At 37.0% G+C, this 72,089-nt stretch overlaps 2 protein-coding genes and 3 pseudogenes across 2 annotated transcripts; all 5 read right to left on the bottom strand.

Moving 5' to 3' along the window:
- Positions 1 to 5,021: 5,021 nt before the first annotated feature.
- On the bottom strand, positions 5,022 to 5,977 carry LOC143645204 (olfactory receptor 52N2-like; annotated as a pseudogene).
- Positions 5,978 to 24,251: 18,274 nt separating this feature from the next.
- LOC143643590 (olfactory receptor 52N2-like) lies at positions 24,252 to 25,214 on the bottom strand. The gene has a single exon (XM_077112199.1). It carries the CDS (start codon positions 25,212 to 25,214, stop codon positions 24,252 to 24,254), a length of 963 nt encoding a protein of 320 aa, XP_076968314.1.
- A 22,075-nt stretch (positions 25,215 to 47,289) lies between these two features.
- LOC143645203 (homeobox protein Mohawk pseudogene) lies at positions 47,290 to 48,417 on the bottom strand (annotated as a pseudogene).
- Positions 48,418 to 54,002: 5,585 nt separating this feature from the next.
- On the bottom strand, positions 54,003 to 54,965 carry LOC143643589 (olfactory receptor 52N2-like). Its single transcript, XM_077112198.1, has one exon. It carries the CDS (start codon positions 54,963 to 54,965, stop codon positions 54,003 to 54,005), a length of 963 nt encoding a protein of 320 aa, XP_076968313.1.
- Positions 54,966 to 62,907: 7,942 nt separating this feature from the next.
- LOC143645202 (cell division cycle 7-related protein kinase-like) lies at positions 62,908 to 69,861 on the bottom strand (annotated as a pseudogene).
- Between the last annotated feature and the right edge of the window lie 2,228 nt (positions 69,862 to 72,089).

Here is a 72,089-nt window from a genome sequence, read left to right as displayed (position 1 = left end):
GAATGCAATATACCAGAAATGGAATGGGTTTTAAAAAGGGAAATTTAATAAGTTGCTAGTTCACAGTTCTAAGGCTGAGAAAATGTTCCAATTAAAACAAGTCTATAGAAATGTCCAATCTAAGGCATCCAGGGAAAGATATAGGTTCAAGAAGACCAGCGATGTTCAGGGTTTCCCTTGAATGGAAGGGCACAAGGTGAAGTTTGCCAGCTTTCTCTTCTGGCTTCTTCTCTCATGAAGATCCCTGGGAGGCATTTTTCTTCTATCTCCAAAAGTCGCTGGCTGGTGGACACTGCTTCGTAGTTCTGCAGCATTCTCTGCTCTCTCCAAATCTCTCTGAGAATCAAGAGGAACCATCAGGCTTGAAATCAATTACTATATGTGAATTTCAAACCTAATCCTTGTAGTTTGAGACAACAGCTTATTAGCATATAGAGAGCTGACATTAAATAATTAAATGTCTCAAAGTACTTCACAAATGCACACTATCTCATGATAAAACACCATTACTGCTCATTTTCTAAACCCTAACAAATGTCTCCTACCAAAAACTCAAGACAAAATTCAGCAGTTAAATAGTTCATATTGTAACTGCCAGATTGGCTCCCACTGTGAATGGGTGCTCCAATTCTTTGCTCAGATGTTACCATATCAAAGATATCTACCCTGGCCATCATACTTAAAAGTTCCCTTTATTCTCTGCTCATTTTTTTCCATAGCACATAGTTCTTCCTAATTTATATTAATTTCTACACATTTACTCTTCATTGGATGTCCTCCTCCACCCTTCTCTCTAGGATATTAGCTTCATGAAGGCAGGGTTCTTTACCTGATTTGTTTACTTTTGTGCCTCAAGCACCTGGATGACTGTCTGCCACCTGGTAGGTGTAATGAAAGCATATCACCTGGACCTAACCTAAACAGGTGGGAAGGAAACTCATGGCTGAAAAGTGACATTTAATTAGCCACCTGTAAGTATTCAAACAGGCAAGAAGTGGAGATCTATATTTGAGTTACTTTTTTTTTTTTCTTTTTTGCACGGGCAGGCAAACCTGGGTCTCCGGCATGGCAGGCAAGAATTCTGCCACTGAGCCACCGTCGCACCTCCCCACTTACAGTTTTTTAAAAAAAGTGATTATGCCTGAATGATTATAGCTCCCATTTAATTCATAACAAAACTATGAATATTTTTTCACATTGATAAATATACTCCCAGTTTGCCATTTTTCTTGTGGAAATTGATTAGTACATATTGGTTTATATATTGGTCACATTTGCATAAAATCTAACATTCAAAATTACCACATTGCATGCAGTGATTTAAAATTCCCCAGAACTTAATCCCTCTTTTTGGAAACAATCATCATCATCAAGTCTTGCATATTCTTTCCAATTCCAAATTCTTCCATGTGTATAGGCTTTCTAAATCTATATGTAATAAACTCAGTAATTCTTTTTCGTGTAATAATATATCCTGTTATCCCTATATCTTATATCCCTATATATGGATATATATTATATATCTCCTTCTGTACATCTATACTTGTCCTTCTTGCTGTGAATAAAATTAAATATCTAATTGTGCCCATATGGAAGCTTAAAAATAATCTAAAGCAATTGCTGGGTGAAAAGGCATCTTTCATTTCTTCAGAGATTATACCAATTTGCATCTCAACAAGCAAAGTATAAAATCAACTTTTTCCTGCATCTCTTTAAATAATGTTTTAATGCTTTTTCAAATTTTGCCATCTGGAGAGGCAAAATGATATATCACTATAATTTAAAATTTTCATATTTTGAATTGGTATATGTATTTCCATATTCATACAAGTGCTTTATGTTTATTTTTATCTGAACTACCTATTCATACCTTTGCCTGGTGACTTATTGGGCTTTAAGAAATAGTTTTATACAGCTCTTTACTTTTTAAGGTGTTTATCCCTTTGCTTGTGATATGAAGAATATCCATCCATCCCCTCAGTTTCTTTCTTGATTTTCTATATGGTGATTTTCATCACAAGGAATTTTTTAAAGAGTCAAATGTACCAATCTTTCTTCTTTAATGACTACCAAGTTTTATCTCAGGTTTGTAATGAATTTTGCTCTTCTTAGATCATTAAAAGAAAACTATTCTCTCATATTTTTTCTACATTATTTCTTTCATTTTAAACCTTGAATTTTTTTATAAGTGAAATGTAGCACATGTGCTAAGCAATGCCCAAAGCTCACTACATTGTCAAAATCCATGTAACTACCATACAGGTCAAGAATTAGAAGCCACCAAAAGTTTTTAATGATTGGCTATTTCACTTACTACCTTTGCATCCTCTCTCCTAGACAGTAACCACTATCCTAATTTTGTCAATACATCCTTGATATTTTTAGTATATTTTATTGTTTGCATTCTTCCCTACATATTTTAATTTAGATATATTCTCATTTTTTTATATAAATGGAATTGAACAGTACAAATTCTTTGTATCTCACAAACTTTGCTTAGCATAGGTCATTCACATTTGTTGCAATAATCTGTGATTCATTACTCTGCCTCATTTTATTGACAGAGCAAATCACATGATGAGCTCATCTTCAAAGGGTAGGAAAGTTAAATTCTACTTTTTCAGGGAGAAAATTTCAAAGTCACAAGGTAAAGGGTATGTATATAAAGAGAAAGGAATATCTGGGCCTTGAACCAGTATAGGGTAATTTTCAGAGGTCTTATCCTCATCCTAGTTATAATGAATATGCTACAGAGTTTTATAATGGCTTGAAGAAATGATAAATGGGGAGTATATACTGTCATTAAAATCAAGGATTCTGGAAACAGGCAGCCTGTTTAAAATCCCGACACTGCCACATGCTGGCTATGTGACTTTCATTAAGTTATTAACACCTCTACACTTCAGTTTGCTTGTTTATATAATGGGCATAACCATAGTAACATCCTTACAGAATTCCTGTTAGGTGCAAACAAATATACAATACTGTAAAAGGTGCCTGGCAAATTGTAACTGCTATGTATATTTTGTTTTATCATTATTATTTCATTATTGCTGTTATCTTGAAAACCATTTTCTATGGGGAAAATAGGCATTCTCTTAGTTTTCATGAATTTTGTAGTAATCTCAGTTAGGAATTACCTTATTTTCACTTTAGAGTAGTCATTCCATTGCATTTTGTACCCTCTGCTCAACTAGGAAACCATTAGTGCTTTTGTGTTCATTTACATTTCTTGGTACACAACATGAATACAGGCACAGAGAAGGCACCAAGAAAACCTTGTTGATTGATATTGAAAACTCAATGAACACTGGTCTATATAAACTGATTTTTACTGCCTGCATAATGGCAGTAAACTTTAAACTTGGATGTTGCTCAGGATGAATCAGTTGAAATTTATAGCTCATAACAGTAATAATTTCTATTGTAATTTTTAAGTGGCTAATATATATCAGCAATTATATTATGGTGGTGTATTTTGGCATTAGAATATTTAATCCACCATATAATTCGTTATTGTAAGTTTTACTTTTCACATTTGAAAAAACATAAAAACTGACATTTACAATAAGTAGTTGTCCCGGCCCATGGGACGATCAACCGAAGCTCAAACTCCTGTGAGGGAAGAATGGCATGGGACAAAGAGACGCGAAGAATGGCAGCAAGACAAATATTCTGATCAAGCTGCAAAATTTTATTGAAAAGGCTAGGTATATATACACTCTAGGAGAGGGGGTAGCTAGTAGGAATAGGTGACGATCTCTAATTGGGTGAATAAGGACAAAGGGATGATTTGGGATTGGTGACTGCTGTTGCTAGGGCAGAGGGCAGGTGTAGGTTAGTACTTTTGGCGCGAACTTTAGGCGCGAACTACAATTACTTCCGTGAAGAAGGCTGATTACAGTTTAGGCTGTTCTTTGTTTCAGCCCTGGCGGCCATGTTGCATGTTTTCGGCATTGCTGAGGGTGGATTTTATACATGCTACCTTAATTGTCCCCAACAAGTAATATATCCAATGTTTAATGTCAAGAAATTAAAAGACCAAATATAAACCTTGAGATTGTCTGAATCCAAAACTTATGTTATATTTGACCAACTCTTTTCTACTCCATATCACATCCATTTTTTATCATCTCTCCACTTCCTTTATAGTTTTTTTTTTCTGGTATATCAGTGACCCAAGTATGGATTCTGAGCACTGTGAAGTCAGTGACCAAACTATACCCAACTCTGACTTCCTTTTATTAAATTTAAGTTATGACCTGTTACAGGATCTAGAGTATCTGTTGAGTGAAAAATAGAATAAATCAGTGTATGACTACATAAATTATAACATAGTAGTAATTTAATGCTGACTGATAACATGACAGTTATGTGATTTAGGTGCATTTAAAATGGAGTTCACAAACTGATGACACGGGCAAAATAGAATTCTCAAATATGTTTTGTAAGAACTGTAGAGCATTTTAAAAGACAATTAGCTAACAATTAAAACTGGAAAATTTCATATAACATCTAAATCTAATTTGCCTTTAAAATACTGGAAAAAAATAAAAATTAAAAAAAATACTGGAAAATATTGCAATACTGAACTCACATTTATTCATGGCAAAAATGTCCTGAATAGAATTTGTTTTTTGGACAACACATAATTGTTACAGGTCACTATTACCTCTTTTTCTTACACAGTAAATGTGTACACTGACAGCATGCCTGCATCCTTCATTTTATTACTTGTTTGGCCCCACTAAACATGTGAGTTTACAAATCTTTATACAAAATATATGACCTAGATGGAATTGGTAGATTATTTCTTTATTCTGAAATCTTTTTTAGCAGCTCTTTGGTTATGAGAAAAGTTCCCAAGTGAGTATCTATCTGCAAAGGCTTCAGAAAATCTGTATATTAGAATGACAGGTTTTTAATATCAGTTCACTCACATATTTTACAAATTTCCTCTCCACTCTTTTTCCTTTTCCCTCCTACTCCAAACAATTGTCCTATTTTATGACTCATTTGTCTTAAGTAAAGACAATCTCACTCCAAATAAAAATCTGATCACAACTTCCCGAATCTGCTTAGTCTTGACACCATAAACAATTGGGTTCATTGTAGGTGGCAGTAGCAGATAAACATTGGCCACGATGATGTGTATGTGGTGGGGGATAGTTTGTCCCCCAAAACGGTGTGTGAAAAAAGTGAAAAACGCTGGGATATAGGTGATGATGATGGCACATATGTGGGAGGTACAGGTGCTGAAGGCCTTGTGACGAGCATCTGCAGAGGACAGACTCACCACCGCCCGCAAGATCATGGTGTAAGACACGGAGATACAGAAGATGTCAAAGCCTCCAATCAGAAGGGCAACCATCAGGCCATAGATAGCATTGACCTTGAAACTGCTGCAGGACACCTTGGCCACAGACATGTGGTCACAGTAGGTGTGGGGAATGAAGTTGCCCCGGCAGTAGGCCAGCCGCTTGGTGAGGAAACTGAATGGGATGATGAGCATCACACACCTCATCAAGGTGGCAAACCCAGCCTTGGCAATGACATGGTTGGTGAGGATGGTGGCATAGCGTAAGGGGTAGCAGATGGCCACATAGCGGTCCAGGGCCATGAGCATGAGCACACCAGACTCCATCCCAGTCAACATGTGGACAAAAAACATCTGAGCCAGGCAGGCATTAAAGCCAATCTCCTTGAGGTTGAACCAGAATATGCACAACATTTTGGGTACAGTGGTGGTGCACAAGGTGACATCTGTGAAGGAGAGCAGTGCCAGGAAATAGAACATGGGTCGATGCAGAGCCTCCTCATGGATAATGAGGTAGATGAGTCCACAGTTTCCCACTACAGCAATAATGTACATGAAGCAGAATGGCAGGGAGATCAAGATGTGAGCAGCTTCCAGCCCAGGAACCCCATTCAAGATAAAGAATCCTGGGGTCCAGCTGGAGCTGTTGGCCCCAGACATAATGGCTGATAGGGCAAGGGCATATTACATTATTTAAAAGTGGTAGGTTCCTGGAAAATAAAAAAACTCCATGGTGAGTGGAAGTCATTGAAACCAAATGCAGGAAAGCAGTTTCCTTAATAGAACTAATAAGACCTTTGAAATGACAAGTGAGATTAAGTCATTCTAGGTCAGACTGTCTTGCCTTTTGTTCCACCTGTGTTTTTTATCAATTGGCAAGTTACTCGGCCTCTTTATGCCTTGTTTTTTCTCAGTCTAAAATAAACATAGTAACTGTACCAAGTTCAGAAAGCTGTCAGGATTATATAGATAAGTTAATATATACAAAGTGCTAAATCTGTGCATAGGACATAATAAATGCTCAATAAATGTTAGCAGTAATCACTACTGTTATTATTACTATTACTATTTATCATTTCCAGTCTCAATATACAGCATCCCATGAGATCAAACTTACCTTGATTAATAAGTGGAAATTCAAATGGTGCTGCTCAGATTTGCTCTAAATTCAGTTATCCCTGCATACTTTACCATGGAAAAGGTAGTATGACACTTTGAAAACCTTAATTATATTGGGAGATTGAGAAGTGAAGTTTAGAATGTAAATGTTAGTTAGCAAGGTCTAAAATACATTAAAATAGATTATCACATTTTGTGAAAATCCCTGAACTCTAGAATGAAATCCAGGGAAACCTAACCCAACTGAAATTGTGCAGGTCTCTGGACAAACACTCCAAGTAACTAAAGAGGTGGACGTTGAGACTTCCTACACAGAGAAATGGTTTATGCAGAATACCACTTCTGATGCTTTTGCTCCTTAAATGTAGTCACAGGATACCAGAGCCACATGACTAACAGAACAGTACTAGGATATTAGAATATCAGAAGGAGTAGGAAATCTTGACTCTGCCTACCTGGTTTGTATACTAAAACTGATCACGCACCCATGGAAAACTCTCAGGCCCTTCTAAGTATCAATACCTTATAATTAAGCAATCAATTCATATTCATAAAATCAGAAATGAAAAAAGTTAAACAAACTCAGAGGCAGTTCCTTCTGCAGCTTCTTCAATCAAGGATTCTTCTTTACAACCTTTCTTTCAGATGATCCTCCAAGATGCAAATGAAATCTGTTATAAGGTGGGCAATTTGTAAATTTAGAAATTCTTCATAGGAAGGAAAAATGAATGGTTAAGCACTTGTTCTCTGAAACTATAGCAATAGCATGATTTTACTGCATGGTTGCTGTAGAGACATGGACACTCACACTACATGAGTTAAATCTTATTTTTAAATTCTAGCTCACTAAATGACCTCGAGCAAGTCCTAAAATTTTCTTATTACTTTTTTTCATAACTTTTTAAAGAAGGTAATAATACTAATAATGCCTATACACAGGAGTGTTTGAATGATTAAGTGAGAAATAATTCTTCACGTAGTGCTGGCATCTAGTAAGTAACCAAGGCATGATGTGGTAGGTTGAACGATGTACCCCAGTTTAGACATGTTCTTATCCTTGATGTGCATTCCTGCAAATGCAAACCCATTGTCAACAAGATATCTTGATCATGTTTTTTTCAGTTAAAACCTTGCCCAACTGAATGAGGGTAGGTCTTAATCTGTATTGATGGGAGCCTTGTAAAGAACCAGAGGCTGGAAGTGAGGAACAAAAAAAAAAGAGAGAGAAGAGCAGAAGAAAGAAGAGGACATTGTCATATGCTATGTGCCAGTAAAGCCAAAGAAATCCAAAGATTGATGGAACGCATCACCAGCAAAATATCATCTTGGGGGAGAAAGGAAAACTTGCTAATGTTTTTATGTTAGATTTCTGGTTTTTGAAACCGTGAGACAATACATGCTTGTCATTGCAGTCAACCCATTTTCTGGTATTTTGACAATAGCCATGGCAACAAAGACATCTTATCTATTATAATAACAAGCCAGATAATTCACATGACAGGCACTACTCTAGAGATACATTAGTGAAAAAAAAAAAAAGGACCAAATTTTCTACACTCGTGGAGCTAATATTTCCCTGCAATTTAATACATACATTCAAATTTACAATTATGCTTTAGGTAAATGTTATTATCCTCATGTTATAGATATGTTATAGATGAGCAAATAAAGGCCTGCAGAGAGTCAATAAAATGCCTAAAGCTAGAAAACTTTAAAACTTGGAGAGCCAAGATTCAAATTCAATTAATTTTTACTTCAAAGCCAAAAGTTTAATAAATCTGTATCTGTTGTCCTAACTCACAGATCCTAACCCTAAGGAATAGTTGCATAAATGGTGCATGAAGAGTTTAAACAATCCATAATGAGACATGAAGAAGGTAATTTTTAGGTGGAAGAGAGAGAACTTATTCTTAATTGTGTCTGAGAGATGACATAGAACAGATGCACATAATTAGAGAAAGTCAATCTTTAGCTTAGAATAGAAAAGCCCTTCATAGTGACAGCCTCTATTTCTGGTGGAGAGAGCTAGATTCCTGTTCGTTTCATGCAGATGCTGCATGGAACCCAGTGTGGGAGTATGTGGAAGGAATTCTGTCAGGAAGCATTCCCCCCAGCACTTTTTCTTAGGATTCAAGTCTAGTCTTGTATAACTTTCCACTGCCCCACAAAGAACCTTCCCACTGGAAACTGCTCTGATTGGGTTTAGAGCTCCATTAATTAAAGCAAAGCCTTTTGTTTCTCTACCACTGGAACTCTATTATTGTCTGGATTCCAACATCTCCAGTGAAACATGAGGTACTTTTAAATTTATTTCACAATTAAGGAAACTCTGCTTTCCTTTTAACTCCCCAGAGAAATGGGCAGTCACTGCAGTTGGAATCAAGAAAAGATACTGAACTTCCATCAATCACATCTCAAATACTTATTTTTCTTCAATAATAACTTCACATTTTAGGCAAGTAAGAATCTTTGGAAATTGCCCAAACTTACCTCAGTGTTAGCAAAGGCCAGTCTGTGTGCATGGCTGAGACTCTTGCACACCCAGAGTTCTACAATGATTGGACCCAAAGTGTACATCACATTCCTGTACCTTTGAGGATTCTCCAGACTTAACTGTCTACACCTGATTGGATACCCATAGTTGGATATCTCAAAGGGCTCTATTAAGGGAATACAGATCCTCTGGGCATTTTGACATTACTTCCATATTTACAAACTCTTTCAGCAGGTGAAGTGGGGGGGAGGAGGTTGGTCAAAAAGCAATAAGAGATGCATAAATAAATATTTATCCCAGGTGTGATATTTCTTCTGACCAAGAAGTCTAGGAGTCATCAAAATTGTTTTTTTGTGTATCTTGATTTATAAAATAGTAGTCTAAGTATATAATCAGAAAATTCAAAAAAACAATAAAAATGTAGGAAAGCATCTACCAGATCAATCTCACCACCTGGGATATAAATCATACAAGAGTAATAACAGAACTGTATCATTTCTAGCTTATGGTCATTTCTGAGTTTATCAGTTGAATGAATGTTTATGCAAACTCACACGTGTACACAAACTCATATAGGTTTACACTTTGGGGACTGTGGTAAAGCAGTTTTGCATATATTTCTACATGTATTTTATTATATGTTTCTATCTTTATACCTTAAATTGAAGAAGATATCTTGAAATTATTGAAAAACATCCTGAAATTACTGTGTGAAGATTTATCTGAACTCAGGGCAAATGTCACAAGTGTGTTTTGGAAGTGTATCTCAGAATAACCCTGAAGCTGTAATTCTAACACATTATTGGTAGGAGTGTAAAATGACGTAACAGCTTTTTACACAGTACTCTATTAGAGCTTCTTATGTTTGCCTTTAGCATTATTGAATTAAAAGCATAGTTTCTTTTATTAAATCTTTAATCATAGATTTTAAATATTATGTTTTTCAATATTTATAGTTAAACTTTCTTTTAATTATTTATTATTGTTTGTTCTCATCCTTTTACCCTAACATGGCATACTCTGTTCTGGCCATCCAAGCCATCTCTATCCTTATTATTTTTCCTCTTCTTCACAGATGATATAAAATATCTACATTTTTGAAAGATTCTCCAAGTAGTCTTATTAATTTAGCAGTAAATGTTTTATAAGTCTGTGAAACTCTTTTCATTCTCCTAGACACTATTTATTCTTTCTTACTAGAATATTGTTAAGGGCTCAATATAATTAATATTGTCTGTGATAGTATTATTTTCTCTCTTTATTCACTTTCAACTGAAGTTAGAGCCATGTATTCTGGGTGTTTTACAACAAAAATGTAGAATAAAATATCCTTGTTTCCTTTTTTCTCATTATTTCTCCCATTTACACCTTGATGACATTACATGTTCACACACTGTCATGGTCAGGCTCATGTGTCAACTTGGCTAGGTGGTGGTACCTGTTTGTCTGGTTGGGCAAGTTCTGGCCTGTTTGTTATTATGAGGACATTTCATAGAACTTTAAGTCATGATCATTTTGGCTGCATCCACAGCTGATTCCATTTGTAATCAGCCAAGGGGAGTGTATTCTTTAATGAGTAATGCTTAATCTAATCACTGGAAGCCTTTTAAGGAGGATTCAGAAGAGACAGGCGCTCTTCCTGCTTTGGCCAGCAAGCTTCTCCTGTGGAGTTCACCAAAACTTCCGTCAGAATCATCAGCTTCACAGCCTGCCTTATGGGTTTTGGACTCTACGTTACCACGGTTATGTGAGACACTTTTATAAATTTTATATTTACGAATATTTCCTGTTGATTCTGTTTCTCTAGAGAACCCTAACTAATACAACTTGCTCCCAGGAGTGATTCTTAAAAGCAGAATCTTAAAAATGGGTTTTTATGAATGGTTTTCTACTCTGACTGGACTCAAAGGCACTAAGGACTCTGATTCCCATAATCAGAATGACACTGCCAATCCATGGGGTGAGTTGGCAAAAGAGTTAAAATATCACCATTCGATTCTTCCAATGCTTCACTTGTATGAAGCAGGCTCTGGGGGATAATGTTTCTGACACCTTTATGGAGTTTTGTGGAAATAGAAAGTATAGAGGTGTTGGCTGGTTGTTGTTAGATACACTGTATACATTAATGAGTGAAAGGGATGGGTTTAAGGCATCAAATGAGATGCTTAAGCACAGTCTGACAGACATAAACATTTCTATGAGTATCCTCAAAGAAAATCTAGACTTGAGATCTCTGAAAATCAGACTCAGAATCTTATTGTTAGAGTAGCAATTTTACAACATAAACTGAAATCTCAATGTTGCATGGTGCCTGCTGTTAAAGTGAGGGCATTGATTGGAAAGAAGTGGGACCCTGAGAAATGGGATAGTGACATATGGATTGCTAATGATGCCTGTGGTGAGGTTGAAACCCTGGGTCATGCTGAGTATTCTCTAAATAACCCTTTAATAGTCTGCCCTGAGGATAATAGCTGCCCCACTTCCAGCTTGCCTTGAGGAGTTGGCCACCCAACCTCCACTTGAAGGGATTAGCCCTAGAGTGCTTAATCGTGATTCACAAGATGAAATTGCAAATGAATGCCCCAAAGCAAATGACTAGGAAGATACTTCTAATTCTTTTCAAGACCCACCCCCACCACCCCTCATTTCTTCCAGACTTGTAACTAGACTAAAGTCCCAACAGGTCCCTAAAGGTGACTGCAAAGTATCACACATGAGGAGGTACATTATACTCCAAAAGAACTGTGTGAGTTTTCCAATTTATATAGACAGAAATCAGGGGAATATGTGTGGCAATGGATTTTAAGGGTGTGGGATAATGGTGGGAAGAATATAAGTCTGGATCAGGCTGAATTTATTGATATGGACACGTTAAGCAGAGATTCTGCATTCAATATTATAGATTGAGGGGTTAAAAAAGACATTAGCAGTTTGTTTGGATGGTTGACTGAAACATGGATCAAAAGCTTACCGACATTACCTGAGGTTGAAATGCTAAACTGCTCTGGTATAATGTAGATGAAGGGATCCAGAGGCTTAGAGAGATTTGAATGTCAGAGTGGATTTATCATGGGAAGCCTGCTCTTACACACAGGAAAGTCCAGAGGATGCACCTTTTATCAAAACAGTGAGAAATAAATTTGTGAGACTAGCGCCAGCATCCCTGAAGAGCTCTGTAGTTGCACTTCTCTGCAGGTCAGATATTACTGTGGGAACTGCTGTCACTGAGCTGGAATCCTTAAACACAATAGGAATGACTGTATACCAAGTTGGCAGAAACCAGGTGGCAGCACTTAATCACCAAAAACAGGGTGGCTACTATAATAGACAGGGAACTCAAAGCAGGAGTCAAAATAATCTGACTCACAGAGATTTGTGGTGTTGGCTAGTAAATCATGGGGTACCTAGAAATACGATAGATGGGCAGTCTCCTAAATTCTTGTTTGAGCTGTATAAACAAAAGAATTCTAGGTCAAGTGAACAGACGTCTAACTTGAATTACAAAAACAGAGTCACAACCCTTTAATCAATTTCCAGACTTGAGACAGTTTACAGACCCAGAGCCCCTTGAATGAAGGGGAAGCCAGGTCCCTTTGGGGGAGAACTCTGTTAACGCTGCCACAAATTTGTACTGTTAATCTTCCTCCAAGTTTTCCCCAAGAAGACTGACAGCCTTTGACTAGGGTAACTGCACTGGGGAAAGGAAATGTTCAGATATTTCGGGGATTATTAGAGACTGGTTTGGAAGTGACATTAATTTCAGGGGACCCAAAACATCACTCTGGTCCACCAGTCAGAGTGGGGGCTTATGAAAGTCAGGTGATCAATGGAGTTTTAGCTCAGGTCCATCTCACAGTGGGTCTAGTGGGGTCCCAGACCCATTCTATAGTTATTTCCCCATTTCCAGAATGTGTAATTGGAATAGACATATATGCAGGACAGTTGAGTATTGTTAGGTGAGAAAAAAGTGTATTTTTTGTTGTTTTTTATTTAGAAATTAGGTATGGTTTAAGGTGATGAGTATAACTGCCAAGTTGACAAGGGGTGGACTGTCATGGTCACGTTCATGTGTCAACTTGGCCAGGTGGTGGTACTTGTTTGGTTGGGCATGTGCTGGCCTGTTTGTTGCTATGAGCACATTTCATAGAATTAAATCATGATCATGTTGACTACATACACAGCTGATTCCATTTGTAATCAGCCAAGGGGAGTGTCTTCTTTAATGAGTGATGCTTAATCTAATCACTGGAAGCCTTTTAAAGAGGAGTCAGAAGAGACAGGCTGTCTTTCTGCTTTGGCCAGCAAGCCTCTCATGTGGAATTCATCCAGACCTTCCACCGGAATCGTCAGCTTCACAGCCTGCTCTATGGGTTATGGACTCTACATTCCCACGCTTACGTGAGACAGTTTTATAAATTTTATATTTACGAATATTTCCTGTTGATTCTGTTCCTCTAGAGAACCCTAACTCGTACACACCCTAATTATCACTTTCTTGCAAAGTCTCATCAGTGTCTTTCACTTTTTCAGGGAGCATCCTCCTATTATGACTTCTTAAACACTGGCCCATAGACAGGGTGCAACATACTGTTTCTAGCAGTTATTAAAGCAAAGTCCATCCTATTTATACCTCACCTGTATACTAAATGTCATAGAATGCCTTTCTACACATTTATTCCTCCCAGTCAATGCCTCTTATCTAATTCTTTACTCAAGTTATAATATCCACCAGTGTGTTCACCTATGGACTAGATTTAATAGAATACCTTCCTATATATTTATTCCTCTCTTTCAATAACTCCTTGCCTAATTCTTTACTTAAGTTGTAATATCTGACAGTGTGCTCAAGTTGAATGTGCATGTCTGTCTGTATGAGGAGAGGGGGATTAAGAAAGAAGTACAAAATGGAGAGGAATGTTCCATTGTATGTATATACCACAGTTTATTTAGCCATTCTTCTGTTGATGGGCATTTTGGCTGTTTCCATCTCTTTGCAATTGTAAATAATGCTGCTATAAACATTGGTGTGCAAATGTCCGTTTGTGTCTTTGCCCTTAAGTCCTTTGAGTAGATACCTAGCAATGGTATTGCTGGGTCGTATGGCAATTCTATATTCAGTTTTTTGAGGAACCGCCAAACTGCCTTCCACAGTGGTTGCACCATTTGACATTCCCACCAACAGTGGATAAGTGTGCCTCTTTCTCTGCATCCTCTCCAGCACTTGTCATTTTCTGTTTTGTTGATAATGGCCATTCTGGTGGGTGTGAGATGATATCTCATTGTGGTTTTGATTTGCATTTCTCTAATGGCCAAGGACATTGAGCATCTCTTCATGTGCCTCTTGGCCATCCGTATTTCCTCTTCTGGTAGGTGTCTGTTCAAGTCTTTTTCCCATTTTGTAATTGTGTTGGCTGTCTTTTTGTTGTTGAGTTGAACAATCTCTTTATATATTCTGGATACTAGACCTTTATCTGATATGTCATTTCCAAATATTGTCTCCCATTGTGTAGGCTGTCTTTCTACTTTCTTGATGAAGTTCTTTGATGCACAAAAGTGTATAATTTTGAGGAGCTCCCATTTATTTATTTCTTTCTTCAGTGCTCTTGCATTAGGTTTAAGGTCCATAAAACCACCTCCAGTTGTAAGATTCATAAGATATCTCCCTACATTTTCCTCTAACTGTTTTATGGTCTTAGACCTAATGTTTAGATCTTTGATCCATTTTGAGTTAACTTTTGTATAAGGTGTGAGATGCGGGTCTTCTTTCATTCTTTTACATATGGATATCCAGTTCTCTAGGCACCATTTATTGAAGAGACTGTTCTGTCCCAGGTGAGTTGGCTTGACTGCCTTATCAAAGATCAAATGTCCATAGATGAGAGGGTCTATATCTGAGCACTCTATTCAATTCCATTGGTCGATATATCTATCTTTATGCCAATACCATGCTGTTTTGACCACTGTGGCTTCATAATATGCCTTAAAGTCCGGCATCGCGAGACCTCCAGCTTCGTTTTTTTTCCTCAAGATGTTTTTAGCAATTTGGGGCAACCTGCCCTTCCAGGAATATTATGCAGCTTTAAGACAAGATAAACTTATGAAGCATGTAATAACATGGATGGACCTAGAGAATACTATGCTGAGTGAGTCCAGCCAAAAACTAAAGGACAAATACTGTATGGTCCCACTGATGTGAACGGACATTCGAGAATAAACTTGAAATATGTCATTGGTAACAGAGTCCAGCAGGAGTTAGAAACAGGGTAAGATAATGGGTAATTGGAGCGGAAGGGATACAGACTGTGCAACAGGACTAGATACAAAAACTCAAAAATGGACAGCACAATAATACCTAATTGTAAATTAATCATGTTAAAACACTGAATGAAGCTGCATCTGAGCTATAGGGTTTTTTTGTTTTGTTTTGTTTTTTACTATTATTACTACTTTTATTTCTTTTCTCTATATTAACATTTTATATCTTTTTCTGTTGTGTTGCTAGTTCCTCTAAACCGATGCAAATGTACTAAGAAACAATGATCATGCATCTATGTGATGATGTTAAGAATTACTGAGTGCACATGTAGAACGGTATGATTTCTAAATGTTGTGTTAATTTCTTTTTTTTTCTTTCTTTCCATTAATAAAAAAAAAAACCTATTAGAATAAATGCAAAAAAAAAAATGGAGAGGAATGGTTTGCATACTTCTACTACACCGAGAAAATAATTAATACAAAGAGAAGGACCCTTATCAGAAAATGTCTTCCTCTCTGTTTCCATCATTTGAATTCCTATGTAGTGATGTCTTGTTAACATTTTCCTCAAGTTATCATAGTAATATAAGTTTATCTGCATTTTTGGACTTGCAGGGATAGATATTTTAGTTCCATTTCAAACTCTATGCAATGATTCCAGATTCCTGGCTTCATGCTATGCTCAACCTTTGCACATGGACAATAATTCCCAACATTGAAGGCACATGATTGAGTAAAGCTTTCATATGGGCTATGAGTGCTCATCTTGTGTTAGCCTCCGTGATTTTCCTATTTATTTACAGAATCTTAAGGATTTTTTTCCTTTTAATTTTTCACTCTGAACTCTTAGAAACATATTTAATCCAGTATTTCTACATGTTTGGAGGTTTAGAGGGAGTATACATTCCTGTTTATATTCCAACTGCCACATTGGGAGCCTCCAAATACCAACTTATTATTTCTGATGAAGTCAGATAAACACTCAATGACCATCCCAACCATTGCCTACTTCTGCCTCCTTTTCTGTTGTTTGATTATGTTTCCATTCTGGAACCTGGGGTAGATATTAGGTCTAATGAAAAGGCCTGATGTGACCTTGAGCCAGAAACTGGGAATTAGCAGCCTCAGCTGCTTATCAGGACAGGGAATCTCAATGGCACAGTCTCCTCCCTCTGGGTCCTATAAACACCTCACTCAAACAGGAAAGCTTTGTCTCTTCCTCTGAAGCAAAGTGGGGCATGTGGAGCTGCCCTCCACTAGCCCTTACCCCCAGCATTTTGGCCTCCCCAGACCAGCCATCATAATATCTCTTTCTCTGCTCTTTCAAAACCTTTGTGTTGTGTAAATAATGGTCATATACTGAAAATTTCTGTTGAGTCTGACTCTGTGTCCCCTAATTGTTGATGTAGCAACAAGCTCCACAATTATGGTCTGATGTCACCCTAAATTTGTTTTGCAGTTTAACATTACATCATTTCAGAAAATTCCACAGAAGATGAAAGCAGCAAAACCTGGCAGAAAAGAACAAGCAGACGCTGGTCTTGTGTCCCAGATGCCTGCAGCAAGTTTTCAGAGCCACCATAACATTCTGTTGGTGCCTTGAATTGGACATTTTCATGGTCTAATAAATCCCCACTGTAAAAAGCCAACCCATTTCTGATATATTGCATTCCAGCAGCTTTAGCAAACTGCAACATTGCTATAAAAAATACTTTGTCATCCACTTCGCTATGTCAATTTGCCTTTGTTTTCAGAATCATCTTTATAAATTAATTGGTATGAATTTACCTATTTCTCAATAGTGAGAGGGGAACAGTTTGTATTTAGTAGAAAAAAGGAGGAAGTAAGGAGAAGAAAGAAATGGAAGAGGAGAAAGACAAGAAAGAGATGGAAGGAGGAAAAGAACAAATTTTAAACTCAGATGTTTGCCCAAGAGTGCACCAGCAAAGATAGAACATATTTTGCTTGATTGTTTGTTAGCTTCTGCCTTTTTCATTCTGAGTGTTTTTAATTTAAGTAATGTTGTAAGATTTTAATGATATTCTGGGTATAAGTAGAGTTGATTCTGGATTCAAGAGACAAAGAGCAGCACACGAGTTGCATAACATTACTTTCCACAGGCTTACTAAAATCCCTGTAATACAACTCAGCGTGTAACAAGATGGGATCTTCAGCATACAATTGGTGTTTCATTAGAATATAAGAGTAGGAAAGATGCACTATGAAGGCTACCACAGAAGACTTGAGTGTTGGCATTTGTTAGCTAATCCACAGCTGTGTCAGACAAATGGGAGGTAAGTCTTATGTAGTGATTTCTGGCAATAGCTTGGTGGGACTTACTTAGATCAACACATTTTATGCATGTAGAATCACAGTGTCTTAGTTTCTTACTGCTGCTGTAACAAAGAAACTGAATATTTAAAACAGCAGAAATTTATTGTTTCACAGTTTGTAGGTGAGAGGTCTGAAGTAAAGGTGCTGGCAGGGCTGGGCTTCTTCTGAGGCCTGTTGGGAAGAATCTGCTGTGCCACTCTCTTGACTTGGGTGGTTGTGGTTTGCTGCCAATCCATGGTAGGCTGCCTTGGTTGTCACATGGTATTCTCCCTCCATCTGCCTCTCTGGCCAGATTTCCTCTTCTTGTAAGAACACCAGTAATATCAGATTAAGTGTCTGTTCTATTCCAGTATGACCTCATTTTAACTTGCCTTGCTCCTCCTGTAATAACCCTATTTCCAGAAAGTCATATTCCGAGGTACTGGGGATTAGAGCTTTAACTTTTTGTGGGGCATAATACAATCCATAACAAATGGTATCTAGATTTTTTTAGTTTTGCTAGTTTTGATGGGTTCTAGTATGTTCTAGGTATGGTTCTAAATAGTTAAAATTCATAAATTGCGAGATCTTTATAACGGTATTGTTTTCTCCATTTTATAGATCAGGAAACTCAGGGAAGGAGAGTGTCAATAATTTGCTTATCATCATATAGGTAAGTTGTGTTGGATTTGAGAATTGAGCCTTTGAACATGGGATTAAAAATAAATACTTTTGTTTGATTCCTGGTGCCTGCCCATGCAAAAAATAAAAATAAAGATGAAGAAATAAACAAATGCTTTTTTAAAAGCAGATTTATAAATATACATTCATACACCCTACAATCAATTGCAAAGTATACAATTACTGGCTTTTAGTATAATCATGGAGTTGTGCATTCATCACCACAATCAGTTTAGAGCATTTTCATTACCCGAGAAGAAAATCCCCATGCCCCTTAGCAGTTACCTTGTAATCCCTCTATCATTCCCCAGCCCTATATAATCACTATTCTAATTCTGTTTCATTATATTTGTTTGTATTTTCAGTTCATACACATGCAATAATACTGTATATAGTACTTACATAGTACGTTTTAAAAATCATTGTGTTTTTTTTGCATTAGAGAAATTGTAGACTTAAAAAGTCATAGGAAAAAGTGCCTCTTTGTTGTTGATACTTTGCATTGGTGTGGAACCTATGTTACAACTGATGAAAGATTAAAATGTCATTGTTAAAAAGTGGTCCATAGTTTCCCTTAGGCGTATTTTATTTTTACATATACCACTCTGTTATTAACACCTTGTAATAGTGACCTATGTTTGTTCTAGTTCATGAAAAAGCATTTCTGTATTTGCACTATTAACCACAGTCATCCTCCATGGCAGAGTTCACTGTGTAACACAGTTGCATTTTTTTATCTTCTACTTTTTCTTCATACATGACCGAAAACTTCCCCTTTCTCTAACCTTCTTTTATCTCCTGATAACCTATATTCTAGATTCAAACTCTATTAATTTGCTTGTTATAAATACTTCATATTAGTGAGATCATACAATATTGGTCTTATTGTGTCTGGCATATTTTATTTAAAACTATGTCCTCAGGTTTCATCTATGTTATCTCATCAGGACTTCACTACTTCTTATAACTGAGTAATGTTACACTGTTTATGTACATGCCACATTTTGTTTATCCATTCATCAGTTGATGGACATTTGGGATGCTTCCATCTTTTAGCAACTATGAATAATGCTGTTATGAACATTGCTGAATAAATGTCTTTTCGAGTCCTTACATTCAGTTCTTCTGGGTATATACCTAGCAGTGGAATTGCCAGGTCATTTGGCAATTCTATACTTTTAGCTTCCTGAGGAACAACCAGACTGTCTTCTGTAATATTTGTACCATTGTGTTCCCACTAGCAGGGGAAGAGTGTTTCTATTTCTCTACATCCTCTCTAACACTTATAGTTTTCTGTTGTTTTAATAATGATCATTCTTGTAGGTGTGAAATGACATCTCATTGTGGGTTTGATTCACATTTTGCAAATAGCTAGCATTGTGGAAATTCTTTTCATATGTTTTTTTACCTATTTGTTTCTCCTCTTTGGAAAAATGTCTGTTCAAGTCTTTTGCCTATTTTTAAATTGGGTGCTTTATATTTTTATTGTGGAGCTGTAGCATTCCTTTTTTTATTCTAGATATTGAACCCTTATTGGATATGTAATTTCCAAAATTTTCTCCCATTGAATAGGCTGCCTTTTCACTTTCTTAGCAAAGTCCTGTGAAGCATATTTTTTTTTTCTGTTTTGAGGAGGTCCCACTTATCTATCTTTTCTGTTGTTTCTCGTGCTTTGGGTCTAAAGCCTAAGGAACCATTGCCTACCACAAGATCTTAAAGATGCTTCCCTATATTTTCTTCTAGAAGTTTTATAGTCCTGGCTCTTATATTCAGGTCTTTTATCTATTTTGAGTTAATTTTTGTATGAGGTGTGAAATAGAGGTCCTCTTTCATTTTGTTAGATAAGGCTATTCAGTTCTTCAAGCACCATTTGTTAGAGACTCTTCTGTCTGGGTTGAATGGACTTGCAGCCTTGTCAAATATCAATTGGCCATAGGTATCAAAGTGAACTTCTGGACACTCAATTTGATTTTATTGGTAGATATATCAATATTTGTGCCAGTACCATGCTTTTTTGACCATTGTAGCTCTGTAATATGCTTTAAAGTCAGGAAGTGTGAGTGCTCCACCTTTGTTCTTCTTTTTCAAGTGATTTTTGGCCATACAGGACCTCTTGCATTTCAAAATTATTAGATAATTGACTTTTCCTTTCCTGTAAAAGGCTGTTGGAATTTTGATTAGGATTGCATTGATTCCATAAATCAATTTTGGTAGAATTATCATCTTAATATTTAGTCTTCCAATGCATTAACCCAAAATGTTCTTCCATTTATTTAGGTGTTTTTAAAATTTTTTTTCAGCATTTGTTTTGTAGATTTCCATGTATAAGTCCTTTACATGAAAGGTTAAATTTATTCTTAGAGATTTGATTCTTTTACTTTACATTGTAAATGGATTATTTCCTTGATATCCTCATCAGACTGCTCATTACTAGTGTATAGAAACACTACTGATTTTTGCATGATGATCTTGAGTCCTCCCACTTTGTTGAACTCATTTATTAGCTTTGTATTTTTGTTGTAAATTTCTATATATAAGATCATGTCATCTGAAATAATGAAAGTGTTACTCTTTTCTTTCCGATTTGGACACCTAGCACAATGCTGAATAACTGTGGTGACAGTGGGCATCCTTGTCTTGTTCCAGATCTTAGAGGGAAAACTTTCAGTCCTTCATCACCGAGTATGATATTTGCTATAGGTTATGCATATATGCCCTTTATCTTGTTTTAGAAATTTCCTTCCATTCCTGTTTGCAAAATGTTGTTTTTGTTTGTTTGTTTGTTTTTTTTTTTAATCACAAAAGGTTTTATCAAGAAAGGATTCTGGATTTTATCAAATATCTTTTCTAAGTCAATCAACATGATCATGTGGTTTTCCCTCTTTATTCAATAATGTGGTATATTATATTAATTGAGTTTGCTTTGTTTGCTGAGGATTTTGCATCTATATTTATTAAAAAATTAGACTGTAATTTTATTTTCTTGTAATTATCTTTATCTTGCTTTACTTTGGGTTGATGTTAGCCTCACAGAATGTATTAGGTAGAGTGAACTCCTGTCTGGGGTGGGGTTTAACCAATGGTTCTGGCAGTCCCAGTTCAGGTTAAAACAGCAGTTCAGAGATCAGAGCCCTTTGATCAAAATTCACTTACCCACTTTTATCAGCATTACTCAGCTTTGCCATGCTCTCCCTTGTTCTTGGGGAGGTAGGTTTCCATGCCCCTCTCTTTCTACAGAAGCCAGGCAAGGACCCACCTAAAGAGTGGGAGATGAGCACCAGCAGCATTCACAGAGTTAGTTACTCACAGTTATTTTTTAACCACAGTTTGACAGTCGCTTCTTTTGCTCTTCTTTGGATGCTGTAAAGGGCTCCCCTCCCCCCAAAGCCCCGGAACAGTGATTGCAGGCAGTTTCTGCCTGTACACTGGCAATTTCCAGAAGAAGAGTGAGTTCTAGAACTTCCTACTTTGCCATCTTCTCAGGAAGTTCTCTAGAAGTCTACACCTTCGATAGTGATGTAATACTGCCTTAGTTTGAATATAGAGATTAAGAAGATTTGGTATGCACGGACTCCGTTTTTATCCATAATTATTTTATTCAGTTACTCTGCTTCTCTAAATTTGTTAAAGCTGATAAAGTATTCTATTCAATTTATTATGCCCTTTACTACTGTGGTAAGGTTTATTTTTATTTTTATTTTTTTACAGAAATTAGTTATGGTAAATGATTGCCAAACAGATTGAATGTAACTATGGTGCAATATGAAAGATATAAATCAAAATTAAATTGTACTTGTTTACCAGAGTGATGGTCAATTTCATGTGTCTACTTAACTAGGTTATCAAGTCTAGTTTGTTGGTCAAGCAAGCTGACCTGTTTCTGTGAAGGTCTTTCATAGATGGACTTGTGCATTTGGTCAGTTGATAACATCTATGGCTGGTTGAATCCATAATCAAGGAAATAGATTACCTTCAGCAATGTGGGAATTCTCTTTATCCAATAAATAGGACGTCTTAAAAGTAAGAACTAAGATTTCATAATGCAGAAAGAATTTCTGCTTCTGTTTCAGTCTGCCTATTTCCTCTAGGGAATATAGACTTGACACACTACAGAATCCCCTTTTACAGAATTTCCTGTTTGGAACCTTCTTAACACAATTCAGAGTTTCTAGCACCCACCATTACATGAAGCGATTCCTGATCATATGTCTCTGTCTCTGTTTTGTTCTTGCAGTCAGCAAGAGATATGTTTTATTTTTTTTAAATAAAAACATTTTGTCAAAATGTGTCATAAAATATAATGCAGAATGCAAGCAATAAGCTTATCTTAGCATTTTCTTTTTTGGTTGATAAGTTTTGTTAGCTGTGTCTAATATTTTTCTGAAGTAACCTGCAATGTTCTATTGACCAGGTACCAAATCAGATCATTTATTTATTTTTCAAATGTATATCACATACCTATGATGTCTCAGTTCCTTTTGTGAGAATTTATTATTAAAAATAATAATAAAAAATGAAGTAATATTTCCTTCATTGGGAATTTTGCAGTGTAGATAAGAAGGTAGGCATTAAATCACTTGTGGATGGACAATATTCTGAACTATCAATGCAGGATGGAAGTAAGTTACATTCAAACTAACAACTGACAGGTAAGGCAGTATTATTCAGGTAAGGGAGAGAGAGTGGTAGATGGTGGGGCTCCCAGGCAGAGAGGGAAATGTGCAGAATCTCTGAGTGGAGAGAGAGAAAAATCCAGCCATAATATGAGTAAAATTTTTTACAAGGAAATAAAGCACTCGCACAGTATAAGCCCACTGAATGGTTTTGATTTATAAAGGCATTGAACATAACTTCAGCTACCAAACCAAGTGCCAGAATAGCTATTCTGAAAAAAAAAATTGGCCAATGGCATAAAGCTTTAAATGGTGAATTTTTCTGTCTTCTCTTTTCACTTTTGCTGCATCTCACTCTCTATTTTATATATCCATCATCCCTATCACCATTTACTACTCTTTCTCTGTTAGCTCAGGACACTCACCCCTCCATCCTATTGTCCTACTGAACACATACTTCCCTTACTATTGGTAAATTCTATAAAGTGAAACAAACCCCACCATGTACAGGTTTTTCAGGTGAATTTCTTCTATTTGCTACCACCACTTTGCAACCATCTCCAGGACTTATTCTAAATCTCCTGCTAAAGTCCCTTCAAGTTACCCTTGAAAAATTGCCTATTCTAAGACACCAGAGCTCTATTCTCACTCTTCTCTCCCCCACCCTTCATTTAGACTATTTTTATACAAATTTATGAATAATACTTTTCATAATAGTGGAAAGTCAACACAACTTAGACATGAGGTGATCTTCATAACTGAAACAACATGTACAAATTTGTGCGTTGAAAGGAACAGTGGTCAATTAAGTCACTGAAACAAGTTCTTAAAGGCCTTTTGCCATAGAAACTGACATCTTAGATTACTATGCCTTTGCCCAAAGAACAAGTCTTCATAGGATCAGGAAATCATTTATTTGTTTTCAGTATAGATCCATTTGAGATTTACTCAACATACAAACCTCATTAGATGTCTAAGCATTGCAATTACTTCTAAACAATCTTGAACCTAACCTGCTGTGAAATTTCTTTGAAGAAAAAAAAAATTTTTAATTTGGAAAACATGTCTCTTATTTAATTAAGGGAGTTGGACAAAAAAGTATTCCATCAATATTACATGAGCTATTCAATGAATAGTGCTTCCAGCAATGAGATCACCTTGCTTTAATTTTTTTTTTTTTTTTTTTTTTTAAAGGAAAGACAGAGAGAAGGAAGGAAGGATAGAAGGAAGGAAGGAAGGAAGAAAGGGAAACATCTTTAAACATTTTCTTGTTTTATTGTATTTTGTTTTTCCGTTTTTTGTTACATGGGCTGGGGCCGGGAATCGAACCGAGGTCCTCCGGCATAGCAGGCAAGCACTTTGCCCGCTGAGCCACCGCGGCCCGCCCTAATTTTACTCTCAAGGGTTTCCACTAAAATACATTTTATCTCTTCCTGTATTTTGGTATTAATTCATCAATCTATTTCATCACCAAGATATTTTCCTTTCTAAAAAATAACTTGAATACTCCTTCCTGGATCTGCCTGGTCTTGACTCCATAAACAATAGGGTTCAGAGTTGGGGGCAACATCAAATAGAGATTGGCGATAATGATATGGACATGATGGGGAATGTTTTTTCCTCCAAAGCGATGTGTGAAAATGGAGAATAAGGCTGGACCGTATGTGATGACGATGGCACATATGTGGGAGGTACAGGTGCTGAAGGCCTTGTGACGAGCATCTGCAGAGGACAGACTCACCACCGCCCGCAAGATCATGGTGTAAGACACGGAGATACAGAAGATGTCAAAGCCCCCAATCAGAAGGGCTGCCAAGAGCCCGTAGACTGTATTGACTTTGACTTTACCACAGGACACCTTGGCCACAGACATGTGGTCACAGTAGGTGTGGGGAATGAAGTTGCCCCGGCAGTAGGGCAGCTGCTTGGTGAGGAGACTGAATGGGATGATGAGCATCACACACCTCATCAAGGTGGCAAACCCAGCCTTGGCAATGACAGGGTTGGTGAGGATGGTGGCATAGCGTAAGGGGTAGCAGATGGCCACGTAGCGGTCCAGGGCCATGAGCATGAGCATGCCAGACTCCATCCCAGTCAACATGTGGACAAAAAACATCTGAGCCAGGCAGGCATTAAAGCCAATCTCCTTGAGGTTGAACCAGAATATGCACAGCATTTTGGGTATAGTGGTGGTGCACCAGGAAATATCTGTGAAGGAGAGCAGTGCCAGGAAATAGTACATGGGTCGGTGCAAAGCCTCCTCATGGATGATGAGGTAGATGAGTCCACAGTTCCCCATCACAGCAATGATGTACATGAAGCAGAATGGCAGGGAGATCCAGATGTGAGCAGCTTCCAGGCCAGGAACACCATTCAATATAAAGAATCCTGGGAACAAGCTGGAGCTGTTAGAACCAGACATAATGCCTGATAGGAGGAGGTCATATTACATTCTTTAACAGCAATTGCTTTTTGTATAGGAGAGAGAGAAATAGAGTTAGAGAGCCGTTAAGGAAGTGTAGTTTGGACAATATTACCAAAAATGTCACAGACATGATTTGATAACCAGATTTTTATTTTTCCAGCTCTAGCAAGTGTTTTTAAACTGTCATGTACAAAAACAATTAAACAGTACTTTTTCACCATTCCAATATTCTATTGCATACTTCCTGTATTCCCCACATTCCAACAACTTATGTTCTGGGTTTCAATTTTCTTTCTCCTTCCAAGAATTCATTTCTGTTCTCTCCTCCTAGTTTTTTCCATGCAGACTGTACTTGAGTTTTGTCACTAAAATCATGTGGCTATATTTAGATGATCATCCTAATCTTACTAGTCATTTTCACACTGTCAGCCGTCTAACCTTCCAGTTTTAACAGCTCTCAGATATTAACACTTTTGTCCTGTCTTGAATAATGTGAAGAGCGTTTATACTTCTTTTGAAAATTTTCAGTAATGTCTCATATAAATTGTGTAATATCATGCCCTGTAGATCCTCAGTAAAATGAACGAAATCAACATTTTGATTGTATAAGATTTGGTATGTCTGATACTAGAACTCTGTTTTTCTAATGTCAATATGCTTTTTCTCCTATGTGAAACTTCAAAGGAAGTTCTTGTAAAATAAAAGTACTTACATTTCCATATCATTAGCAAGTTAATTGAACTTCAGTTAAGATTTTATTAAGGATTTTGAATTCAATCAGATACAGCAACCTTTCCTTCTGGCTTCTTTACCTTTCATTGTTTTTTTTTTTTTTTTTCTTTTATTTTCCCTAGCCATCCACAATATAAGAATTAGATCCAAGAAGTCCCGGAGGTTCTAAGGATAATGACTGTCTTTACTGTCTTAATTACAACACCTCTTTCATTTTAAATAGAGAGGGAATCAGGACAAAAGATATTACCATATCTCTAGGTTGCTATTTCTCATAGAAATAGTAGGACTGCATGATATTTGAAGGAATTGACAGATTAAGGAGTCTGAAACACCTCAAAGGTTCTGACTGGTTAAAATGTTTCTTTTACGTGAAAAAAGAAAATTTTCCTTAAGCTCTTGAGCAGACCCGAGCTCTCTCAATCCACAGAGCCAATGTCAAAGACCCCTGCCATTCGGCAGAACTAAGTAGATACTTGCAGGATGATGGGTGCATTCCATGGCTGTGAAACCACGAGGACTAAACGGTCTAGAAATTACTGTGGGTGCTGGCCTGTTCCTACTACCCTCAGAGAAAAGGAGACGGAAAGGAACCAGAAGTTTCAAAGGATCATGTTCTCTGGCTCCTGTGCTGACCCTGAAATAAACTGTCCCTTCCTATAAGGTAGGTCTGAAAATCCCTCTCCAGACCTGTCACTGCATAGAGAAACAATCTTTTCATAGTCCCGAATCAGAGAAAATGAAATATCAAAATTTCCTGCCTCTAAACATTTATGTGTATAACATGATGAATTAAGTGGAATAACTGAAAAAGAAGGAGATTAAGTCCAGAAGAAGCCACCCAAAAAGAAGAGAAGCCACTACTTGAAGTAGTGAAAGGAAAAGAGAAATAGCCTCTAGCTAACATTACCACTTGGTATAGGTCCCCATATCCCAAACACTATATTCTTAATGAGGGCTGTTTTTGCATTTCCTAAAGAGAGCACTTATGAAGATTTCCCAAACTTACCTCAGTACTAGTCCAACCAACCTTTATGCATGGTCGAGAATTCTTAGGAGTTCTTCAAACTCTGGAATGACATCTTTTTACATAGGGATTTTAGTTTCCCTGAGGACTTTCCAGTAAAATGTCCCATGCCTATTGAGTCTCCATGATTAGATGTTTCAGAGGGGTCTTTTGAAAGGAAATGGACTTTGGCTGTTGTGGATACAGGTCTATTTTTAGAAAGTTTTGAGTAGAATAAATATTGTATTTAATGCCTTTTCCCAAATGGGATTACTAGACCTGCTCACCAGGTCTGGTAATAATAAGCACACTTTAAAAAAAAAAAAGTTTTTTGCTAATTTTAAAAGAAATATATCCTCAATTTAGAAAATCTGGAAACTACAGTAATGTATAATAAAGAGTTGGAAAATCACTTTCAATCCCACAGCAGAGGATTAATTATTGTAAGAAAGTTCTGTATTGCTTTCAAGCATTTTATAATAATGTATAATATTCTGTTTTCTTATTTATACAATTTAGACCAAATGGAGTTTTGTGTACTTCTTTCCACTGTGTAACTCTATGAAATTTAATTGTGTTGATTACTCTTGAGCATTTAAATAACTTCTAATTTTTACTGTCACAAATAATTCTATAAATATCTTAATCCACTTTGTTAACATCACTGATTTTTACTGTCTTCACACAAACACAAAGTAGGATTAAATTTATGTGAACAAAAGCACGAGCAATTTAGTTATGTTGATAAATTGAGAAAACATCTACATAAAATTTGCATTTATATTTACTTCCATACACAGTGAGTGGACTGTCACTCTGTAAATGCTAATTATTATGTGTTTTCTTCCCTTCAGCTGGATTAGTGGGAATATTATCTCCCTTTGTTTTAGATTTATTTCTAATTTACTTCATTAGTACTGATTACAAATTTTTTCAATTACTTTTCTTTCAATGGTTTTTCTTATCATATGATTATTCATTCACTGCTTTGCCCATTTTCAGTGAAGTTGTGTTTATTTTGCTGATTGCTAGATGGCTTTCAAGAGTCAATATATGAACCCATTTTCTCCCATAGTTTTCAAATATTTCTCTACAATAGTTGGTATTAAATTTTATTATATGGTGCAAAGAATTTGTATTTTTTTATTCTTCCTCCCTTTTAGTGGAAATATAAAATAAAACAGAAAATAAAATTCGCACCACTGCCACAAACTCTCCTCTCACCTGAACCCTGAGAAAAAAAACGCTATCAAAGACTAAAATTTGCTGCATATACTTTCAGAAGTTTCCTACATAAACTTTTTCCGTTGTTGATGGAGCTTCATTTAGTTTTTATTAGGAGCATTATTAGTAGAGAGGAGTACAAAGTGTCCTAAGGTTATTATGCGTAAAGACAACTTTCATTTGCATATAAAAGCTTTGTTTTGTAAAAAACAATAAGCTGGTTAGCAGTTCCTCTGAAAGGTATGCATATAGGTATGCCATGAGCTGGCAATCCCACTGCTGGATAAATACCCAAAAGAAGTGAAAGCAGGGACTCAAACAGATATTTGAACACCACTGTCCATAGCAGCAGCATTCACCAGTTGCCAAAAGATGAAAACAACCTCAGTGTCTATCAGCCAGTGGATGGATAAATAAAATGTAGTGAATACATACAGTGGAATATTGTTTGGCTATAAAAAGAAATGAAGTTTTGATGCATGCGGCAACATGGATGAAATTTGAATACATCATATTGAGTGAAATAAACCAGACACAAAAGGACAAAAACTGTATGATCTCACTGATTTCAATTAATTAGAATAAAAAAATTCTTAGAGTCAGAATCTAGAATATAAGTTAGCAGGGGACGGGATGGGGATAGGGAACGGGAAATTACGGCATAAAATGTACAGGATTCCTGTTTGTAATGATGGAAATGTTTTGGTAATGGATGGTGGTGCGGGTAGCACAGCTTGTGAATTTCAGTTATGTCTTAATGTGATGAAAAGGGGAAGTATTAGATTGTATATACGATGACAATGAAATTATTTTTTTAAGTTCATGGAACTACACTACTTTGAGTGAACTGAAAGGTGAACCATGAACTATATCTACAATTATGAAAATGTGCTATCACCAATTCTAACAAATGCTCCACACCAATGCCAGGTGTTAATAATAGGGTACTATATGGAAATCCTGTACTTTATGCATGATTGTTCTTAAAATACTCAATTTCTCTAATATAGGAAAAAAACAATAGAATGCATATAAAATTATTTTGATAATTAAATCAATGCAAGTATATTACAAAAATATGGATGGATCTCAGTGTAAATTGTTTCTTTTTAGATATAAAAATTTAGGGAAATGTCGGGTCCACAGGTGGTTCAGTGGTAGAATGTTCGCCTTGTATGCGGGAGACCTGGGTTCAATTCCCAGACCATGTACCCCATCAAAAAAAAATTTAGGGAAATGAGAATTAGAATGAATCTTTGGTTAAATATTGACAGAGGTTTCTGAACCTGGAGACCTTGTTAACTAAAGTGTTTTTTCAGCTGCATCATGATCTATTTAAAAGGAGAGGTGACAGGGTATAATAGGTCTGGGTGGGGCTCATAGTGTACTACTTTTGCTCATAAATATTTGCAATAAGTTCAAGCAATAAGTGAACCGATCCATTCTTTTTTTGAAAAAAAAAGTGAAACTCTCCAAGTTTATTCACTAATGTCAGTTCATATCAGTGAGACCATACAGTATTTGTCCTTTTGTTTTTGGCTAATCTCACTCAGCATAATGTCCTCAAGGTCCATCTATGTTGTTACATACTTCATAACTTTATTCTGTCTTATAGCTGCATAACATTCCATCATATGTATATACCACAGTTTGTTTAGCCACTCATCTGTTGATGGACATTTTGGCTGTTTCATCTCTTTGCAACTGTAAATAATGCTGCTGTAAACATTAGTGTGAAAATGTCCATTTGTGTCCTTGCCCTCATGTCCTCCGAATAGATACCTAACAATGGTATTGCAGGGTCATGTGGCAATTCTATACTTAGCTTGCTGAGGAACCACCAAACTGCCTTCCACAGCAGTTGACCCATTTGACAGTCCCACCAACAGTGAATAAGTGTGCCTCTTTCTCCATATCCTCTCCAGCACTTGTCATTTTCTGTTTGGTTGATAATGGTCATTCTGGTGGATGTGAGATGATATCTCATTGTGGTTTTGATTTGCATTTCTCTAATGGCCAGGGACATTGAGCATCTCTTCATGTGCCTTTTGGCCATTTGCATTTCCTCTTCTGAGAAGTGTCTGTTCAAGTCTTTTTCCCATTTTGTGATTGAATTGGCTCTCTTTTTGTTGTTGAGTTGAACAATCTTGTTATAAATTCTGGATACCAGACCTTTATCGGATATGTCATTTCCAAATATTGTCTCCCATTGTGTAGGCTATCTTTTTACTTTCTTGATGGAGTTCTTTGATGCACAAAAGTGTTTAATTCTGAGGAGTTCCCATTTCTTTCTTTCTTTCTTCAGTGCTCTTGCTTTGAATGTAAGGTCTATAAAACTGCCTCCAGTTATAAGATTTATAAGATATTTTCTTACATTTTCCTCTAACTGTTTTATGGTCTTAGACCTAATGTTTAGATTTTTGATCCATTTTGAGTTAACTTTTGTATAGGGTGTGAGATACAGGTCCTCTTTCATTCTTTTGCATATGGATATCCAGTTCTCTAGGCACCATTTATTGAAGAGACTGTTCTGTCCCAGGTGAGTTGGCTTGACTGCCTTATCAAAGAGCAATTGTCCATAGATGAGAGGGTCTATATCTGAACACTTTATTCAATTCCATTGGTCAGTATATCTATTTTTATGCCAGTACCATGCTGTTTTGACCACTGTAGCTTCATAATATGCCTTAAAGTCAGGGAGCATGAGACCTTTGGCTTCATTTCTTTTCCTCAGGATAGTTTTAGCAATTCGGGGCACCCCACCCTTCCAGATAAATTTGCTTGTTGGTTTTTCTATTTCTGAAAGTAAGTTGTTGGGATTTTGATTGGTATTGTATTGAATCTGTAAATCAATTCAGGTAGAACTGACATCTTAACTATATTTAGTCTTCCAATCCATGAACATGGTGTGCCCTTCCATCTGTTTAGGTCTTCTGTGATTTCTTTTAACAATGTCTTGTAGTTTCCTTTGTATAAATCTTTTGTCTCTTTAGTTAAATTTATTCCTAAATATTTTATTCTTTTGATTGCAATTGTAAATGGAATTCATTTCTTGATTGCCCCCTCAGATTGTTCATTACTAGTGTATAGAAACACTACAGATTTTTGAGTGTTGATCTTGCAACCTGTCACTTTGCTGTACTTGTTTATTAGCTCTAGTAGTTTTCCTGTGGATTTTTCAGGGTTTTCAATGTATAGTATCATATCATCTGCAGAGAGTGAGAATTTTACTTCTTCCTTTCCAATATGATGACTTGTATTTCTTTTTCTTGTCTATTTGCTCTGGCTAGAAACTCCAACACAATGTTGAATAACAGTAGTGATAGTGGGCATCCTTGTCTTGTTCTTTTCTTAGGGAGAAAGTTTTCAATTTTCCCCATTGAGGATGATGTTAGCTATGGGTTCTTCATATATTCCCTTTATCATGTTAAGGATGTTCCCTTCTATTCATATCCTATGAACTGTTTTCAACAAGAAACGATGTTGAATTTTGTCATATGCCTTTTCTGCATCAATTGAGATGATCATGTGGTTTTCCTGCTTTGATTTGTTGATATGGTGCATTACCTTAATTGATTTTCTTATGTTGAACCATCCTAGCATCCCTGGGATGAATCATATCTGGTCATGGTGTATAATTCTTTTAATGTGCTGCTAGATTTGATTTGCTAGAATTTTGTTGAGGATTTTTGCATCTATATTCATTAGAGAGATTGGTCTGTAGTTTTCTTTTTCTGTAATATCTTTGTCTGGCTTTGGAATGAAGGTGATGTTGACTTCATAGAATGAGGTAGGTAGCTTTCCCTCCTCTTCAATTTTTTTGAAGAGTTTGAGCAGGATTGGTACTAATTCTTTCTGGGATGCTTGGTAGAATTCACATTTGAAGCCATCTGGTCCTGTACTTCCCTTTTGAGGGAGCTTTTTGATGACTGAATCAATTTTTTTACTTGTGATTGGTTTGTTGAGGTCATCTATTTCTTCCCAAGTCAATGTTGGTTGTTCATGCCTTTCTAGAAAGTTGTCAATTTCACCTATGTTGTCATATTTATTAGCATAAAGTTGTTCATAGTATCCTCTCATTACTTCCTTTATTTCTGTGGGGTCAGTGGTTATGTCTCCTTTTCCATATTTGATTTTATTTATTTGCATCCTCTCTCTTCTTTTTTTTGTCAACCTTGCTAATGTCCATCAATCTTATTGATTTTCTCATAGAATCAACTTCTGGTTTTGTTGATTTTCTTGATTGTTTTCATGTTCTCAATTTCATTTATTTCTGCTCTAATCTTCATTATTTTTTCCTTTTGTTTGCTTTGGCATTAGTTTGCTGTTCTTTGTCTAGTTCTTCTAAGTAGAGAGTTAATTCCTCGATTTTTGCCCTTTCTTCTTTTTTGATATAGGCATTTAGGGTAATAAATTTCCCTCTTAGCATTGCCTTTGCTACATCCCATAAATTTTGATATGTTGTGTTTTCATTTTCATTTGCCTTGAGATATTCACTTATTTCTCTTGTAATCTCTTCCTTGACCCACTGGTTGTTTAAGAGTGTGTTGTTGAGCCTCCATGTATTTGTGAATTTTCTGGCACTCTGCCTATTATTGATTTCCAACTTCATTGCTTTATGATCTGAGAAAGTGTTTTGTATGATTTCAATCTTTTTAAATTTATTGAGACTTGCTTTGTGACCCAGCATATGGTCTATCCTTGAGAATGATTCATAAGTACTTGAGAAAAAGGTGTATCCTGCTGTTGTGGGGTGTAATGTTCTATAAATGTCTGTGAAATCTAGCTTCATTTATTGCACTATTCAAATTGTCTGTTTCTTTATTGATCCTTTGTCTAGATGTTCTGTCCATTGATGAGAGGGTGGATTTGAAGTCTCCAATTACTATGGTAGATGTGTCTATTTCTCTTTTCAGTGTTTTCAGTGTTTGCTTCATGTATTTTGGAGTATTCAGGCTTGGTGCATAAATATTTATGATTGTTATGTCTTCTTGTTGAATTGTTCCTTTTATTAATACATAGTGTCCTTCTTTGTCTCTGCTAACTGTTTTACATTTGAAGTCTAATTTGTTGGATATTAGTATAGCTACTCCTGCTCTTTTCTGATTGTTATTTCCATGAAATATCTTTTCCCAACCTTTCATTTTCAACCTGTTTATCCTTGGGTGTAAGATGTGTTTCTTGTAGACAGCATATAGATGGGTCCAATTTTTTAATCCATTCTACTAGTCTATATCTTTTGTTTGGGGAGTTTAATCCATTAACATTTAGTGCTATTACTGTATGGGTAGTACTTTCTTCTACGATTTTGCCTTTTGGATTTTATACGTCATATCTAATTTTTCTTCTTTTTACTTTTACTGATAGTCTTCATTTCTACACTCTTCTCCACACCTCTCTCTCCTGTCTTTTCACATCTGCCTCTAGTGCTCCCTTTAGTATTTCTTGCAGAGCCAGTCACTTGGTCATAAATTCTCTCAGTAATTTTTTGTCTGAAAATGTTTTGATTTCTCCCTCATTTCTGAAGGACAATTTTGCTGGGTATACAGTCTTGGTTGGCAGTTTTCTCTTTTAGTAATTTAAATATATCATCCCACTGTCTTCTTGCCTCCATGGTTTCCACTGAGAAATCTACACATAGTCTTATTGAGCTTCCCTTGTATGTGATGGATTGCTTTTCTCTTGCTGCTTTCAAGATCTTACACTTTGACCTCTGATATTCTGAGTAGTAAGTGTCTTGGAGTACGTCTATTTGGATTTATTCTGTTTGGGGTACGCTGCACTTCTTGGATCTGTAATTTTAAGTCTTTCATAAGAGTTGGGGAATTTTCAGTGATAATTTCCTCCATTAGTTTATCTCCTCCTTTTCCCTTCTCTTCTCCTTCTGGGACACCCACAACACATATATTCATGTGCTTCATGTTGTCATTCAATTCCCTGAGTTCCTGCTCATATTTTTCCATTCTTTTCCCTATATTTTCTTTTGTTTGTCAGATTTCAGATGTCCCGTCTTCCAGTTCACTAATCCTATCTTCTGCCTCTTGAAATCTAACATTGTAGCTTTCCATTGTTTTTTTCATCTCTTCTACTGTGCCTTTAATTACCATAAGTTTGGTGATTTGTTCTTTCAGACTTTCTATTTCTTCTTTTTTTCATTCCTTGCCTTCTTTATATCCTCCCTCAATTTATTGATTTGCTTTTTGATGAGCTTTTTCATTTCTGTTTGAACATTCTGAATTAATTGTTCCAACTTCTGTATCTCATTTGAATTGTTGGTTTGTTCCTTTGAGTGGGCCATATCTTCAATTTTCTTAGTGTGATTCATTATTTTCTGCTGGAGTCTAGGCATTTAATTACCTTAATTAGTTTATTTTGGAGACTGTTCTCAGTTCTTTTATGTAGGATTTTCTTGCTGGATGAATTTGTTGTCTATCTGTTCTTTTTTTTATTTATTTATTTATTTATTTTTATTAATGGAAAGAAAAAAAAAGAAATTAACACAACATTTAGAAATCATACCGTTCTACATATGCACTCAGTAATTCTTAACATCATCACATAGATGCATGATCATTGTTTCTTAGTACATTTGCATCGGTTTAGAGGAACTAGCAACATGACAGAAAAAGATATAAAATGTTAATATAAAGAAAAGAAATAAAAGTAGTAATAATAATAAAAAACAACAACAACAAACAAACAAACAAGCAAACAAAAACAAAAAAAACCCTATAGCTCAGATGCAGCTTCATTCAGTGTTTTAACATGATTACTTTACAATTAGGTATTATTATGCTGTCCATTTTTGAGTTTTTGTATCTAGTCCTGTTGCACAGTCTGTATCCCTTCAGCTTCAATTACCCATTCTCTTACCCTGTTTCTAACTCCTGCTGAACTCTGTTACCAATGACATATTTCAAGTTTATTCTCGAATGTCCGTCCACATCAGTGGAACCATACAGTATTTGTCCTTTAGTTTTTGGCTGGATTCACTCAGCATAATATTCTCTAGGTCCATCCATGTTATTACATGGTTCATAAGTTTATCTTGTCTTAAAGCTGCATAATATTCCATCGTATGTATATACCACAGTTTGTTTAGCCACTCTTCTGTTGATGGAGATTTTGGCTGTTTCCATCTCTTTGCAATTGTAAATAACGCTGCTATAAACATTGGTGTGCAAATGTCCGTTTGTGTCTTTGCCCTTAAGTCCTTTGAGTAGATACCTAGCAATGGTATTGCTGGGTCGTATGGCAATTCTATATTCAGCTTTTTGAGGAACCGCCAAACTGCCTTCCACAGTGGTTGCACCCTTTGACATTCCTACCAACAGTGGATAAGTGTGCCTCTTTCTCCGCATCCTCTCCAGCACTTGTCATTTTCTGTTTTGTTGATAATGGCCATTCTGGTGGGTGTGAGATGATATCTCATTGTGGTTTTGATTTGCATTTCTCTAATGGCCAGGGACATTGAGCATCTCTTCATGTGCCTCTTGGCCATCCGTATTTCTTCTTCTGGTAGGTGTCTGTTCAAGTCTTTTTCCCATTTTGTAATTGGGTTGGCTGTCTTTTTGTTGTTGAGTTGAACAATCTCTTTATAAATTCTGGATACTAGACCTTTATCTGATATGTCGTTTCCAAATATTGTCTCCCATTGTGTAGGCTGTCTTTCTACTTTCTTGATGAAGTTCTTTGATGCACAAAAGTGTTTAATTTTGAGGAGCTCCCATTTATTTATTTCTTTCTTCAGTGCTCTTGCTTTAGGTTTAAGGTCCATAAAACCGCCTCCAGTTGTAAGATTCGTAAGATATCTCCCTACATTTTCCTCTAACTGTTTTATGGTCTTAGACCTAATGTTTAGATCTTTGATCCATTTTGAGTTAATTTTTGTATAAGGTGTGAGATACGGGTCTTCTTTCATTCTTTTACTTATGGATATCCAGTTCTCTAGGCACCATTTATTGAAGAGACTGTTCTGTCCCAGGTGAGTTGGCTTGACTGCCTTATCAAAGATCAAATGTCCATAGATGAGAGGGTCTATATCTGAGCACTCTATTCGATTCCATTGGTCGATATATCTATCTTTATGCCAATACCATGCTGTTTTGACCACTGTGGCTTCATAATATGCCTTAAAGTCCGGCATCGCTAGACCTCCAGCTTCGTTTTTTTTCCTCAAGATGTTTTTAGCAATTCAGGGCAACCTGCCCTTCCAGATAAATTTGCTTATTGGTTTTTCTAATTCTGAAAAATAAGTTGTTGGGATTTTGATTGGTATTGCATTGAATCTGTAGATGAGTTTAGGTAGGATTGACATCTTAATTATATTTAGTCTTCCAATCCATGAACACGGTATGCCCTTCCATCTATTTAGGTCTTCTGTGATTTCTTTTAGCAGTTTTTTGTAGTTTTCTTTATATAGGTTTTTTGTCTCTTTGGTTAAATTTATTCCTAGGTATTTTTTTCTTTTAGTTGTGATTGTAAATGGGATTCGTTTCTTGATTTCCCCCTCCACTTGTTCATTGCTAGTGTATAGAAATGCTACAGATTTTTGAATGTTGATCTTGTAACCTGCTACTTTGCTGTACTCATTTATTAGCTCTAGTAGTTTTGTTGTGGATTTTTCCGGGTTTTCAACGTATAGTATCATATCGTCTGCAAACAGTGATAGTTTTACTTCTTCCTTTCCTATTTTGATGCCTTGTATTTCTTTTTCTTGCCTAATTGCTCTGGCTAGAACTTCCAACACAATGTTGAATAATAGTGGTGGTAGTGGACATCCTTGTCTTGTTCCTGATCTTAGGGGGAAAGTTTTCAATTTTTCCCCATTGAGGATGATATTAGCTGTGGGTTTTTCATATATTCCCTCTATCATTTTAAGGAAGTTCCCTTGTATTCCTATCTTTTGAAGTGTTTTCAGCAGGAAAGGATGTTGAATCTTGTCAAATGCCTTCTCTGCATCAATTGAGATGATCATGTGATTTTTCTGCTTTGATTTGTTGATATGGTGTATTACATTAATTGATTTTCTTATGTTGAACCATCCTTGCATACCTGGGATGAATCCTACTTGGTCATGATGTATAATTCTTTTAATGTGTTGTTGGATACGATTTGCTAGAATTTTATTGAGGATTTTTGTATCTGTATTCATTAGAGAGATTGGTCTATAGTTTTCTTTTTTTGTAATATCTTTGCCTGGTTTTGGTATGAGGGTGATGTTGACTTCATAGAATGAATTAGGTAGTTTTCCCTCCACTTCAATTATGTTGAAGAGTTTGAGGAGAGTAGGTACTAATTTTTTTGGAATGTTTGATAGAATTCACATGTGAAGCCGTCTGGTCCTGGACTTTTCTTTTTAGGGAGCTTTTGAATAACTAATTCAATCTCTTTACTTGTGATTGGTTTGTTGAGGTCGTCTATTTCTTCTTGAGTCAAAGTTGGTTGTTCATGTCTTTCCAGAAACCTGTCCATTTCATCTAAATTGTTGTATTTATTAGCGTAAAGTTGTTCATAGTATCCTGTTATTACCTCTTTATTTCTGTGAGGTCAGTAGTTATGTCTCCTCTTCCATTTCTAATCTTATTTATTTGCATCCTCTCTCTTCTTCTTTTTGTCAATCTTGCTAAGGGCCCATCAATCTTGTTGATTTTCTCATAGAACCAACTTCTGGTCTTATTGATTTTCTCTATTGTTTTCATGTTTTCAATTTCATTTATTTCTGCTCTAATCTTTGTTATTTCTTTCCTTTTGCCTGCTTTGGGATTCGTTTGCTGTTCTTTCTCCAGTTCTTCCAAGTGGACAGTTAATTCCTGCATTTTTGCCTTTTCTTCTTTTCTGATAAATGCATTTGGGGCAATAAATTTCCCTCTTAGCACTGCCTTTGCTGCGTCCCATAAGTTTTGATATGTTGTGTCTTCATTTTCATTTGCCTCTAGGTATTTACTAATTTCTCTTGCAATTTCTTCTTTGACCCACTTGTTGTTTAAGAGTGTGTTGTTGAGCCTCCATGTATTTATGAATTTTCTGGCACTCCGCCTATTATTGATTTCCAACTTCATTCCTTTATGATCCGAGAAAGTGTTGTGTATGATTTCAATCTTTTTAAATTTGTTAAGACTTGCTTTGTGACCCAGTATATGGTCTATCTTTGAGAATGATCCATGAGCACTTGAAAAAAAGGTGTATTCTGCTGTTGTGGGATGTAATGTCCTATAAATGTCTGTTAAGTCAAGCTCATTTATAGTAATATTCAGGTTCTCTATTTCTTTATTGATCCTCTGTATAGATGTTCTGTCCATTGATGAGAGTGGTGAATTGAAGTCTCCAACTATTATGGTATATGTGTCTATTTCCCTTTTCAGTGTTTGCAGTGTATTCCTCACGTATTTTGGGGCATTCTGGTTCGGTGCGTAAATATTTATGATTGTTATGTCTTCTTGCTTAATTGTTCCTTTTAATAGTATATAGTGTCCTTCTTTGTCTCTTTTAACTGTTTTACATTTGAAGTCTAATTTGTTGGATATTAGTATAGCCACTCCTGCTCTTTTCTGGTTGTTATTTGCATGAAATATCTTTTCCCAACCTTTCACTTTCAACCTATATTTATCTTTGGGTCTAAGATGTGTTTCCTGTAGACAGCATATAGAAGGATCCTGTTTTTTAATCCATTCTGCCAATCTATGTCTTTTGATTGGGGAATTCAGTCCATTAACATTTAGAGTTATTACTGTTTGGATAATATTTTCCTCTACCATTTTGCCTTTTGTATTATATATGTCATATCTGACTTTCCTTCTTTCTACACTTTTCTCCATACCTCTCTCTTCTGTCTTTTTGTATCTGACTCTAGTGCTTCTTTTAGTATTTCTTGCAGAGCTGGTCTCTTGGTCACAAATTCTTTCAGTGACTTTTTGTCTGAGAATGTTTTAATTTCTCCCTCATTTTTGAAGGACAATTTTGCTGGATATAGGAATCTTGGCTGGCAGTTTTTCTCTTTTAGTAACTTAAATATATCATCCCACTGTCTTCTAGCTTCCATGGTTTCTGCTGAGAAATCTACACATAGTCTTATTGGGCTTCCCTTGTATGTGACAGATTGTTTTTCTCTCACTGCTTTCAAAATCCTCTCTTTCTCTTTGACCTCTGACATTTTAACTAGTAAGTGTCTTGGGGAATGCCTATTTGTGTCTAATCTCTTTGGGGTGTGCTGCACTTCTTGGATCTGTAATTTTAGGTCTTTCATAAGAGTTGGGAAATTTTCAGTGATAATTTCTTCCATTAGTTTTTCTCCTCCTTTTCCCTTCTCTTCTCCTTCTGGGACACCCACTACACGTATATTTGTACGGTTCACATTGTCCTTGAGTTCCCTGATACCTTGTTCAAATTTTTCCATTCTTTTCTGGATAGTTTCTGTTTCTTTTTGGAATTCAGATGTTTCATCCTCCAAATCACTAATTCTATCTTCTGTCTCTTTAAATCTGTCATTGTAGGTATCCATTGTTTTTTCCATCTTTTCTACTTTATCTTTCACTTCCATAAGTTCTGTGATTTGTTTTTTCAGTTTTTCTATTTCTTCTTTATGTTCGGCCCATGTCTTCTTCATGTCCTCCCTCAATTTATCGATTTCGTTTTTGAAGAGGTTTTCCATTTCTGTTCGTATATTCAGCATTAGTTGTTTCAGCTCCTGTATCTCATTTGAACTATTTGTTTCTTCGTTTGACTGGGCCATATGTTCAATTTTCTGAGCGTGATCCGTTATCTTCTGCTGGCGTCTGGGCATTTAGTCAGATTTCCCTGGGTGTTCGACCCCACAGGTTGAAAGATTTTTCTGTGCAATCTCTGGGTTCTGTTTTTATCCTGCCCAGTAGGTGGCGCTCGTGGCACACGTTTGTCTACGGATTCCACCAGTGAAAGTTGCTGTGGGTCCTTTAACTCTGGAAAATTCTCGCCGTAGGGGAGGTTTGGCAGCCAAAGCGTCTTGGAAGAATGCCAGCCGGCCTGGGGTTCTGAATGCGGGGAGGGTCGCCGGCCGCCGCAGCACAGGAGAGCGTCCGGCCGAATTAGCTAGTCGGCCCGGGGCGCCAAGCGTGGCGGGAGGCCGCCAGCTGTCACAGCCCAGGAAAGTGCACTGTTCCCAGCTGGACGGGGGAGTCACGTGTTTGGAAGGGATCCCCCAGTCACTGTTCTCCGCAGTCTGGGGATTTCCGACCCAACTATCTCAGTTGGTCCGGGGGGCCTCGCGTGGTGGGGGCACCAGCTGCCGCGGCCTAAGGGGACCGCCTGTCCAATTCTACCAGCTGGCCTGGGAAGGTGGAAGGGAAGGACTCCAGTCGCTTGCCGTCCCACCCAGGAAAGCCCGTGCCCCTTTGTGATCTCACCGGAGCTGGTTCTCCCAGATAGTCAGCTGTTCTAGGATGGGGTACGCTGTCCCAGCCGTTCCAGGATGGGGTACGCTGTCCCTTTGATCTCCCTCGTGGCTCCGGGAGCTGCTCTGTATTATCTCCACTCCCCCAGTAGCTGTTCTGGAGGAGGAAAGGTGAGGGCGGCAAGGCTGTCGAGGCTGGTAGCGGAGGAGCCGGTGAAGGCGGGGAAGAGGGCACCGTGGTGGTTGGAGAGCCGCCGGAGCAGGAGGGGGAAGAGAGGGGAGAAGGAGGGCGGGCGGTTCGGCTGCTGCGGGGCGTGGGCGCTGCGCAGCGGGCCGGCGGAGAAAGAGAGGGGAGAAGGAGGGCGGGCGGTTCAGCTGCTGCAGGGCGTGGGCGCCGCGTGGCGGGCCGGCGGAGAAAGAGCCTATCTGTTCTTTAACATTCAGTTCAGCTTATTCTGAACCACTAGCTTAGGTTTTGTTTAACAGAGCAGAATTTTTCAGTTCCTTTTTTGTTGTTTCTTGCCCTGCCAGTATGGTGCCTTTATCCCCCCACCCTTAGGAGGGTCTACTTAGGTATTATAGACTCCAGTAGATTTTCTCAGACCAAACTGGCCTCGTGTCAGGAGGAAAGAGTCACCTGCATCAGTTTTCCCTGAGAGTGAGACCCAGCAGGTTGAAAGACTTTCCTGTGAAGTATTTGGACTCTGTGATTTTCCTATCCTGCCCAGTATGTGGTGCTTGTGTGCCTGCAGGTCCCACCAGCATAAGGTGATGTGCTACCTTTAACTTTGGCAGACTCTACCTGCTGGGGGCGTGGTGGAGACAGAGGAGAGGTTGTAGGCTGGCTTTAATCGCTTCATATTTCCAAGCCCTGGGATCTGAATTCCTTGAGGGAGGGAATCCACCTGAGCTGGGCCCCACCCCTCTCCTGGGATAGGTGCAGGCTTTAGACAAGCTCTCAAACAAGCATGTTTCTGCCTATGCCTAGGGGAGTTGCAGCCTGAGAAGCCCTGCCACTGTATCCAAAGGCAGGTAAGCCTTTGTAGAAACACAGCCACAAAAAAGAAAGAGAAAAATTCTTCTAAGAGCAGGACCTCCATTCCTCAGGCTTGCCAATCAAGAGCATAAGTTGGTATGTTGCTTTATGTACCTTCAGATCCTATGTGCCCCCTCCTTTCCTTCAGGGTACAGACCCTCTCAAGTATTATGTGCTATCTGATCAAAAAAAAACCTCTGTTCCTTTTTTTTTTCTTTTTTCTTTCTCCATCAGCCCTGTCCCCTCACTGCTAGGAAAAAAAATAAGCAACCTCTGTCTTGACCAGGTTCAGCTGAGACTATTTTTAGTAGTCAGAATTTGTGAATTAATTCCATAATTGAAGTTTAGTTGAGCTCAGCCCCTGCTGCTGGTAAAGTCCCTTTCCTTTCTCCTCTGGGAAGCAGCCTGTGGGGGAGGGGCGCCAGCCACCGTGGCTTGGGGCACTCACAGTTCTGGCGGGGGCTTGCAGCCAGTCCAGCTGGTCCAGACTGGGGTATGCTGTGTTTCCGGTCACTGATGTGGCCCCAGCAGTTGTGCTGTACCATTCCTGGCTGTTCAGTAGCTGTTCTGGATAACGAACTAAACTCGCATGCCTTGCTAAGCTGCCATCTTTGCACCCAAAATCGAACTGATCCATTCTTAATAGAAATCAACCTCTTTTCCTTTCCAGTTTTCGTGAAGTTCATTTTTAATTTCTAAATGTATACATAAGAAGTATACAATAAGATCGAGGCTTAGATTGATTTTTCCCATATTTAGTCAATTTTTCCAATAGTTTATTTTGAAAAATTATTTTCCCAATGTTCTTCACTACAGCAAAAATTATTATTCTAAAACAAAAGGCTTCTGTCATTCATCTGTTTAATGCTTTCCATTCTTTCTGTTGTTCTTATCATGGAGTCCAAAAATGATGTTTTCAGTTCCTTAAGGGTGGCATGTTATTTCCTCCAGAACTCTTGCAGGATGTTTACTCTTTCTGTAACAATTTGTGTTTCCTTTCTTACCTCCACCTCATTAATACCACCTCCTTCTTCACTGTCAGTTTAAACACAAATTTCTTCTGGAAACCTTTTCTGATATTTGTAATTTATGCCTATAATAATAACATGTGCCAATAAACTATTCAATTGTGTTTTTCCTTTCTTTGATATTCCCTCTTCTTATTCTTTCATCTTTCTATCTTATCCTAATTTCTTCTTAAAACTTAAAACTTTAGAAGGCCTATTCCAGCAACCCTATCCTCTCATCCCCAGTTCTCAGAGTGCAGTGAGGCACACTGAATGTGAAGAAGTTCAGACCAAATGCCAGCAACTTTATGATATACAGCTGCGAAAATAAGGCTTTGAGTCTTCAGCCAAAAAGCCTTGTTTATAATTTACCCCTGATTGAGATGGGCTTGCTCACCCTGCCACTAACAGAGACAAATGCAAGATTCTAGGGTAGGGGCTAGCCAATGACTATGTCTATGCTGACCTCAGCCCTCAGAAGTAAATGCTGTTAAATACTGAAATCTGATGCATACATGTCCAGAAGATTCCTATATGACTGGTGGAATGTTATTCCAAAGAATTTCATATGCTTGAAGTATTAAGAAGTGGAGGACAATTGTAAGTCCCAGAATCTCCACTCCTTTCCTTAAACTTATTATTTGTTCTTTCTTATAGATACCACATCTTGTTCAGTGATCAAGCTGTGTTCTCTTTCCCTTTTTTTAATTCTTGATTTTACTTTCATATGACCCTAAGATCCCTACATTAATGCAACAACAGTTATTTTAGCCCTACCCCAAGGTGCAGTACTTTTTCCTAGGGAATATTCTTTGAAAAAATGCTCCATTCCACATACACATCTTCACTGAACCCCAGCACAACTTTGTTCCCTCCAAACCCATGCACATTTCCCTACACTTTTTTCATGCCCTATAGCTATCTAGGGGCTGAGAGTGTGTATGGGTGCATGAAGACAGCACAGTTCGAATAAAGAAAGCCATGTCTTGACCATCTAACATAAAATTAACACGCAGATACATAGGTGTGTCTGCCCAATTATCTAATTTCTACAAACATTAATTGCTTCAAAGGAATCATAGAGAAGCCCAGGGCTACAGCAATCTTCTTTTCTCTTCACTGAGATGACTTTCCCACCTCATCTCAAATAAATAAGTCCTCAAACTCAAAGTTCTCTCTCTAATCACCCCACAAAATGTTGATTCATCCTTACGTAATCATTGACATTTTTCAGTTTTTCTATGAAGCTGCTTTGGAGATAGCTTTAAATTTTCCTGAGAAAGAATCCAAATCGATGGTATTTTTCAGTTTAAAAAAAAGGTAAATTCTAACAGTCAGAAATCATTGAAAGAGTGAGATAAGACTTCAGTAATATTCTTGTCTGAATTTTGCCAGTTCTTTTTTAAAAAGCACATATGTTAACAGATATTTGACATATGACACGTCCACAGTGCTCTCTGCACTGTTTTACTTTTGATGTTTGTTCCATTTTTTTTTATCTATTCACATCTATATATATAATCAGTCAAAAGTGGTTGGCCCCATAGTTCTGAAGATTCTACAGGAGCGAGAAGATGTTTGCTTTTCTTTTTATTACCTCATCATTTGCTTCCTCTACCTCCCTTTGGGGGACATTAATAGCTCTTATTGTTTGAAAAGAAATGCAGTTCAAGTAAATTGAAGTTTGAATGTGAGTGTCATTGTATACAGAACTTTTGTTCTATATCTAATCAAACCACTTGGGGCTGATGTAAGGGCTGGATCTTTTTTTTACCAAGCCCACAGCGCTCTGCTTCACAACGCTTGGTCTATAGAGCAGGAGATGGAATTCGGAAAACAGAATCTTCTACCATTTCCTTTCAGTCCTCTCTGCCCTCCTTTCCCCTTGCTTTCCTTTCCCTATTATCCCACTGCCCAATTTGAATACCAAGAGAGATTTTCTTCTATCAGCATCTACTTAAAAATTATTTTTAAGTTTCCCAGAAATTCTTGCCTATTAGTCTAATTCAGTTATGATCTTAGCCTTCGGGGTTATAATTTGTTATGATTACACATAACTTTTTGAGCTTGTAATGGTGAAAATGACATAAAATGAATTGGAAGAGATGTGCCTTAAATAGACTTTATTTATTGAATTTTATTTCTTCACATTTTCAAACCTGTGTTCTGGCTCTACCTTTTGTTGCTGCTGTTACTGTTATGTTATCCTTGCCCACTTCATCCCACCCCAACTGCACAGGTCTCTTAATGTTATTACTGAAGTGGAATGATTTGAGACTCATCCAGTCCTGCTGTTTGTATAGCTCATATTCCTCATCTATAAAATGGGATGATTATATCCATCCAATAATTTTTTTGAGGTCTAGAAATTAACTTTTATTTTAAATCTGCCAGGAACCCCTAGTAGTTATTAGTTTTATTAAAATATGGCAAAACAAAAAAGAGAGGTAATTCTATTTCTCTACAGTAGAAATCATGAGTTAAATGCTCAGCTGCTGGCTCAGCATTGTTCAATAATTTTTTTAAAGAATGGTGAGTTGGTAGCGGTAAATTTTAATTTCCAGAAAATGTTAAAGCAGCAAAAGGAAAAAAATAAAGGAATGGTAACTGCAATTGGAGATTTTGTCAAGGATATGCTTAATGTAAACTCTTCTTGACATGCTTATAAGCCAAACTCCAGGCTTTGGTATTTAAAAAAAAAAATCTCATGAACAACTGTCCCACATTGGCTTGTCATCTGTGGTTTATAACAGAACAAATTTGTTGTTTCTCTTTCAAAAGATGGCATAAATGAACCATGACTAATTCACATAAAAAACAACCAGAACTTATTCATCTAACTGAAATACATCAAAACAAAAACAATTTATGAAAGTTTCTAATGAGAATAATTTATATTAGTATGATAAAAAATGAAGTACATGTGTTTGGCCTTCATTGACAAGCTCACATTTTGGCAACATCCGTTTGTAAAGTTTCCAAAGCTTTTATAATGGATCTATAACCGCTTAAGGATATAAATCAAACGAACTCATACTTTATCGGATTATACAGTTATAACATACATTTCTTGCTTTGTACTTACAGCAAACTGCAGTTTAGAAAACAAAGTAAAAATATGCACATATAAACACAAAATATTTTAATATCAAATTATCTTCACGAAACAAAATAAACCCAATACCCAAATGCTATGTTACGTGAAAAAGTATCCTACAATTTATATCATGACTAATATTGCCTATGAATCACTTGGAGCAGGCTCTGACTTTAAAAGCATTTTGCAAAATAAAGAAAAATGTCACCACATGGCTGCACTATTGGCTTGCTCTGAAATGCACTTACAAAACTGCTTTCCAGTTTAAAAAAAAAAAACTACAAAATAGAGTACATACCCAGAAAGAAAAAAAAAGCCCAGCTTAATAGAATCGAATCTTTTTCAGTTTTCTGTGCAACATATACTATTGTATTTGGTTTTTTCATTGTTTCTTCAAGTTTTAAGTCCTCCCACGCTGATTAGACTATTATTTTTTATTGAAAAAGATACTCTTCTTTCTTGATACAGATTATTCTCACTCAATGGTAGTATTTAGAAATAAAGTGTTCTTTTAATGCATGATTTCACTTAATTTTTACTTTAATGTCCTACTTGACAAAATTCAGAAAGTGTTCAGTGTTTTGTTTTCCATACATTTTAAATTTTAAAATAGTCGCATAGAGATACAGTTTTTCCATTATTTTGTCCTCATTGCAATAAAATTGTCCATCCATAATTGTAATTTTAAATGAACCCAATAAAAGTTTTTTTGGTTATTCATATGAAAAAATTTCCATCACACACACGCAAAACTGTGTTATAATGCAAATAGTAACATGTTTTAAAACTAAATCATAGGTTTACTTATGCACAAAAACATTTTGTGTTATTTACATAATATCATCTTTAAAAACAGCAAAACTCAAGAAGAAGTATAAATTAACCCCTTAGGGCATTTTTGGTCATTCAGCAGTCCTTGAAAACGTTTTCTGACAATGATGCTATTTAAAATTTGTCTGAAGGAATCATTTCTTAAAGCTACACATATGTGTATCACCACATCTTTCATTCTGGAAGTTTGGGACCTATCAAATACGCAGGCAAGCAGACGCATACCACACTGTGGCTTTGGAGAGCACACTGAACAATTTAAAATACCACAGAATTTTTTAAAGAGACATTTCACTGGGGCTGAAGACATTTCCAAGTTTTAACATATGAAAATACATTTCCAGGGCTTTCAACAATTACAGTTTCAGTCCTGGAATGTTTCAGTCCATATGGGATGATACAGCCAAGTGAGCATTAAGACATTGTCCTTTTGAGACAGAGCGATTTGGCTACACCCACCTTGTAGTGTATTTTGAGGAAGCAAAGCACCTACTGGAATGGCAATGCAGACATTTTATGCATAGTTTGAGTCACATAAAACAAGTTAATATTGTCTAGTAAAGTGAGTTTTTTTAAAATAACGTATGCTTTTTTAATAGAAGCAGTTAAATTTATTTAGGTTAATTAAAAAATCAAAAAATTGCATGGGAAAGGTCAACTGGTTTTCTGACCACGTTGGAAAAGCTGCCAGTTTCTTTCATGCTTTGGTTCTGAGGGTGAGGATTTATGCAAAACACCAGCACGGAGAATATCCATTTGATCAACAGAGCAACTAGCTGTCAGAACGCGGCACTGGTGTCACTTTCACCGTCTCGACTTCGGGTGTGTGTGAAGACTTCTGGATGCTGCACTGTGGCCCCTGCAGTTCGTCCTTGTCCTTTCCCTGGGCAGGGCTCGTTAAGGCCATCACCACATTGCTCTCCTTCCAGTACGTGCTGTCCACTTGGCCTCCTTCTGTTAGTGCACTGTCACCCTTACCGATCCATTTCCCAGAGTGTCTGAATGATAGACACCGTTGCCTTCAGTTTCCGAGGACGACGATGGAGACACCAATTCATTGGAGCTGAGTGAACCCAAATGGTTCCTTTGCCTGACTTCTCTGTCGTGGCAGCGTCTGTGGGCCCGGCATGTCTCAAAGAGTCATTAAGGTAACGCTGCTCTTTTATTTCAGGGGTGACACGTCGTCCTTGTTGCACCTGACTCTGGTCTCACACCAGTTTTTATCACTGAACTCTCACTTTTCATCACAGAATGGTGAACTGGCTTGTCATAGCCTCCTTCGTTCACGTGGTTTCTTGGAGGATTCTTGGTGTCTTCAGAACATGAATCGTCACTGCTTATGCTGAGCGTCTCAGCGTTTCCTTGAACATACTTGTGGTACAAGTTTATCCTTAAAGCCCAGCTTAAATCTGGCTGCTGCTTAGCAAACCAGTCTGATGCCTGCACTAGCGTCCTCTGCAATCCAAGGGCCAAGGGCATCTTTTCAGCTGGGTTCGGGTTGTCCGGGTGTTTGTGCAGCCATTGCTTGGGGGCCAGGCGACGTCCTGCAGGGACTGTGGCTTGTGCCACATCTTGCTGCCTTGCTGCCGGGCCCCAGCTCTCGGGGGTCTCAGGCAGAAGCTGTTCTTGAGGGGTGGGCCATCGGCGATGCCCCCTCAGAGCAGGCTGCCCAGCTCCGCTTGGGGGTGCAGCCGTGCTCACCAAGCCCTTCCGAAGCAGACACGATGATGTTCCTGGGGTGTGCGGGCAAGGGGTGCCGGTGTCGCCACACCGCCTCGGGGCGGTGCGCAAGGAGCCCCGCCCGACTTGGCTCTGGGCTGGCTTTCTTGTGTCTGGGCTGGGCGCTCCCATCCCGAACGCCAGTTCCCCCGCGGGCTGCAGCATACTCACACCATCCCATAATTTTGATTATGATTTTGAAATAATATATCTGGTATTTTTGAAGCATTTAGTACCTGACAAATTGTACATGTTCAATAAATATCATTTTAGGAAAAGTGATTTCTTAATCTGTTTGACATAGTTTTGGTTCAGTTTCAGTGAAAATATCTCATGGACAAACCTTACCAAATCTCAAAAATCATCTTCCAAGATATAGCAGTTCTATTGATGACATGTTATTTAGCCTACAATTTTTGTTACATAAGCTTGCTTTTATAGTGTCGGTGGTTTAAAAACTCAGATTTTGTTTATAAACATGTGAAAATTATATTGTAAAACTACATGGTGTGATTAATATATTTCACAATCACTTGCCCATAAACAACATGAGATTAAAACATAACATTCTTATTAGTAGGTGATAAGAATCTAATTTTCATCAGCATAACTAATATCTTACTGCCTTATGTATTTACATCAATTTCCTTATCATATTCTATTTATTACTCCAATTATTTCTTGGTGTTCCAGCCCAGCACAACCCTGTAACGAGACACCATGCTAGGCAGAAAACTCGTCATGAAGTTTAGGTAGGGACTTATGAACAGGACGAAATTCTACCCAAATGTGGCCTGTTGGGGAATGAGAATCAGAACTCCACCGAAACAAGAGAGGGGGAGCGCACAAGAGTGCCAAGGGGGAGAATTTATAAAGCAGCAGAATTTTCCGAGATTTGGTTGCAACGGACTCTCAGCACAGTCCTGCAAGAGTTGGTTACCAAAAGTGATTGGGAGAGGGGAGTTTTAAGGAGCGTCTGTGGTCTGGTCATATGAGCTGTTGCTACATGCTTAAAGTCCTACACTTTCACTAAGGGAGGGCGTCACCACAACCCACCCCCATACAGCAATTTGCATTGACCATAGGACAGACACTGCTTCTGCAATCCACAACAGTATAAGAGACAAAAGAAACTTAGGAATCCCTCACACAGAGGTAACAATCCTACAAAATGATGCTATTATGGCCAAGAAAGGGAATTAAACTATTCTGTGGATTACTGGTAAAACTTGTGATTTCAGTCTTAAATGAGAAGATTCTTTACCAGATTTTACCAATGTGCTGAATTCTGCCAGGCCAGTAGGGTATTTTACATGATTCAGTTTGCAGGGATCATAACCCAGGGCGGGCTTATTGTCACCAGTGGTACCCAGAGTGGCAGCTCAGTGCACACTCAGCACTGAGATTTATTGTGCATGTAGGATACTGCAGAAGCCTGTTGCAGAAAGGTATTCACTACAACACTGAGGGCATAAAGAATACAAGCTAAATTTCCATTAGTAGACAGACTCCTCACCTTACCCCCCTGAAATGGCAGGGAGCTTTTTAGAGTCAAATCCAGAGTTCATCGGGCCATAATAAGTGTCCACAGAGCCATATATACTGTCCCTTGAGGCATGGGGGGCTGCTGAGTTGAAATTTTGGGTGACCCCTATATCTCATGGGCTTAGGATTCGCAATCAATGTGGCTACACCATCCAGACCACAGGCCAATCAACTTTATTTTCCCCAATATGTAATGCTTAAGGAGCAGGCAAGAGCAAGTTATTTTGATTACCTCATTGTGGCTGCAGCATTGCTGGTCCTTTTTTGTGAATTTGCAGCACTTGCATGGGCCCCACTGTTACAAGTTTAACAGGAGTGGGAGCAGCTGCTCAAGGCTATAAACCAAGACTGGTGAGGACTGGATACAACTGGTGTGTTCACTACTGCAGAGATTGCTTATTATCTTTTAGCTGCTCCTTTAAAAGCCCATTCCTTCTTTTAATTAACCTGCTGCTATGGGGTTGTAAGGCAAATAAAATGCCCATAATATGTCATGTTTAGTAGCCCAGACTTGGGTTTGTTGTCCAGTAAAGGGGGTCCCCCTATCAATGCAGGGACCCTGAAGAATGCACTTAGCTTTCCTAAGCTATATATTGTAGCTCTTTGTATAGCTTTCCCTACTGGAAAGGCCAGCAAGAGCCCAGTGGCTATATCTACACCTGTAAAATTTTGCACCTCCTGATAGGGAAGGGACCCATTATAATCTACCTACCACCTTGTGACCAGAATATGCTTGCAGCCAATGTGACTGAGTTGATGACAAAGCAACCTTGGCATCACAGCGAGCAAGAGGAGCAGGTATCCATAACTTCTCTCTGTTATTGTCTGGTGATGGGCAGCTGGAATTGTGCCAGTCTCCAAAGAGTTTGGTACCCTTTATGTCCTATCTTTCTATGCAACCATTCAGCAGCCTCATGCAATGTTGGCTTTAGACTGAAATTGTCCTAAAGCATCTGCTTCAATACTACCAGGTAAAGAATCAGAGTTATTGACAGAGACATGAAACATGCTCACCCTTCACTTGTGGCAGATAGTCCTGATGCCTTTCCACATTTCTTTTTCCCTTAAGGGGTGGCCGACAGCAGTCCATTGCTCTTGCCTCCATGTGATCATCCACACTGTCAGGTCCTGCTAGACTACTTAATTATCAGCACAAATAGTTCATGCATCTCCTGGTTTATGAACAATGTCTGTTCATATAGTCCTTAATTTAGCTTTTTGCTGCTTTGCATAGTCCAAATTTCCCACTATATAATGATCTTACTGGGCTTCATGGCTACAGCCATCCAGGTGTCAGGCTTCCCATTTGCTGATGCATCAGTGTACCAGGCAGACATAGGTATACTGACATATCTGTCAACAGCTGGAACGGAGACAGCCACCTTGGGAGGATGAGCAAGGAGGGGAAAGCATTGTTTTCCCACATAGGAAACTGGTCTCAGGAAGTCATGCATTTCTACACTTAAGGGGCTGTTTTTGAAAATGCTGTTCTGGAGCAGATACATTTTCCATTTCATTAACATGCTCTATTGTGCATCGCCAGAGTGAGGCTTATTGGCACTGTCCTATATTCATCCCTGTAAGGCTGTTCTTAATTTCACAGGGTATTTCATCAACTTGCAGTAGGGCTTTATAGGCAGCACACAATTGTTTTTCTAGGAAACTGTACCATATTTTGGTTTCTTCCCAGAGCAGAAACAAAAGCTGATATGAGCTCACTTTGCTTGTTGCCTTTGCCACAAACCCCATCCAAGCCAATATCGGTACTGGCCATGTTTAATTAAAATAACACTCCCTATAAAGCCTGAGCCAGTGCTATATCACATTTGGCTTTGTCAAAAGCAGCCTACTGGGAGATATTCCATTCACAGGAATGTTTTTTCCTAATCAAAACATGCAGATTTTAACATTTGGATGAAGTGAAGAACAAAAGGTTTCTATTACCCCCAAAATCGCAAGAGAGCCATTAGTTGTTTTGGCATATGCAGCAGAGGAAAGCATTGAAACTTACCAATTATTACAAAAGGAATCAATTTTGCCTCTCCCAACCATACAACACCTGAGAGTTTGACAGGGCAGCCAGGGCATTGCAGTTTATCATGATTAATTCCCCATCCCCCCAAAGCAATGAGTCTGAGGCATGCTTTTCTGAGTTCTGGAAAAGAGTTTCTGGTTAACAGGACATCATCAATATAATGAAATAGAGTTCACTTTTCCCCTTAGCCAATCCTTTACTAGGAGCCTGGGGCAAATGGTCGGGCTGTGTAAATAACCTCATGGGAACATGATGAAAATACTTTGATTCCCTTCCAAGGTGAAGGCAAAACAGCTTAACTGGCTCTGTGTAGGAAAATACTTAAAGAACCAAAATGATAATGACATAATTGAAGACTAATTCCTTCTAGTAAAAAGGAAACCTTCAGAACTGCTGCACACAAAGATGGCATTGCTTTAGTTTCTGCTTCCCAGACGTCTTTTTTCCTCCTTTTTGCATCAGATGAAGAATCTACAGGATCACAGTCCTTTGGGTCCGACTCAGGGGAAGTCAGGATACACCTCACTTGCCACTTGTGAGGTCTACACTCTCTTACTCTAACATACTGGCATGCTAATATTTCTAAACTCCTGTCCACATAGTGTAGTCTCTCATTCAATGCGTCCTTCAAATCTACTGATTTCTTTATCTTTCTGAGACACTCTGCTGTAGCTGGCCATACCACATACAACAAAGCTGCTGCAGTGAAGTCGAACAAGTGGACAATCCTTCCCCACATCAAGGAAGCAGGCCAGGCTCGTTTTGCCCCCACATAGTTTCCTTTCTCTAGACTCATGCCCCCTATGGCCAGCAGCTCTTCTGTCTCCTGGCTGTCTCACCAAAACTTCCAGCCCAGCATAGCCTTGAGACCAAAGACCTTGCCAGGCAGGAAATTAGCCATGAATTTTAATTAGAGACTTAAGAACAGGATGAAATTCTACCCAATGGTGGCCCACCAGGAAATGAGAATCAGCACTCTGCCCACACAAGAGAGAGAGCAGAAGAGTGCCAGTGGTGGTGGGAGAGGTGGTGGTCACTTATAAGGCAGCAGAATCTAGTGATATTTTGTTGCATCAGAGTCTTAGCAGAGTGCTGTGAGAGTTGGCTACCAGCAGTGATTAGGGAGGGGAGTTTTAATGGATGCCTGTGATCTGGTCATGTGGGCTGCTACAGCTCTAAGGTCCCACCCTTCCCCTGAAGGAGGAGGTCCAAACCCTTTGGTTGCCACACTTAGGTATACTATTATTCTTTCTCCCTTTTCATGAATTCTTGCTGTTTTGGAATGCCACATTTATCATTCCACTACCATATTTTTTGTTTTCTGGTACCAGAAACCTAAATAAGATATTCCTTTCCATTTTGTTCCTGACCACTCAACTGTTTCTCCCTTTATGAGAAAGACAAGTAAGAAATCAAGCCCAGATGTCCTCATCTGACAAAGAAAATTATTTTCTTCACATCTCCTATCCTCTAATTAGGAATATTCTACTCAAAGCACTGGCTAATAGTACCCATCTTCTTTCAAAATTCTGCTTGATATTATTTCCAAGGAATGCTTCCCAAATTGTGATGAACTCTGGTGATCATATGTATTCAAGCTTCATTTGCACACACAAGGGTATATTTATGTGAATCTGAATAATTGCCTGGGTAGAGATTGCTTTTATTTGTTACATTATATAATTTTTGTGCATTATAAAAATATGAAATAGAGAGAATGGTAAAACCCCTGGATTTTAGCTTAGATATACTGGGAAAGTGCTTTGTCGTTCCCTGTAACACATGGCCCCTTTGGGTATGTGTTTTCCTCAATCTTCTGGAGTCTCTTCAGGCTATCTCTCATACTTTACTCTTTCCTGTATACTTAGCCATAGTGCCAAGTTCAAAGTGCAGTAATTATTAAGAGTTTTACTTGAAGGCAGATATCCTAACTAGTTCATTCACAAGACCTAATAAAGTTTATATTATGTGTATAAAACATACTTGTTTCCTTTCTATTTTCTTTTCTAATATCCATTAGAACTTTTAGATTTAAATGCTCTGATCATTCAGTGAATTTTGTGGCAAACTATCCATAAGTAATTTCTCCTGACACGACCTCATGTTTGTTAAATTTTGCACTTGCTCTCTCCCTCTGTATATTTTTCTTTATCTTTATTTTATATATAGAATTACGTATCATAGATTTATCTCATATTCAAAGTATCTTTCTCTCTAAGAAACAATTTGATCACTCCTTCACGTATCTGCTTGGTCTTCACTCCATAGATAATTGGATTCAAGGTGGGAGGCAGCAACAGGTAGAGGTTGGCAATAAAGATGTGGATATGGTGGGGTACAGTGCATCCCCCAAAGCGACGAGTAAAGAAGTTGAAGAAGGCTGGGACATAGGTGATGACGATAGCACATATATGCGATGTACAGGTGCTGAAGGCTTTGTGGCGAGCATCTGCAGAGGACAGATTCACCACAGCACGGATAATCATAGTATAAGACATGGAGATACAGAAAATATCAAATCCTGCAAACAGTACAGCAGCTACAAGACCATAGATAGCATTGACCTTGACATTGCCACAGGATAATTTGGCCACAGACATATGGTCACAGTAGGTATGGTGGATGAGGTTTCCCCTGCAGTAGGGAAGACGCTTGACCAGGAAGGTGAACGGGACCACAAGCAACACACTTCGCATGAAGGTGGCAAGCCCAACCTTGGTAATTACAGTGTTGGTGAGGATGGTGGAATAACGTAGAGGGTAGCAAATGGCCACATAGCGGTCCAGAGCCATGAGCATAAGCACACCTGACTCCATGGCTGTCAGCATATGAATGAAAAACATCTGCACAAGGCAGGCATTAAAGTCAATCTCCTTGAGACTGAGCCAAAAGATGCACAACATATTAGGGACATATGAAGTGCACCCACTAAGGTCTGTAAAGGACAGCAGGACTAGGAAGTAATACATGGGTCGGTGCAGGGCCTCCTCATGGATGATCAGGTAGATGAGTCCACAGTTTCCCACCACGGCAATGATGTACATGAAGCAGAATGGCAGGGAGATCCAGATGTGCACAAGTTCCAGTCCAGGAATCCCATTCAGGATGAAGAATCTTGGCGTCAGACTGGAGCTATTGGCCCCATACATCTTTGTCAACTGGAAGGCATATTGTTTTCAGAACCATAGAAGTGTGCTATACAAGAAAAGAATAGCAAGGCTATTTTCAGCCAGATACAAAAGATGAACAAATATTTTGCACAATGTAAAAAAGGAAAAGGATTCTATTCAGTGTTCCTGGGACTGCTACTGAATCAACAGAATGAAAACATAGTGACAAAGCCCTAGACTGGTTTTGTTTTACATTGCAAACCCTGTATACATATACTTCCTCATATTCCTTCACCAATTAGTAATACTTATTTTGCCCCCTTAACTAATATGTAAATTATGCACCTTTTAAAATAATGCCAATTCTCTCCCCTCCCCCCACATATTGCCCTTCCTCCAAAAGTCCTTTCATTTATGTCTACTGTGTTTATAGTCAATAAATTTATGTGAGTATTTAATTTTATGCAGATATATTATGGCACTTAGTCTGATATATATACAAGCCTATACCTAGTATGTCTGGATTTACAAATCAGAGCTATCAAGAACCGAAATCTCACAGTCCAGACAGTTATATGATGTTACATCTTATAAAACAGAGCTACATGAATTTTACATTGTATCTCTAATTTTTTATTGCTGGTAAACATGTATGACTTTTATAGTATTTAAATTTAACCAATGACATTGTAAGTTCTAATTAATTCTCATAGTTTCTATTGAGTCTCTTCAAATTTCTATGTACATCAGTATGGTATCTATAAATTATCATATATTTTTATTTTCTTTTTGTCCCAATATTTATAAATATTGTATTGTGAAGGTGGAATCTGTATTAGTGTGTTCATTTCTGTTTTGCAGCAGTTACCTTTCCACTTCTTTTCTATCTTTTGGGACATGGCTCTATCCTGAAATCATTCCTGATTAAAAGTATAAAAGCTATAGTGTTTTTTTTTTTAGAAATTTCTTCTTTACCTGATATTTTTAAAAATTCCTGCTTCTATTATTGCTTGTTTTAGATTATCAACTTGAGTTATTCATTTTCTTACATTATTGCATATTTTATTGCATTTCCACAAATTACTTTTTATCCTTCTGTTATACTGTAATTTCCCCCATATAACAGTCTCTTCTGAAGTTCTAATTTTACTTCTGTTTTCCCTTTTCTGATGAGACTTTGCCTAGGGTTTTCCAAATTGCTGTTTTTTTGTTTTGTTTTTTTTTTTATTAATCAGTGGAGAACTTTTAAAATTTGTTTTACTCAGTGGAGAACTTTCAAATGAAGTCATGAAAAAAATCACAATATATAAAAACAATGAAAACTAATAGTTCTATATGAAGCATAGGAAGTCTTGAAATGTGGCAACATTTCTGATAGCCAAAAATACCTGAACATCTTTGGTTAATATTTCAATTTGACTGATTTGCCTTCTTTGCCTATCAGAAATTGCTTTAAAAATCATGTGTTCTAATCTTTTCCTGTTTTATAATTACTTATAAAAGTTTTGATATAATTTCCTTTCTTGTTCCTATGAATTCTTCTTTGTTTTGTAGAACATCCTGTGCTCAATATTTATTTCATTTCTTCTGAAAAACATGGACATAATTGCAAATTTATTTTATCTCTGAAATAACATTGCATCTATGCCATATTTAATCTTGAACTTATTTTTATGGTTTCTAAATATGGTAATATTCTTTCATCGTTTCCCCTTCCTCCCTCCCTTCCTTCCTTCTTTCTTTCCTTCCTTCCTTCCTTCCTTCCTTCCTTCCTTCCTTCCTTCCTTCCTTCCTTCCTCCCTCCCTCCCTCCCTCCCTCCCTTCCTTCCTTCCTTCCTTCCTTCCTTCCTTCCTTCCTTTCCTAGTTTTTAGGATGATACGTTAACCAAATGGCATATGCGTAGTACAGACTTGAAGGTAGTTCGGGCAGGCCAGCCTCTCTGTGTTCTATGACATGGCACTGCTTGCACTGCTTCTGCAATACTATTCTTTTGCCCAGACTTCAAAGCACCAGCCACAGTGGGTCAAAGAGAAAGACAGAGCACGGACATAGGAACACAAGCCACATCCTGTTTCTGCTCTACAGACCTCCCAAAGGAAGATCCTCTTGCTTTCCAGAGTTTTTCAGTGGAGGAAACTTCTTGAAATCTGTGCTGAAATAGGAATACATTAGGGGAAACAATCATGCTGTCATTTTAAAAACAGAAGTTCTGAGCAACATGCTTTTTGTTTGGAATAAGAAGTAAAAATACTGTCTGGAATCAAACAGATTGAAGTTCAGACCTTGGCTCTATCAATTGCTAGTCCTGTAAATTTAACACCTATAAATTTCAATTTGCTCAACCATAAGATGCTTTACCACTAATCAAAAAACAAAGGACACTTCAGCACAGCCTGAAACATAGCACACAAAATATATAGAACCATTGCAATTATTACCAATATTTTGCTCAATAAAATTAATACAGTAAAATCATGCCAAGTCATTCCTACACACCTCCAGTGTCCTTGCATCTCACACGGAGTGAAAGCCAAAGGCTTTGCCATTGTTTAAAATCCCTACACAATTAGGTTCCTTTTAAATCTCTGATTATGCCTCCCACTATTTTAACTCTGAGTCTCCCAGTCCACCCGAATCTACTGGAGTCTTCTCAAATGCAGCAAACATGTGCTTGCAACAAACATAGCTCTAGGCCTTTGTACTTGAAATTTTCAATGCCTGTATGATCTTCCCCTGATAGTAACATGGTGCATACCTTCAACAGTTTCAGCTGCCTACTAAGTGTCTACCCAAAAGTGAAGCTTTCCCTCACCTCCTGATTTAAAATTGTGCCTTCTCCTGCAAATCTTGGCATTATACATCTTTATTTCCAGCTCTCCTTTTCTCTATCACTTTATTATGGCCTGTTTTTCCTTACTAGAATATAAAATCTACATGTCCTGAGTGGAATTTGCATCTAGTTTGCTCACACATTACATTTGGCACTTAAAATAGTGACTGCCTCAAGAACAAAGTGTGTAATGAATGAATTAGCAATAAATGAATGAATAAATACCAAAATTTCCTTTTTTTGGTGGTCCTGCTGTTTGAAACATAAATATCTTAACAAATTAGTATGCATGTTGAAAAATAAGGGTATATCTAGAGGAAGGCAAACATGATTACTGAATTTTTTTAAGATTTTGAAAATGAAAGCAACAATACTTAGTACTGGGAAACATACATGAAATAGAAGCAAATAATTGCTTCATGTGTGATTTACTGCACTCATTTTACATGCCCTGGGACATACATATAAAGCAAAGAGAAAGTTACAGAAAAGCAGTTTTGGGTTCAGATGATGTTGGTCATTTGTACAGTTAGAATTCTCAGTAAGAAAATGGGATTGCTGTCATAAGATGTATTAGCAAAGGGAGAATGACATGTGCCATAAGTGTTACAGGAAATTGGTCCACACGATCATGGGGATTCCTTCCAACCCTTGCACTTATCACTTTTAGTGGTAGAAGTCTAACTCTTCCTACAGTTTTCTCTTCCATTTATGAAGAGTAGAGAAGTTTTTTTAATATTATACACAAATTTGCTTGCCTGTAACATTTTTTCCATGGTCCTGTTGTCACATCAGCATCATCAAGTCTTCTTCCTCTGTACCTATATGTTTTTGTTCCCACTTCTCTTTCCTTGAGGCAGTTTATAAATATCTACAATTTGTGGAGTTTCAGAAATAAGATAATTCAGAGCCTTCCTAATTCAACCAATCTCTAAATCTAATTCCTCCTTCTTAGTAGTAGAATTTTTTGTACATCTTATAATTTTTTTCTTTAGAATCACCTAAACTCACCCTGTGCCAGACATTTTTAAATCTTCATTCAGAGTTTATACTACGCAGAAACAAGTGCACTGCATTTGTTAGGAACCCTAAATAAACAACATGTACTGGCTTCTCTGGGGATTTTCCAAAGAAAATGACAAAATTTGTTTTGGGTATCACAGATGGAGTTCCCATAGGTCCCTCATTGGAGTAAAAGTAAATTTAGTTTTGTCAAAACTAGAAGTATAATTAGAAAACTTCTGAACAGGATGAAAAAAAATCCCTCAATACTAATCCTCAAATTTTTTTTTTTTTTTTTTTTTTTTAAAGACAGAGAAGGAAGGAAGGATAGAAGGAAGGAAGGAAGGAAGAAAGGGAAACATTTTCTTGTTTTTATTATATTTTGTTTGTTTGTTTTTTGTTTTTTTACATGGGCTGGGGCCGGGAATCGAACCGGGGTCCTCCGGCACGGCAGGCAAGCACTCTTGCCCGCTGAGCCACCGCGGCCCGCCTAATCCTCAAATTTTAACAAATTTTCTCTGACGGGACATGTGAACAGTGGGGCTGGCGTCCACTGAATTATAAACATTTAAAGACATCTCATTTCCCAGAGGACTTCAATTTCAGCTTCATAATTTATGAAGGTTTATCCACATGTGTGGGTTTTAACATTTGCCTAAAAATATTTTGAATACACAACTTCAGAATTTTTATGCTAGGTACTTTAAAAATATTTTTTGCAATAAACTGAAATTGCATAATTCTTTCATAAATTGCATTGTTAAAGGAATTATTTTTCCATTCCTGCTCCCCTCCACCTCAGCAGAAATCCAGTATGTTGTAAGTGAAGTTATAAATCCATTTAGTAAATGCCAATTAAATTTAAAGAAACGTAGAAAGCTGAATTGAAATTCCCCCAAGAATGAAAAGATTTCTTGGAAAGAAGCAGAGAACAGTATGACCACAATTTAATATCTGCCCCTACTTTGTAAGAGTGTAGTCATGGGATGGTGGAAACAATAAGAGGGAATACAGTATAGTGGTACACCTTCCTTTTAGAGCAGAAAGCTATACTGAGCAGAAATCCAGCAAATCTAGATGTTTGTCTTGCAGTGAGCCAACCCATTGTACTAAGCATACAGAACAAATGAAAACAAGCCCGACAGCCCAGGGCTTCAGCTCAGAGTCAGTCTCCCATAATAAAAATCTAATGTATTATTGCTCCATTCCAGAGCAGACAGCTACAAAGAATGAAAACCAGAGAAAGGAAGCCTTCCTGTTGAAACATGCTGAGATGCAATCAGTTTTAATGAAAATAAACAGCAAACTAGTCAGTGGCAGACATGTTCCAAGTTGTAGTTTCTGCTAGAAAGCTTCTCAAGTTAGGAAAATTTTGAATGGCAATCTACTTGCCTAAAGTCATTTCTGCTTGTTTGTTTTTCTAATTATTAGTAATATTAAGTAAACATACCTATTTATAAAAATTACGCATATATTACAATACATTATATACTTATACTATAGTACAAATAATGCATAGGTATGACAGGTTAAAACAAAGTCTGTTTATCCATATCAGGTTTATAATATTGACATTTGGGGACAGTATAACAATATATGACAAGGTGTCTAGGAAAGCTTTGATTCCTCTATGAGTGGACTTAGAAGAATGTAAATGGACAAGACAGCCAATTAATGAGGGAATTAGGAAGTTCTGTTTTCCCGATCACAGGAGTGTCAGCAGTTTCAGTATTGGATAAATGGCATAAAATGAGTGTGACAGGGCTTGGAATTTATTTTTAATATTGCTTTCTTTGACAATACCTTTTTAAGTCATGCTTACCCAAACTACTGACTGTTTACCTTTGTCTGAGACATGTCAAGTAACCAAGAGATTCTCCTAAGATTCTGTAAATTAAAAGTTCCCTGGCTTCTAAAGGCTGTAGCTGAGAAATGGATAGTGGGGGTTCAATTCTGGTTATAATACATTTGACCAAAGCAGGCAGAAAACTGGTGTGTAAAAGTCAGTAAAATGCAGTTGTGAATAACATAGTCTTTAGCACAAGATAGACCTGAAATTGAATCCTTCTATCCCATTCAGTAGCTATAAGGCTGCTGTTAAATTTGTCATCTACAGGCTTAAATAGTTACTAACCTATTGTCATCTCTGTAAGATTATGAGTATCTATCAAAGTAGTGTTTGGAATTTAAAATGAAATAATTCATCTAAAAATGAACATATGGTTTCTCTCTTTTATTCCGTTAATAAGAAAAACACTGATTGATGTGTCAATATTAATTTAACATTATAGTTCTGGAATAAGCCCCAATTGTTTATTAGGTTCCATTTTTATATTAATTAATTAGTTAATATTAAGAACTAAAATAATGACATCAATATTTTGTTTAGAACTTTAGCACTTATATTTACAAGTTATATAAACCTGTAAGTTTTCTTCCTTGTAATGTGTGCTGGGTTGTTTTTAAATTTAAATGATTAACTTTATTAAACATGCAAAATCAAGAATGTTCAAGTTTTTTTTTTTAAGAATACAGAATGAGAAAACAGAGCAGCTCGGTGGTAATAGTTTATAGACAACATACGTTTATATAATATAAAAATCATCTGTTTGAAAACACTGTATTATTCAAATAGATTAGGTAGAAATAATCACTTAAATGTTCAAAATAATAAAATAAATATCTTTTCTATATCCTTAAACTGTTTTCATATTCTATGACTACTAAATGGATACTTCCCAGCAGATTCACCTCCCAGATGTATTTCCTATAGGAATTCTGATATACTGTCATTGATACACATCACTATAGAATGGCAATAATATGTAATCCTCTATCTTGGGAAGTTTTTCTACTTTGCTGCTTCATTATCTCTCTTCCCAACCTCTTCATTATCTCTCTACCCAAGTCCCCAGTAGTCATCCTTCTCTGAGCAGGACCAAGTTAACCAAAACAGGCTATAGGGAACTGGATGGGTCTGGGCAGAGGAATATTCTCAAATAAAAGTGTGAATCTTGTGGTGCCCTTTCTTTTTTGTAGGTACCTGATTACATCTAAGACGGTGTAAGAAAGCATACACACTCAGAGAAAGAGAAAAGTATTTTTCAGTAACAATTTTTGCCTTGGTCCTGTGGCTTCTCTTATGAACTAGTGTACTCATTGTTTTAAATTAAGCTCTTAACTGTAAACACATGCAATATTTAATAAAGCACCCCCAAAATTCATGGTAAGCACCATGTTCCAAAGAGAATGTGTTAGGTAAAGGTAGAGTGGGAAGAAAAATCAAGAGAAACCATTCTTGAGAAAAACAAGGCAATTAACACAAAATGCTTTCATAATATGTTAAAAAAAATAGATAAATGAAATTCATTCTAAGTGATATATCCCCCATGACCAATATTTTCTCATTAACTAGTGTTCATAAAAGGTGTAATGCATACTTCTAAAAGAAAATTACCTTCTTTAACTACAGAATTGTTAGAGCACCAGCACCAACTTGAGTTTTCCAAAAGTATACGTAGCTCATCATTTTAAGCAACCAGTAATTTGTCTTTTGACTCATTTAATCTTACTACATATATTAATTTTGATACTTGCACTTTGAACCTTTATGAACTACACTTTAAAACCTTTCTGTTTCTGATTATGGCAGTGAAAAATAATTAGGAAAACTAAAGATTTGATTCTACTTTGGTAGAGCTAATTCAAAAATTATTTTTTTTAGTTCAAAGAACTATCCTAGGCATCTTCAGTAATCTTAAATCTGCAGTAGTTTTTTATATTCAACTATATTTTAGAACAAGCCCAAAGAGCAAATACTAAAATTTTTAAATAAATTACTGCTGCTGCCTTGGTATCTAATCAAAGAACGTGGACTATTACAAAGAAGTTACCCAACATAACAGTAAACATTAAATAAAGATCCATAATCTCAAGCACATCTCTTTAAAAAACAGATTCAGCAAAGTTTCTTCTGCTGTTTTCTTGAAGTGAATTTAGAACTAGAACTTTCAAGCAGTCTGCACACTTCATGAGGTACCTCACCTCAGTTTCTGGTAATATCTTCATCACAACCCTCTTTACCTTTATGCAATGAATTCCCTAAAGTCTGTGCTTGAGGTGTATGTATGAAATGGGAAGTTTTATGGTCAATCATTTCTGGAAAATATTGGGCTATGGGAAGCAGGTCCCTGTATATCACAGGTTAATTTGGGAGTTTTAGAATCTATATCCAGGAATGTCTCACAGAATTTTCTCAAGTCTTAGGGTAGGATATCTTTGCTACATAATATTGATTTGCCAAAAGATTTTAGCAGTCTGTGCAGTTTCCCTGGATCCACAAATTGTCATAATTTGAGCCAAAGCAGTTAAACCATCACTTTCTCTCTCTATATATATATATATATATGTAATCACTAAGCGAATTAAGCAACGTGACACCTGCACATCATATGTCAATTGCTTTAGTTGATTGGGGCACTTTGTCAAGACCTCTGGCGCCCTAAATCCAGGTGTACCTGGTCTAGAGGCAACTTGCCTTTGAAAGGCAAATACTACCAACTTGTATCTGTTGCATAACAGGCACAGGTCAGGTTAGCTGGGCAGTTTTCCACATCACATCACTATTTATACCTTTTGTAGAAATAGCTTTATTTTTGTTGCTAACTTTCTAGATAGCACATCCACAGACGATTTTGTGGTGGGCTGCTGATTCAGCTCTTTAGGTGCTGAGCCACTCAATGAGATTTTATTTCCCATGATTACCTGGGATTTATTTTGTGAAAAACTTTGCTGCTGAGTTTCAAACTGAACAAATTTGAGAAATTCTGTTTTTGTATCATGTGTTCCTAGGGCCAAACCAAAGTCTACTAATGTGTACTTTTTTCAGATACCTATTGTATTAAAAATTGCTAGGCTTAACGGGGGAAAATTCAACCTCCCCAAGTTGAACCCTTGATATTCCCACAAGCAGTGTGGACAACCAAAGCTATAGGCTGAGCCCCGAGTCTTAGGGTTTGTTCATATGAAACTTAACCCCACAGGGGATAGGTCAAGCCTACTTGAAGTTAGGCCTAAGAGTCACCCCCAAGAGAACCTCTTTTGTTGCTCAGATGTGGCCTCTCTCTCCAGCCAACACAACAAGCAAACTCACCACCCTTCCCCTGTCTATGTGGGACATGACTCCCAGGGGTGCAGACCTTCCTGGCAACATGGGACATAAGTCCTGGAATGAGTTGACACTCAGCATCAAGGGATTGAGAAAACCCCTAGAATGAGCTGAGACCTACAATCAAGGGATTGAGAAAACCTTCTCGACCAAAATGGGGAAGAGTGAAATGAGACAAAGTGTCAATGGCTGAGAGATTCCATACAGAATCGAGAGGGTATCCTGGAGGTTATTCTTACACATTAAGTAGATATCACCTTGTTAGTCAAGATGTAATGGAAAGGCTGGAGGGAACTGCCTGAAAATGTAGAGCTGTGTTCCAGTAGCCATGTTTCTTGACAATAATTGTATAATGATATAGCTTTCACCATGTGTTCTGGTTTGCTAGCTGCTGGGATGCAACACATCAGAGACGGATTGGCTTTTAATAAAAGGGGATTTATTTTGTTGGTTCTTCAGAGGAAAGGCAGCTAACTTTCCACTGAGGCTCTTTTCTTACGTGGAAGGCACAGGATGGTCTCTGCTGGTCTTCTCTCCAGGCCCCTGGGTTCCAACAACTTTCCCTGGGGTGACTTCTCCAAAGGCCTGGGCTGAGCTGCAAGTGCTGTGATGAGGAATGCTGAGCTGCTAGACTGTGCTACATTGCGTTCTCTCATTTAAGCACAAGCCAATTAAGTTAAACGTCACTCATTGCAGTAGACACGCCTCCTAGCCGACTGCGGATGTAATTAGCAACAGATGAGATTCACCTACCATTGGCTCATGTCCACAGCAACAGAACTAGGTGCTTTCACCTGGCCAAGTTGACAACTGAATCTAACTACCACACCATGTGACTGTGTGATTGTGAAAACCTTGTGTCTGACACTCCTTTTATCTACCTTGTCAACAGATGAGTAGAACATATGGAATAAAAATAAATAATAGTGGGAACAAATGTTAAAACAAATTTAGTTTGAAATGCTAGTGACAAATGAAAGGGAGGGGCAAGAAGTATGGTATGTAAAATTTTGTTTTTTTTTTTCTGTTTTTGTTTTATTTTTCTGTTGTCTTTTTCTGAATTGATGCAAATGTTCTAAGAAATGACCATGATGATGAATATGCAACTATGAGATGATATTGTGAATTGCTGATTATATATGTAGAATGGAATGATCTTATGTCAAAAGTGTTTGTGTTTCTTTCCTGTAATATTTTTTTAATTTAAAAATTGATAAAAAATGAAAAAGAAAAATGCTAGGCTTAACATTGTGGTGAACAATACCAAAATAATGAATGTGTCAAAATTTTGAACAGATTAAACATGTATTTCCACACTTTTTGAAAGGAAAGAGAATTAAAAGTGTCCAAAAATGATTCATGCTCTGGATTTGGTATAGCAATAACCACATTTTTCTTAAAATGGCATTTACCACCCATGACACCCATGACATTGTCTTTCCTCCAGCCACTGTAACACATTGAAATTGAGCTGCAATTCCTTTGTTGGAATTGAGTGTTTTAGAACAATTTTCTCTTCTGGTCCTACTTGTAGTTGTACTGTGGCCAAATAAACAAACTGAAAGTGCCTTCTCCAACTTTGTCCTTAATTGTAAACACATTACCAAACTGTGGTACAATTTCATAAAGCTTTTCATAATCTCTTTTAATACTTGGAAATTAAAAACTCTGTTCATAATTTTTAATGAGCCATCAGTCTGAATCCAGTCACACAGAGGAGAAAAAGTCTTTGGCTCATCTACCTGAATACCTAAAGTCATTTCCACTTTCAAGTGCAAAACGCCAGCTAAGGGATCACATCCAGAGGGGAATCAAAGGAGCTGTAAAATTAGAATAGGTTAAAGGGAATGCAACTTCTGTGGCTCTCCAGATACTTGGGGTGCCTGCACGAAAGCTCCCCACTTAGCAAAGCTCCTCATCCAGTGAGCTGTAAGTCTTGGTTACTGAGGTTGTGTGGCCTCATTAAACAGGTTTGAAAATATTTCATATTTCTGTAGTCACTAAGAGCATTGGTTATTGCTTCCTTAAATATTTGGAAGAATTTGCCATTAATGTCATTTGGGCCTGGAGATTTCCTCATGGAAATGAATTAATTAAATATTCAAGTTTATTAACCCACGTAGTCATCTTTAGATTTTTATGTCTTCTACTCAGTTTTGGTAATTGTATATTTCAAGTAATTTGTCCATTTCATCTAGCGTCTCAAATTTGTAAGTCACTTTTAGTTAATTTGGAAAAATTATGCCCTAAAAATAGAAATACAAGAAAGGGAAGAAAAACAACTCTGATTATTGAGAATAGAATACCCTCATATTGCTCTGATAAGAATCTTATTTATAAAATAAGAGCAAGAACTCAAATATTTTTACACAAAAATTAAGGAAAATGCAAATATGCAAAAGAAATATTAAATTGAATTTCTGTCCGGGTAGTAACAGATTTAGGTAGCCTTTAAAAAGTGATCTTTTCTTGAGCAAGCATGTTGATTTCTTGGATACAAACTCACATGAACCTAAAAAAGGAATATTTCTTTCTCCTTTTCCAATAATTTTATATGCCAAGAAAGCTCAATACTTAAAATGCTGAAAGAAAACAATTAAGAAACAAGAATTTTATGTCCAGTGAAACTTTCTTTAAAAAATGAAGGAGAGGTTAAGACATTCTCAAATAAAGAAAAGCAGGGGTGCTTCACCACTACTTGCCCAACAGCAATGGTAACTGGAGGTATTCAGATTGAAAGGGAAGGATACTAGACAGTGGTTTTAAGTGGTATAAAGAAGAAAGACCTGTGATAAAATAACAATTTGGATAATTGCAAATATCAGTGTTATTGTATTGCATGTTATTAACTCCACTTCTTACCTCCTACAGGGAGTAAAATGCAAATACATAAAAATAATGATAAATCTATGATTTTGGACATCTAATGTACAAAGATATAAGTGATAACAAGAACAAAAGACTGCAAGTTTATAGGATAAGTATATGTTTATGCTATTAAAGTCAAATAGGTGTGACACTAAATATGATTATTATATATTTAAGATGCTAGATTTTATTTCCATTGTAACAACAGGGAAATAGAAGAAATATATATCCAAATAGAAAAGAGATAGGACTTGATATGGTACAACACACACAAACACATAACCACAAATACAGAAGTAGGTGTTAATGAAAGGATTGAGGAACAAAAAAGGTATAACACATACAAAGACTAAATAGCAAAATGGTTGAAGAAAGTCCTGCATTATCAGTATTAACTTTAAATGGATTAAACTCTCCAGTCAAAAGGCTGAGGTTGGCAGAAAGGATAAAAATCATGGCCCAACTATATGCGATCTGCAAGAGACTCACATTAAATGTAAAGATAAAAGTAGGTTTAATGTGGAATATGGGAATAAATATGCCATGCGAGTAGTAAGCCAAAGTGAGTTGGAATGGTTATAATAATGTCAGGTAAAATAGACTTCAAGTCAAAAACAGTTATGAGGGATAAAGATGGTCATTATATACTGATAAAGGGGACAATTCAACAAGAAGATGTAAGAAGTATATAAACATATGCGTACGTAAGAGTATAGCCAAAAATATATGAAGGAAATACTGAAAGATTTGAAGAGAGAAATTAATGGTTGAATATTCATAGTAGGAAACTTTAACACCTCACTTTCAATAATGGATAGAACATCTAGGCAGAAAATGACACAAGATTTGGATGATTCTCTAAACCAACTAGATCTAAAAAAGAAAAAGACATGTATAGAACAATTCACCCAGCCAAAACAGAATAAAAATTTCTTCTTGATTATACATGGATCATTCTCCAGGATAGATTAAATATTTGGTCACAAACAAGCCTCAATAAATTTAAAAAATACTGAAATCATATAATGTACCTTCTTCAACCACAATGAAATGAAGTTAGAAATAATAAAGAAGGGAGCAATGGAAAATTCACAAATATGTGGAAATTAAACAATATATTCTCAAACAACCAATGGGTTAAAGAGAAAATCTCAATGAAATTTGAAATGAAAATACAGCATACCAAAACTTATATGATGCAAAAAAGGTAGTGATGGAGGGAAACGTACAGCTTTAAATACTTATTTTTAAAAAGAAGAAGAGTTCAATCAGAAACCTAACCTCAAAACTGGAAGAAGAGGGAACTAATACCAAAATGAGCAGAAGGAAGAGAATAACAAAGATATGAGTAGAGATAAATTAAATAGAAAAATTAAAACAAAAGAGAGAATTGGCAAAACCAAAAAATGGTTCTTTGAAAACATCAATAAAATAGACAAACCTTTAGCAAGATCGATAAAAAGAAAAAGAGAGAGGATATAAATAATGGAAATCAGAAAAAAGGGGAAATTAATCATAGAGGATACTATTAATAAGTGTATACCAATAAAGTAGCTAACTAGATGAGCATATTCATAGAAGCACGAAAACTACATACATTAACTCAAGTATAAATAAGATATCTAAATGAACCAATTTCTAGTAAAGAGATTGAGTCAGTAATCAAATGTCTCCCAACAAAGAAATATGCAGGACTAGATGGCTTTACAGCAGAATTCTATGAAATATTCCAAAGACTTAACTCCAACACTGCTCAAACTCTTTCAAAGATGTGAAAAGGAGGAAGGAATCTCTAATTCATTCTATGAGGCCAACATCATACCAAAGCCAGATAAAGATACTTAAAGAAAAGAAAACTAAAGACCAATATCTCTTAGAATACACGTGCAAAAATCCTCAATGCAATACTAGCAAACTGAATTCAACAGTATATTAAGAGAATTATACACCATGATCAAATACAATTTATACCTGATATGCAAGGTAGGTTCAACATAAGAAAATCAATGAACATAATGCACCATAAAGAGAATGAAAGGAAAAAAACAAAAAAACCACATGCTCATCTAAATTGTTGCAGAAAGGCATTTGACACAATCCAGCACCTCTTTTTGATTAAGACACTTAGAACGCTAGGAACAGAAGGAAACTTTCTCAACATGATGAGGTCATATATGAAAAGCTCATATATGCTATCTGCAAGAGACTCACCTTAAAAAATGGAAAGCTTTCTCTCTAAGGTCAGAAACAAGAGCAGGATGCCCACTGTCATCATTGTTATTCATAATTGTGTTTTCTGTTTAGAAATTAAGTGTGGTTTTAAGGTGAAGTACATAGCCAAGTTAACCAGGGAATAACTGTCATAGTCAGGCTCATGTGACAACTTGGCCAGGTGGTGGTACCCGTTTGTTCTGGCCTGTCTGTTGCTATGAGGACATTTCACAGGATTAAATCCTGATCACGTCAGCTACATCCACAGCTGATTCCATTTGCTATCAGACAAGGGGAGTGTCTTCTGCAATGAGTGATTAATTTAATCAATGGAAGCCTTTTAAGAAGGATTCAGAAGAGGCAGTCTCTCTTTCTGCTTCAGCAAGCAAGCCTCTCTTGTGGAGTTTGTCCAGAACCTTCATTGGAGACATCAGCTTCACAGCCTGCCCTAAGAATTTTGGACTCTCTGTTCCCACGGCTATGTGAGACACTTCTATACATTTTGTATTTACAGATATTTCCTGTTTCTCTAGAGAACCCTAACTAATACACTGGGTCCATACAATACAGAAAGCCTAATTCATTGGAGGTGTCAGTGATGGGACAAGATATAGTATGGAATTAATGGCAAACCCCAGTGGGAGAACTAGAAACAAGAATCTTGAGGTTTTAAGAATAAGACCATGCCACCTGCAGCAGAGAATTAGCTGCCTTTTGAGAAACAACTTTCGGTATATTCCCGGGCCCTCACATAGATAAACCACTTGAACATGGACACTGGTAGCCAGATAACAAGATGGTCCTCAATGATTCCTGCTTCCTTGTATTCCTTACCTGTTACAGTCCCATCATACATTGTAACCAGGGTTAGTCTGCATAACCAACAGAATTGGCAGAAGTGATGGTATCTTAGCTTTCCAGAGTTGTTATCACATATGCAACACAGTCATTTGGATTAATGATGGGAATTTATTGTCTGACGGTGTTGAGGCTAGAACGTTCCAAAATTAATATATCATCAAGGCTTGATTTCTCCCTGAAAACTGTAGCTTTCTGATACTGGCTGCTAGCAATCCTTGGGGTTCTTGACTTTTATTTCTGCCTCTCATCACATGGTAATATCCTTTCTCTTCTCATTTCTATGACTTCCAGTTTCTCTTTATAAAGCCTCCAGTAATCAGGTTCCATATCATGGGGATACTACAGCAACCTTATGGAGAAGTCCATGTGACAAGGAATGCGGCGTACAGACAACAATCTTCCATGTGAGTAGCCTTCTTGGAAGTGGATTCTCTAGCCCCATTCAAGCCTTCAGATGACTGCAGCCCCTTCCAACATCTTTACTGAAACCTCATGAAAGACCCTGACCCAAAATTGCCTTGTTTATATACTTCTAACTTCCTGACTCTTAGAAACTCTGTGAAATAATAAATATTGTTTGTTTTAAGCCACTATGGGTTTTTTGCAACAGAAAAATGATTGTATTTGAATGTATAACTTCTGTACAACTAAAATTAAAACAGAAGAATGGATTAAATGGGAAAAAAACATAGTATTTCATGTGCAAAGTATGAAAATCAAAAGGCTGACATTGTTTATTGTAAAGGAGTCCTTAGAAGTAAGAAAGTAACTATTATTTCAAGAGAAATGCTAGCACTTCAAGAAAAATGAGAACATAGAGGCAAATAAAATGCAAATGGTTATTAATGATGTATGATCAAGCTTGATGTTCTTTGCAGTATTACACTATCAAAGATTAAAAATACTGATACATGTCATTTGTATAGTTGTAGGAAATAGGGAACTCTCATTCACAAACACTGAGAAAGTGAACTGATGAGGATGGCCTTACATTAAGGGGGAATTCTGAATTTTCACTCAAAATGTGAATTTTGCATATCCTTTTCCCTAGCAGTTTCAACGCACAGGAATTATTCCAATAAAATTATGGGCCAAATTCAAAATAATTTACATAGAAGCATGTTCATTGCAGAGAAAATTTGTGGCAAATACAAAGATGTATTAAAAAGAACGTATACTTAAAATTTTACATCTCTTTTACCAGGAGAGGTAAAGCTATATAACCAAATTAGAACAAGGAGTTTAGGAGAGTGTTCAGATGGAAAGTAAAATTATGGTCCTCCAAAAAACTATTTGCATATTATTTATGAACATAGCCAAAGATATGTGCATAAAACCCCATTAATAGCAATTAATGCTGGGGAATAGAATTGGGAGGAGAATAGATACTCTCAAGCAAAAGAAAATATTATACTTTAAAAATTACTACATTTTCTAAATTTATTGAAAAATGATTTTTTATGACTCAATTTTTAAACCACTTCTTTTAAGATAATTTGTTATACAGATAATGAAGTGATTATATGTCCAGAACCTCCCTTAATGAGCTGTTCTTTCAGACCCACCAAAGTTATAAAGTCTGCGGTCCATTAATTGATGAGAATGGTACATCTGAGATTGAGCCTCATATGAGCAGAACAACAGAAAATCCATACCTTCATGTGAGTTACTACAGGCACACCACTGACTTTCCTCAACTTGCACCTAACAGATAAATGGGAGATTCCTGTATGACTAGCTAAGAAAGAAAAAAAAAAACGCAGTTTAAAGATAGTACGTCTTGGTATGTGGGTACAAACAGAAAATGGTTGGAGGGTGTAGTGGTTAATTTTATGCATCAACTTGGCTAGATTATAGCAGCTAGTTGTTTCGTCAGCCATTTGCCTTGATATTGCTATGAAGGTATTTTGTAGATGTGATTAACACTTTTAATCAATTTACTTTAAGGAAAAATGATTACCTTTGGTAATGTGGGTGGACCTTATCCAATCAATTGAAAGCTTTAAGAGCAAGATGTGTGATTTCCAAAAGAAATTCTGCTTCAATATTATAACCTCTATTAATCTCTGAGTTTCCAGCCTGCTCTTCTTTCCTATGGATTTTGAACTGAAAACTTTAACCAATTCTTACTAAAATTCCAATCTGCCAGTTTCCCCTAAGAAAATGGACTCAAGACTGTAATATCACTCTTACTAGAATTTCTACCTGTCTGCCTACCCTACA

Source organism: Tamandua tetradactyla, chromosome 8 (genome assembly GCF_023851605.1).
Source record: "Tamandua tetradactyla isolate mTamTet1 chromosome 8, mTamTet1.pri, whole genome shotgun sequence".
Taxonomy (NCBI): domain Eukaryota; kingdom Metazoa; phylum Chordata; class Mammalia; order Pilosa; family Myrmecophagidae; genus Tamandua; species Tamandua tetradactyla.
Note: the sequence above shows the minus strand (reverse complement) of the source record. Positions and strands in the feature narration are given on the sequence as shown.

Bases quoted from the DNA above. Each gene is read 5' to 3' on its own strand.
- LOC143643590 (XM_077112199.1), bottom strand. From the start codon at position 25,214: ATGTCTGGTTCTAACAGCTCCAGCTTGTTCCCAGGATTCTTTATATTG.
- LOC143643589 (XM_077112198.1), bottom strand. From the start codon at position 54,965: ATGTATGGGGCCAATAGCTCCAGTCTGACGCCAAGATTCTTCATCCTG.